The following is a 72,089-nucleotide window of genomic DNA, read 5'->3' as shown; positions in this document are numbered from 1 at the left end:
ACTGGAATATCATTGTGATGCACATCCAGTACCAGGTGGACGTATCCAATCAATGATTGTGTGTTTGGTAGAAGCCTCTGCCGGTGTAAGTCTGGATTACAACTGGGGTGCAACTGCCGTAGTTCTTGTGATGCAAAGAGTAATGAACTGCTTGGACAATGAAACCCGATACTTTGGCAAAATCTCTATGCGAAGCTATGTAATGACCTTGAGCACACTTGTGACCGATTCCATGTAAAAATATAAAAACATAATAAGAATTTAACGAAGGGATGGACGGATAGACGGATTGATGTAGAACAAAACAAAAACAAAATTGCCTTGCATAAATTAATGTAAACAACAGATGTTTTTGAGACTGGGATTCCGTCTTTACTTTACAGCCAATCTTACTTTTTTTTAAGAAATATACACGTTTGTATTCATGTCGATTACATTCTAGATCAAATTGGGGTTCCTTTTCCTATCTATGGGAGAATTTCATGGGAGAATCTCAGAATCTCGCAATTGTAAAATATCAAGGAATTCTAATCATTGTTCGTATTTTTCTTGGGGTTTAAGATTAATGTAAGCATATTTGAATTCAACTGACCGGTCCGTAAAACAAAGAGTTGTACCACATAGTAGGACCAAGGGATGATGAGATTTGTAAAGTAAACAGACATGTTAGTATTTGCAGCAGAACTTACGTTTCCTTGTGAAATTGCTCCGTTCGCTTTGTCACACATCAACATTCGAATGCGCATGAGTGAATCTTTGAGTAGCGTATACTCGAAACATGAGGATGACGGCGACGAGGACGAAGGAAGGCAACAGCATCTGAGAGGGATGCAATCAAACAATAGTGCATGCGTACAACAATAGTAATTAAGGAAGTAAAATATCACTTTCTGGTCATTGCACCCGTTTTGAGATTATGAAGGACAGTGGTGAAGAAATGTATATGTTTGGCTAGAATTATTAAAAGTTTTCAGATGTAACATTTAAAATCATCTAGTAACATTTAAATACTTGAATCTTGATATTAAGCATGTAGGTGTATTCTTGTGGGCAGATGAGATTTGGAAATGAGAAAATTTGGGCTAAAAGACACATAAAGCTGTTTTTTTTTTGTTGTGTATTTAGCATTTAGATAGATTTAGATTCGATTCTGTTCCCAGGCGACATATAAGGCAATGTTTTAGAAGTTCGTACTATAAAGAGCTATGAGTGTGTTTATACCCTACAACACTATGTGTTGGGGGTATTATAAGTTTGATTGGGCCAAAAATTATGTAACACCTCGAAATATTGATTTCCCACATAGGAAAGTATATATGGATCTTCCTATCTCGCCGAGTTGAGTCGATCCAGCTATGTATGTCCTTACGTCCGTCTGTCCGTTTGTCCGTCTGTCCATGTTAATTTGTAATCACTCTACAGGATTATGTAATCACTCTACGCAATTATGGCCCGATCTTCACGAAATTTAGAATGGAGTTGGGGCTAGGGTCAGAATAGAACCCTACTTCTTTTGGAGATGATCGCATAATATTTAGGGGTCGAAATGGACCAAAAACTGAAAAAATGTCGGATTTTTCAGTAGCTTCGCAAATATAGACCAATCGACGCGGAAGTTAGCATGGTGCTAGAGTTTAGGGCGGGGAAGAAGCCTATCAATTTGGGTGGTCATCGGATAATATTTAGCGGGTAAAATAGACCATATCTTTTGTGTTGAAAAAATTCAAAATTTTTCATTAAACCGGGAAAATTTTAAATCCCGGCGAAATCACAAAGCCATGACAAGGTTACTTCTGATCTTTACATTCATGTTAACAACCATCAAATCGGATATATAGAAAAATATGTGCGATATATATGTCTATCAAAGAAGATATGCTTGAAAGATCTCTTATATGTCGAGAACGGCTGAACTGATTTCGACAGCTCTCATTAATTCAAAATGGCCTCTTCTCAGGAAAGAAAATACGTCTAAAAAAATTGCATAAAAATATCTCTCTAAAGATGAAAATATTGATTTTGTAATATTCTCTCATATTTTTTCAATTTTGTCATATTTTTGGCTTTTTTCATTTTGAATTAAACATTTGGTAATATTTCTACAGCTAACAAAACTAAGTAGTAAGGATATCAGGATATCATATACAGATCGCATTTATGACCCGATCCTAACAAAATTTTGCATGGGGATCAGATGAGGGTCAGAGATCAGATGAGGGTCATTTTGGAGATAATCGCCATATATTTAGGGGTTCAAATGGACCAAAAAAACTGCAAAATTGTCAGTTTTTGCCCGATCCTCACGCACATTTGAATGGGGGTTACTGGGCATTGCAAAAGCCAAGCAGTTATGGATGGCCATCTAAAAATATTCAATGTGTAAAATAGTTTGCCAACTTTTGTAGACAAAATACGAAAATGACCATTCCAGTGACTTTTTGGAGAATTCACAAATACAGGAAAGACGCACTTCTGACTATTTCGTTAACGCTGATTTCGTTGAAGAATATTGTCAAATGTCTGTACCTCATATAGATGCGTTTCAGTAAAAAACCAATAATAAATGTTAATCTTTTGCCACTTCTGAGAGATTATAGGTCTTTGGGAAATATTGGTTCCAGATCCAGGAAGACCATTTACGTGCAACATCTTCCAATAAATTGGAAATGAGCACATTAGTTAAAGTTGCTATTATTCGAAAATTAGCGAACGAAACCTGATGGTTTTCTTTTATTATTTGTCACAATATCTTGTGGAATTCTTTCGAGTATCTCGCCTATATAAAACGTATCGATTATTACGTACCTCCAGAGTTAGAAACCTGAAATTTGTTATATAGCGTTGCCTGGCGCCTCAATTTTTTACACCCTGAACCATTATATGAAGGGTATATTAATTTTGCCATTCCGTTTGTAACACCTCGAAATATAAATTTTAGACCCCAGAATATATATAAATTCTTCTGTGGAAATGAAATTAATAACATTTTACTCATGTGTGTTTTAAGTATACATAGTGAAATAAACAAAACTGCAACAAAGTCAAACGCCATGATTTTTACATTTATATATATATATATATATATATATATATATATATATATATATATATATATATATATATATATATATATAGATTATCGTTGTAATCACGCTATCTTTCGAACGAATTGAGATAGAAGGCTAGAATTTTGCACACATATTTATTCATTAGGCAGGTTAAGTTCGTAACCGGGTCATGTAGATCCACGTTTTCATATAGCCCCCATATAACGGTACCTCCCTACATTCGGTATTTTCATGGTTTATTCACCGGAATTGTTTCCGATTTGGTATTTGAAACTCGAAACGGATACTACAGCCTAAGACAGAAAATTGTCTGTACAGGTCCACGTCTTCGTTAGCCCTCATATAACGGTACCTCCCAATATTCGGTATGTTGATGATTTTAGCGTTACTATACACCGGAGTAGTTGCAAATTACGTATTCAGAATTCGTAATGAGAACAGTCTGTGACAGAAAATTCTCTATGCAGGTCCAGGTCTTTGTATAGGAACCATATATCAGTACCTCCCTATATTCGGTATTTTGACGAATTAAGGTACAATTCCCACCGAAATTGTTTGAGATGTCGTAGTTGAAGTTCGTAATGGATGCTACTGCCTATGAAGAAAATTGTCTATGCTGGTCCAGGTCTTCGCACAGCTCAGATATAACGGTACCTCCCCATATACGATATTTTAATGATTTTAGCTACATTATTCACCGTTTATTTCAAGTTTTCGAATTTGAATATGATAATGGCTTATCACAAACAATGCCTATGTAGGTCCACGTAGTATAGACCCCAATATCATGGCTATATTCCGTATTTTTAAAATTTTAATAGAATTTTTTAAGGATTTTTTGTTTTGAAAATTTCCAAATTCGTTCCAACTTGTGGAGGGTATTCAAAGTTCGGCCCGGCCGAACTTATTGCTTTTTAACTCGTTTTGTTTTTAAATTTTATTGAATGAAAAGGATTTTATTTTTTTGAAAATTTCCAAATTCGTTCCAACTTGTGGAGGGTATTCAAAGTTCGGCCCGGCCGAACTTACTGTTTTTTAACTTGTTTTACCCTACAGCACTATGTGTTGGGGGTATTATAAGTTTGATTAAGCCAAAAATTATGTAACACTTCACAATGTTGGTTTCCCACATAGGAAAGTATATATGGATCTTTCTATCTCGCAGAACGTCTGTCCATTATGGCCCGCTCTTCAGGAAATTTAGAATGGAGGTGGGGCTAGAGTTTTTATTTGTTGTATTTTTTCATATTTTTTATCGCATGCGATTTTTTTGAATTTGATTTATAATATTGAAGTGTATATTTTGTAATATTTTTTTCAACTTACAACACAGGTTGGGGGTATTATATACAGATTGCAATTATAGTCCGATCCTTACGAAAAGTTTCACAAGAAATTCTTAAAGTCGGGCAGGGCCGACTTTATGATACCCTACACCACTTTGCTAATTTAGTAGAGCTGCGCATAACAATTAAAAGTGTTTATGGGAGAATTCAATCATAAACGCTATGATTATAATTATATTTTAAAGTTCAAAGAACTAAATATGCCGAAGCATTTGTATCTTTTAAATTCGGACTTGTATTGCCCATTTGGTGCACAATTAATTTGAAATCGGATAAAAATATATATGGGAGCTATATCCAAATCGGAACCGATCTCGATAAAATTTGGCAAAGATATTTCTGAGCTGTATTTGATATATTTCCCTGAATATCGTTGTTACGGAGTGCATATTTCGGCTGTGGGTAACAAATATGACAAATCGGATGAACAGTATATATGGGAGCTATAGCTACATCTGAACCGATCTTCACCAAAGTTAACATACTAGCTTCTAGACTCAATTCGGTTGTAAGTGCCAAATTTCATCCAATTTGGGCAAATATTAGACGTTTGGTGCACAATCCAAGGTAAATTGGACGAAGTTATATATGGGAGCTATATCCAAATCTGAACCGATCTCGATACAATTTAGCAATGGTATTTCTGAGCTGTATTTGATAAATTTCCCCAAATATTGTTGTTACAGAGTGCATATTACGGCTGCGGAGGACAAAAACAAATCGGATGAACAATATATATGGGAGCTAAAGTTATATCTGAACCGATTTCGATCAAATTTAGTATACTTAATTTGAGGTCCAATCTGACCGTACGCGCAAAATTCCATACTATTCGGACAGATATTAAACGTTTGGTGCACAATAAAAGGCAAATCGGACGAAGATATATATGGGAGCTATATCTAAATTTTGACCGATTATCTCCAATTTCAATAGGGTTCGTCCTTGGGCCAAACAAATGATTTTTGCAAAATTTCATCTGAATACATGGACAGACGGACAGACGGACGGACGGACATGCATAAATCGACTCAGAATGTGATTCTATGGAGATCATCAAAATGAACTATGGGTCTATCTCGTTTCCTTTTGCCTGTTACAAACAAATGCACAAAGACTTAATACCCTGACCACCTTGTGGTGTAGGGTATAAATATTCCTAATTTTGCAGCCGTTATAAAGGCCACAAATAAAAACCAAAGGACACGAAATCTCGCATGAAGTTAGAGTTTAGGACAGCGGGTAGAATGGGCTACTACTTTTGTGTGAAAAAAATTGCAGGCGAAATCCAAAATACTCCGAATGCATTTGGAGATGATCGCAAAATATTTAGGGGTTCAAATGAAACAAAAACAGAAACATTTTCCTGGTCACACACTTGAAACCAATTGGCACGGAATTTTGCATGAGCAGAGAGTTAATGACAGGGAAGAAGTGTAGAATTTTGGATGAAAATTAAATTATATTTAGTTGTAAAATAGACCACACCAAATATTGGGCAAATGCCCTGGTCAAAAAGCTAAGGGTAATATTTGGGACAGAGACATTTGGACATAGGAGGGCTTCTAACATATGTTGTAGGGTATCACATTGTCGGCCCGCACGACTATAGCCTTTGCTTACTTGTTTTTTTTTTTAATTTTAATGAATGAAAACAAAAGATGTCGGAAATAGTATCAAATTTTAGAATAAGTTTGGATTTGTTCGAATTGATCACCTTTGACACGAATTATGGCTTTATCTTTTGATCGATTACAGATATAGTCTTCAAATTCAGAATGTAATTAGGGAAATAATTTTGTCAACTTATATTGAAATCAGTTCAGATTTGGATATAGGTTCCATGTATATTTTCGGCCGATTTCACATATCTGATGAACCAAATACGATATGTATGTCCGATTCTAATGAAACTCGGAATGAGTAACGGAATTTGGTACAAAAATAAATTTATAAAATTATACTAAAATCGGTTCGGATTTGGATATAGCTCCTATATATATTTTTTTGCCGATTTCATGTATTGATGCTCCAAACACGATATGTATGTCCGATTTTAATAAAATTCAGAATGGTTGGCAAAATTTGGTACAAAAACAAATTTGACAAATTATATTCATATCGGTTTAGATTTGGATTAAGCTCCCATGTATATTTTTGGCTGATTTCACATATTTGATGCACCAAACACGATATGTATGTCTGATTCTAAATTATATTGAAATAGGTTGAGATTCGGATATAGCTGCCATATATATATTTTCGGCCGATTACATATATGTTGTGCACCAAATATGGAAATCGGTTGAGGTTTGGATATACCTCTCATATACATTTTTGGCCGATTTCGTATATTTGATCCACCAAATACGCTATGTATCTCCAATTTCAATGAAATATGGAAGGTGTGACGGAATTTGGTTCAAAAATAAATTTTGACAAATTTTATTGAAATCGGTTCAGATTGGGATATGATTTTATAACAGTAAAAAACTACACAACAATTTAATTGAGAATACGATTATTATGGGGAAGTGTGTTGCTAATTCTGAAATAGCAACAGAAATGCCACTCAACTTCAAAAGATTGCAGTTTCCTGCACGCTTGGCTTTTGCTATAAAATTAATTAATCCGAAGGACAAACTCTTTGTGTATGCGGAGTAATTTTGTCATGTTTCTGCTTTCCTCATAGTCAGCTGTGCCGTGTTGTGCTGTTTAAAACCACAAAATATTCGTATATAATTCAGCTAGTTCCTCATAAAATGCGAAAGAATCATAAAAAGGACCTAGCAATTCCAGCCCTCCCTTACTTTTATGTAACTTGCCAATTGCCTACCTCCATTAGTGGTTTATTTCCATGAATGAATATTTCTGTTGCTCAGAACTACATACAAATATGTCATCATTCTCTGCACCACTGTGCACACAGATTTTAGCGTCTATCTTCACCTACTCCAGAATCGAGTAATGAATAAATGTGCACCTTGAACTGATGATAGTTCTTTTGATTTGGATTTCTTTTTGTACATTTTTTTCTTTGCATTTCAGACTTTCAGTTGCATCGTTTCGGTTGTCTTTTATCTCTGGACAAATTACACACATCACACGGATAATACGATCTAATAAAGAAGAAAAACCAACTTCAAGGAACAAGATTCAAACAGGATTCTGGCAATCCGTTCCGAATGCACCAAAAAGTGCACCCCAATAAGCACAGGAGGCAGCGTTGTCAGCACCACAATTTCACAATTGTGAAATGTCTATGAACTCTTTAGTGATTGTTCGTCAAATCCAACAACTGATCATTCGGACAGTTCCAACTGTGCTTTTTTCCGTACAAAGGGATAAAGAAAACGAAAAAAAGAAGATAATAAAAACATTTTTATTCACCACCAACTACCTAAGGAAACTTTGTTGTCTTTTAGGGGTTCTACTTCGCCGAAGATGAATGAGTAAATCACACAAACACTAAGTATGACGAAAACCCCCAGAAGACAGAAGACAGGAGAAGACAATGGCTGCCAGACAATGGGCCCATTGTGCCCAGACGCTGACGCTTTTCTTGTTTTTTTTTTTTTGTTGTATAGTGTAAATCGGGGTTCAAAAACTTAATGTCTTATCATTATTATTATAATTGTCGGTAAACAAGTATGAAGCGGCAGCAGCAGTACGTGTTTGCGACCTGGAATACAAAATATACGTTAGTATTTTTTTCTTCTTCCATTTCTCACTGAGCCACCGCAGACAGCCACGCTGCACTTATTCGGTGTTTGACTGGCCATCAAGGGTCAACTATTGTGAGAAATTCCTGACAATGATCTGCCAAAGATAAGAACCTACAAAAGACTAAAGTCACTCCATTCGATTGGTTTGAATGACAAAACTCTTGAGTGTGTTTTCTTGAGGCATTCGTTTCTTTATTTTCTGTGGATTTTCATTGTTGTCAGCAACCAAATTTAGCATTGCTCCAAAATTTTGAAAAACAAAATTCAGGGCTACACTACAGGGGGTGGGCACTTTTTGGGTTAATTTTAATAAATTCCATTTAAAATTTTGTAAATATTTATTCGGTACATTGGCTTTGGCCATTCTTCAAATTTGTGGCAATCTAAACATCCTCTTGAGTTTGAGACAGTTTAAAAGGATTATTTAGTTTTGTGGTGAAAATATTTGATTTTTTGAAAGAGTTACTCGTTTAGTTAGTAGTTCCTCTCGATAAAGTAGATCATCACTTGTTCATTCGTTGTGAAATTTAAAAATATATTCCATCCTGCAAAACTTTCAATTCAATTGGGAAATTAAAATAATGTTTCTACAAAATGTGCCGGCTAATTTTAAAAAGCAAATAATGTTAAAATTACACGACCCCAGATTCTTGAAAGTTTTAGAACAGAGAAAAGGGTGTAATTGTGTGGAAAGATACTCTGTAAACTGTGTAAAAAAGGGTAAATATCCGTTTATTTAGTTTGAGTGCTTTAATATGGAGGCTACAAGAAAGAGTAATTCTATGTCAACAGTTTTTGGGGTTCAAAAGGTTTCGTCTATATTCGTAAAGCTTTGATATTTAAATTTTTGGAATTCTTATTATTTTAAGCCACCTTATGTCCAAATCCATTTTGGAAGATTCCGCTTTTGAAATTGTGTCACGGAGCACTGCCCAGATATTACCCTTAGCAGTTTGAGCAGTGATATTTGTCCAATATTTACGCACTCCGTCATGATGTTAGTTATTGTGATCCATTTTACAGCTAAATATAATCCAATGGTCATCCAAAATGCTAGAATTATTCTTTGTTCTAAACTCTCTTCACAGGCGTGTCGATTGGCTTCAATTGTGTGATCAGAAATTTTTTAAATATTTTGCGATCATCTCCAAATGGAATAGGCCCTTCTGTATCTCCAAATGTAGACTTGTGTATACAATTTGCTTGTCTACGATATGTGGCTATATTTGTCAACGAAATCAGCATAAACAAGTAAAAAAACATTAAGTTCGGCCGGGCCAAACTTTTAATACCCTCCACCTTAGGGTAAAGGAAACATTAGAAGAAATGTGGCAAAAACCATTAAAATGCCGAATATCGGGAGGTACCGTTATATGAGGGCTATACTAAAACGTGGACTTATAATTACAATGACTCGCCTCACGAACTGGGACCCATTATGATTTATAACTACCAATTTTCAGAGAAATTCGTGAAAAAATGTTGCAAAAATCATCAAATTACCGAATATCGGGAGGTACCGTTTTATGGGGGCTATACCAAATCATGGACCCATACATGCAATGTTTCGCCACCGGAGCTGGAAACCATTATGACCCACAGATACCAATTTTTAGACAAATCCGTGAAAAAATGTGGCAAAAAAAAACTAAAACACCGAATATCGAGAGGTACCTTTATATGGGGGCTATACCACAACGTGGACCTATACATGCAATGTTTTGCCACACGCCCTGAGCGCTATGACCTACAAATACCAATTGTAAGACAAATCCGTGAAAAAATGTGGCATAAATCATCAAAATACCGAATATTGGGAGGTTCCGTTATATGGGGACTATACCAGAACGTGGACCGATATATCTCATTTTCAATACCAACCATCCTAGATACAATGCAAATAGCTCTGCTAAATTTTGACGGACAGACAGACAGACGGACATCGTTAAATCGACTTACAATTTTATGCTGATTATGAATATATACTTTATGGGGTCTACGACGAATATTTAAGGATGTTACAAACGGAATGACAAAGTTAATATACCCTCCTTTCCAAGGTGGAGGGTATAAAAAGCCAGAAGTTTTTGTATTTCGGATATCGATAGTGGTCCATTCTAACCGCTATCCTAAACTCTAACTTCAAGCGAGATTCCGTGTCCTTTGTTTTCTATTTGTGACCTTTATAACGGCTGCAAAATCAGGAACATTTTTAGTTGTTGGTCCATTTCAACCTCTAAATATATTGCGGGCGTCTTTGCCTTTATAGCGTAGCCTTGCTGAGCCTAACCCTAACTTTGTGAAAATTTTCGTGAGGACAATATTCATCAGAATTCTTTCAAATTTGGTATTTTTTAACAGAATTTTTAACGGGTTTTATTGTTTTTGAGAATTGCTAAATTCGTTCCATATGGTGGAGGGTATTCAAAGGTCGGCCAGGCCGAACTTACAGCTTTTTTACTTGTTTTACTTAACACAAATGTTATGGTCTATTTCACCCACTAAATATTACCCAACTAAATATGGAAGACTTCTGCCCAGCCTTAAGCTCTAGCCCCATGTTAACTTCCGCGTCGATTGGTCTATAATTGCGACCTGTAGAGCAACTGAAAAATCAGGAAAATTTTCAGTTTTTGGTCCATTTCAATCCCAAAATATTATGTGATCATCCAAAATAACAATAGACTTCCATTCTGGCCCTAGCCCCACCTCCATTCCAAAATTCGTAAAGATTGGGCCATAATCCCACAGGTCGCGATTATGGCCCAATCTTTACGAATTTTGGAATGGAGGTTTTTGGAGTGATTACAAATTAACATGGACAGACGGACAGAAGGACGGACGGACATATATAGCTAGATCGACTCAGCTCGGCGAGATAGAAATATACTATAATTTGTGGGAAACCAATATTTCGAGGTGTTACATAATTTTTGGCCCAATCAAACTTACAATACCCCCAACAGATAGTGTTGTAGGGTATAATACAAACATTATAAATGGGTTTAACCCTAACAATGTAGAAATAACATACAGTCCACAGGGAGTAAGAGATACACATTATTCCCTATAACTTGAAAACAAACATTGTCGTTGAATTTTTGATCGTACTTCGTTGTCATAGCTATCTTATAAATGTTTCATCCGCCCCTATATTTAGGCATTCTAAAAGTCCGAGTATTCAGTGTGAATAGATTCAGATTAATGCAAAAAGGTACTAAAAATGTAATATTTTGTATTGGAAAAAAGGTATAAACTAGAATTGGATTGAGATTCACTGATGGAATGCAGGATTGTTGTGGCAGAGGTTTATTGGAAACGCAAATTTTAAATTAACGAAAAGTTCTAAAATGTTACTAAAATCCTAAAATTTTACCATTTGGCGTTATGTGAGCGGATAAAGCTAAAAACTTGAAATTTGGTATCAGAATCAAAGTTGCGGAGTAAGTTTGATATATGAAGATGGTTTTGGAAATGTGTACTAGTGTGCGAACTATACTAAGTGTCGATCACCTACACTTTGATATTTTTTAGTGCCAACCTTGCTTTCCAAAATACTCCAGACACAGTAGTCCAACGGATTGGTTCCGGAGATTTTGGTGGCCATTGTGCGCTAGAAATGAAGTGAGAAACCTCAATTTGTAACCACTCTTGGGTGGTGCGTGCTGAGTGCTGAGTCCTGTTGGAATATCCAAGGTCTGCGGCCAAAATTTTTGCGTGCCCAAGGTTTTAATACACCCTCCAGAATATTTTCGTGATAATATTCGGAATTTATTCTGAGTTACGGTCGATTAATACGAGCGGCGAGCAACAATCGGCTGTTATGGCGGCCCACACCGTCACCATGGCCGGTGCTTGAGTTCTGGTGGCCAACCGAAGGTTCACACTTTCAGCTGACCTCTTTGGTAAGTAAACACGATAATTTTGTTTGTTTACAAACTGCTGGACAAAGAATGTTTTCTCATCGGAGAAAACCAAATTCGGCAGTTCAACACTTCGGTCAAGCGAAGCAACTCTTCAGCTCTTTTGAGTCTATTTTCTTTCAGTTGCGGTGTAAGTTCTTGCGCTTTTTGGATTTTCAATGGCTTTACTCCGAGCTCATTTTTCAATATTTGCCGAATGTAATATTGCGATATGTTCAGCTCACAAGCCATTTTTCGGCCACTGCGATGTGGGTTTCGATCAAGTTGCTTCTTTACTTTTCGAACCATTTCTGCTGATGTTGCTGTTTGCTTCCTTCCACTTCCTTGACGTCGGTCACGGTAACAAGCGATGGTACGAGATACAAAAGATTTATTCACATTTAAATGTGGAATGTTCTAACAATATCCACTTGTGCTTTTTCAGCCAAAATATAAAGAAATCACACTATCAAGCTTGAATTCCATCACGAATAACTTTTTTTTCTGGAAAATTCTCACCAAAATGCTTTTGTACGTTTGTTAACCATATAATGAGCTGTCGCTGGAATAATTTTAACAGCTGTCGGACGAGTGGCTTAGAAATTACAGCAGTCTGAAGTTGGCTGCAGTTCTTGCATCTCACCCTGTAATTGTACGAAAAGTACTGAATAGTACTATATATGGTATTGAATGAAGGGATAGAGATTAAAGTAAGTACTAAATGGCCCAAAAATTTGCTATCGGGTGAAGATAGCGCTGGAATCTCCAAATTTAATATTGATGTCGCTGGTAGTATCTGGAATTGCCATATGGATGTGGTTTTAGAACTGCGCGCTGTGAGGGCTAAGTACTTAGTTTGATATGGATGTGACTTTTGGTGCATGCAGTTGAGAGAAGGAACTGATTTGGAATCGTACTAAATTTGGTAATGGGGGAATTAAAAATCCTGAAATTTGATATTAATTGAATGTTTTTATCTGAGGTTGGGGAATGGAGATTGTTTTGCAATTGGGAACTATCATTGTACAAAAAGTATAGATTGCTACTAAATTTGGAATTTGGTGAAGTAATAGAAATGGAATCCTGAAAATTGATAAAGAGTTGGATTTGTAACTGCGCACTACAATTGTAAATGGATCCAAATTTGGTAAAGGGAAAAATTACAGTTCGGCCATTTTACTTCGAAAATGTGCAACGAGTGGCAATTACGTTATCGGAATATATTGAAAAATTGTTAATCTCAAAAATTAAAGAGGTTGATATTACCAGCATTTAGTTTCAACAGGATGGCACTGCGTACCTCAAAGCCGATGCTACATTAGATGATTTGTGCGCTCTTTGTGTAGACGCAGAGCTGATGTCGGTTGGCCACCTTGGAGCCGCAAATTGACAGTTCATAGTCAGTCAAGTATAAGTTTTATGCATACAAACCCGGTACAATTGCCGATTTAAAGGACAATATTCGTGAAACCATTGGTGAAATTCAGGTGCAAAGATCAGCCTAGGCAGACATTTGAATGAAATTATTATACCCTACGACATTATGTGTTGGTGGGGGTATCATAAGTTTGATTGGGACAAAATTATGTAACACCTCGAATTATTGGTTTCCCACATAGGAAAGTATATATGGATCTTCATATCTCGCCGAACTGAGTCGATCAACCTATGTCCATGTTAACTTGTAATCACTCTACAGGTAACAATAATGGCTCGATTTTCACGAAATTTAAAATGGAGGTGTGGTCATGGTGATGGAGATGATCGCACAACATTTAGGGGTTGAAAAGGACCAAAAACTGAAAAATTTCCTGATTTTGCAGTTACTCTACAGTCCGCAATTATAGACCAATCGAAGCGGAAGTTAACATGGGACTAGAGCTTAGGCCTGGGCAGAAGCCTTCCAAAAGTACAATTTTCCATTAAACCGCGAATATTTTTAATCCCGGCGAAACCATAAATAGACGAATAGGTCAATTCTGACCGTTACGCAGATCCCGATAGTAAATAAATCGGATATATATACCGAAATATATACAATGTATATATACGAAGAAAGGGGATGTTAGCTAGAATGCTAATATCTCAAGAAAGGCGGGACCGATTTCGACAAATTTTGTCAATTCAGAATGCTCTCTTGGCGTAAAGGAATAAAATCTAAGAAATCGCATAAAAAGATACCAATAATGATGTTAATATATATTTTATGACATTTTTATTTTTTCATATTTTTTATCGCATGCGATTTTTCAATTTGACTTTTGACTTTTTTTGTAATATTTTTATACATCACAACACAGTATACAGATTGCAATTATCGTTCGATCCTCACAAAAATTTTCACGAGAATAGGGTTAGGCTCAGAAGGGCTAGGCCTATTGTTTTCAAAGATGTCCGCAATATATTTAGAGGTTGAAAAGGACCAACAACTAAAAATGTTCCTGATTTTGCAGCCGTTATAAAGGTTATAAATAGAAACTTTAGGACACGAAATCTCGCATGAAGTTAGAGTTTAGGACAGCGGGTAGAATGGACCACTATTTTTGTGTGAAACATTACTTACAGGCGATATCTGAAATACACAAAAGGCGAACTTCTGGCTTTTTATGTTGATTTCATTGACGAATATAGTCAAATATCGTAGACAAGCAAATCATATAGGTGAGTCTAAATTTAGAGATAAAGAGGACCTCTTGCTTTTAGGGATGATCGCAAAATATATAGGGGTTGAAATGAACCAAAAACAGAAAAAAAAAACGGAAAATAGCGTTAAGGACAGAGAAGAATTTTAACATTTTGGATGACCATTGGATTATATTTAGCTAAAAAACGAACCACAACAACTAACAGCACGACGGAGTGCGTTAATATTGGGCAAATGTCCCTGGTCAAAATGCTAAGGGTAATATCTGGGCAGTGCATCGTAACATAATTTTAAAAGCGAAATCTTCCAAAATGGATTTGGACATAAGAGGGCTTCTAACATTTCTAGTGTTGTAGGGTATCACATGGTCGGCCCCGCACGACTTTAGTCTTAGCTTACTTGTTTTTATATATTATTTATTAGAAAAAATAATTTTAAGAAAATATTCAGTACTTATTCTATAGTATTTTTTTAAGTTATTTGACGGACACTGTCTTATGGTACATAATTTTTTTCCCAATTTACAGTGTCATGAAAAAATCAAAATTTTTATTAATGGTGCCATGAATACTGAAAACAACAGAACGAAAATATATTTTTTTTTTTGCTGTATTTTCTCTAAATATCCTACTCAGTAGTATTATTAAAATAAGTGCCTTGTTTTGTGTTTTAAATATAAATAATAATTTATTTAACAATGTAGAATATATGTTTTTCGTTCATTGAAATAAATATTTTCGATTAAAATCAACAATGATGGGAAAATGTGTGCCTTAATGATGATAAGCAACAGCGGGTGTACCGTAAGATGTATAATGGGTAACTGGAGCAGATTTGACATAGGTAGGAGCAGCATAGTGGGCTACAGGGGCGGTGTAATGGGGAGCAGCATAGTGGGCAACTGGAGCCACGGTCTTGACAACAGCAGCGGGAGCGGCATAATGGGCAACTGGAGCAACAGTCTTGACAACAGCTGGGGCAGCATAATGAGCCACAGGGGCAACAGTCTTGACAACAGCAGCGGGTGCGGCATAGTGAGCTACGGGAGCAACTGTTTTGACAACAGTTGGGGCAGCATAATGAGCAACGGGAGCAACAGCAACAGATTTGACCAAAGGTTCACGATGGACAACAGCATTGAAACCATTGACAGCATCGGCGGTGTATTGAACAGTACGTTTGTAGCCATCAGCATCAATCAGGGAGTATTCACCACGGACAACGTCACCATCACGTTCTTCGAATTGGCTCTTCGAGTCACCGGTCAATTTGTCATCGACGCCATAGCTGAATTTGTATTGGGGATGTGGATCGTATTCCTCGGATTTGACAACGACTTTCTGGGCAACAGCTACTGGAGCAGCATGGACGGCGTGAACAGGGGCTGTATGGTAAGCAGCTGGAGCGGCATGGTAAACAGCTGGAGCATAACCAGCGCTGGCGGCAGCAACGAAAGCCAGAGCGAAGATAAACTGAAAGATAAAATTTACAACTCATTAAAGTTTGGCGGTTTTTCGATTTAATGACAAACGTTTTTGTGAAGTTTGTCGTCGTCTAAGCAAATTGCCATTGTTGCTGGTAATGCTGGTGATTTTGGAGTTTTGCTTTTCAACCATCCATCTTACCTTGTATGCCATGATGTAGAGTTTGATTGTTTGCTGACTAGCTGGTTAGCGTGTTGTTGGTTCGGATTGAGTTGGTTCTTTGCAGAAATAAGCACAAGAAGCGAATGATACAGTTTTGTGATTTTCGTCAACTTTTATAGCAATTATTTTGGCTGTTGTTAAAGAGTATCGAAATTCAATTACACTTCATTTGCGCGGTCTTGAAGTTACAAAGTCATTTCATTCACAATTATATTTTTTCTTTGATAAATTAAATTTGAGAGTGGGGCAAAAAGAGAGCTAGCACCATATAAGGAACAATTAATTCTTGCAGATTTCCGGTTTAGAATACAACAACAGAAAAAAAACATAACTTCTAATGTGTGCGGAGTGTAAGGTGAGGTATTATGCGCCATATCATTGAGTGGAATTGTAACCCTTATATGATGGGTTTAATTATTTTTATGATCAGATTTGGTTATTGTTAATAAATAAATCAAAGCGTATGTGAGCTGTAGGATGGGGGCAATCAATGTGGGTGACAGTAATAAATAGCAAATTTTATACTTGTTTTGGAATTGGAGTACAAATAATTTGGATTAATTTAGGAGGGGAAATTAATAATATTTTTTTTCGAACTTTGCTTCTGTGTCAGGAAAGTTCGTATAGAAATTTTCATAAACTTTTTCAAAAGTTCGTATAGAAATTTTCGATTTTGCCGACAGATGTATACCCTCAGCCAATGTATGTTTGTTTTAATACACATATATTGTGTTATATACTTATGCAATGATTGTTCAAGCTCTTGACCCATTATGGGGGAGGTTCTGAAAGGGATGGCCAATATTATGAATTTCGTATCAGATCAAAATTTAATATTAAATACTAAAAGGTGCCAGATTTGGTCTATGTCGATTACTTCCTGTACTTTATATGTGGTATGTGATAATTTGTGGAAAATGTTCAAATTTTTTTCATGTACCATGTACAGTGGATAGAAGAATTTAACTTCATCTAATACTGACCAAAATACTTATTATATCTATGGTTAACAGAAATATTGAGATACGCGAAGTCTACTGAAAATCGCTGACTTGCTTTCCATATTATAAGGCTTATAATTATTCAAAATGTCGTCTTGTGAGGAAGTTACCAGAAGAAGTGGACTGATAAATTCCATATTCACACCAGAGCTCTGGTTGAGGGTAATATATACAGGGTGAGATAAAAAACTGTAACAAAGTCAAATGCCATAATTCTTAATTTTTTTTTTTAAATTTTATTAAATGAAAGCAAAAATATCAGAAATGCCATCTAATTTTAGAATATGTTTAGATTTGTTCGAATTAGTCACCTTTGTCACGAATTATGGCCTTCAGACGGTCAATGAAACCGTCACACGCTGCCCGAATGTTGGTCTGCGGTATTTTGGCTCATTCCCGGCGAAGCGCTTGCTTGAGGTGATCGACACTTTGGTATTCTTTAGTGCCAACCCTGCTTTCCAAAATACTCCAGACACTGCGGATACCAACGAATTGGTATCCGCAGATTTTGGTGACCATTGTGCGCTGGAAATGATGCAAGGAATCTCATTTTGTAACTATTTTTTGGTGGCGCATGCTGAGTACGATGGTGCTGAGCCCTATTGGAAGGTCCAAGGTCTGCGGTCAAAATATTTGCGTTCCCAAGGCTTTAATACACCCTCCAGAATACAGATTGAGATGAAAAAACGGCAACCAAATTCAGACTGCTGTCATTTACAAGCCACTCGTACGATGGCTGTTAAAATTATTCCAATGACAGCTCATTATATTGTTTATATGCGTATAACGACAGTTTGGTGAGAACTTTCCAAAAAAATAAAGTTATTCGCGATGGAATTCAAGCGTGATAGTGTGATTTATTTATATTTGGCTGGAAACCAACAAGTGGCTATCGTTAGAGAATTCCAGCATTTAAATGTAAAAAAATCTGTTGTGTCTCGTACCATCGCTTGTTGCCGTGGTAACAAGTAGCGTAGCCCGACGTCAAGGAAGTGGACGGAATAAAACAGCAACATCAGCAGAAATGGTTCGAAAAGTAAAGAAGCGACTTGATCGAAACCCGCGGCGCAGTGGCCAAAAAATTGCTAGTGAGCTGATATTCCATTCGGCAAATATTGAAAAATGATCTCGGGGTAAAGACATTGAAATTTCCAATAAGTGCAAAAACTTACACCGCAACAGAAAGAAAATAGACTCAAAAGAGATAAAGGGTTGCTTCGCTTGGCCGAAAGTGGTGAACTGCCGAATTTGGTTTTCTCCGATGAGAAAACATTCGTTGTCCTTCAGTTTGTAAACAAACAAAATTACCAAAATTACCAAAGAGGTCAGCTGAAAGTGTGCACCTTCGGTTGGCCATGGTGATGGTGTGGGCCGACATAAAAGCCGATGATCGCTCTCCGCTCGTATTAATCGACCGTGGCATCAGAATAAATGCCGAATATTATCGCGAAAATATTCTGGATGGCGTATTAAAGCCTTGGGCACGCAAACATTTTGGCCGCAGACCTTGGACATTCCAACAGGACTCAGAACCATCGCACTCAGCACGTGCTACCCAAGAATGGTTACAAAATGAGGTTTTTCGCTTCATTTCCAGCTCACAATGGTCACCAAAATCTCCGGATACCAATCCGTTGGCCAATAGTGTATCTGGAGTATTTTGGAAAGCAAGGTTGGCATTATAAAGTGTCGATCACCTCAAGCAAGCGCTTCGCCGTTTGAAGGCCACAATTCGTGCCGAAGTTGACCAATTCGAACAAATCTAAACGTATTCTAAAATTTGATGCTATCTCCAAAAATTTTTTATTTTCATTCAATAAAAATCAGCAGATATTCTGTATTTTGATGGTTTATGACCTACTTTTCAATTTCGTATTTGGAGTTTAAACTAGGTGCTACTACCATTAACAAAAAATTACTTATGAAAGTCCAAATTTACGTATTGCCCCCTAAATTTTGGCCTCTTGAAGATATTTGGTACACATATCAAAATAATTGTCTTCAATCAAAATAATTGTAATTCTTTCTATAACAGAAATTTCCCGCACAGATCCACTCCTTTGTAAAGCTCCCATATAACGGTTCCTCCCAATATTCGGTATTCTGAGGATTTTAGCTACATTTTTCAATTGAATTATAACTAACTCGGTATTTGAAGTTCGAAATAGGCACCTTGCTCGCTGGAATATAATTGGTTATGAAAATCAATCCATGTAACACCTGATATTTCAAATTTGTAAAATTTTAGAGACATTGTTCAATGAACTTTTAATAATTTTAAAAGTCCCTTCCAAATGTTAAGGTTATTAAAGGGTCGACCGAACTTAGGTGATTTTCATACCTCCACCATAGTATGGAGGGTATATTAAATTTGTCATTCCGTTTGTAACACCTCGATATATGCATTTTAGACCACACAAAGTATATATATTCTTGATCAGCATAAAATTCTATGTCGATTTAACTTTGTCCATCCGTCTTTGAAAATCACTCTAGCTTCCGAACCAAATGAAGTAGGTTGATAAAATTTTACTCAAATGTATATTATGTCTGCAGGACTATTGAAAATGGGCCATGTAGGTCCACGTCTTCGTATATCCCCCATATAACGGTACTTCCCGATATTTGGTATTTTAATGATTTTAGCGACATTATTCACCGGAATGGTTTCAAATTTGGTATTAATTGTTCGCAATAGATACTACAGTCTATGACAGAAAATTGTCTGTGCAGGTCCACGTTTTGGTATAGCCCCTATATAATAGTACCTCACTATATTCGGTATTCTTATGATTCTGATGATGAATATTGCCAAATTCGTTCCAAATGGTGGAGGTTAATCGAAGTTCAGCCCAGCCTTATAGCCCTTATAATTATTATACCCTACAGCTCAAGGTGGTCAGGGTATTATGTCTTTGTGCATTTGTTTGTAACATGGAGAAGGAAGCGAGATAGACCCATAGTTACTTTTGAGGATCTCCATAGAATCACTTTCTGAGTTGATTTATGCATGTCAGTTCGTCTGTCCATGTATTCTTGTGAACAAAATGCAGGTCGCATTTATTATCCGATTGAGATGAAATTTTCCGATTGAGATGAAATTTTTGGCCCAAGGACGAACCCTATTTAAATTGGAGATAATCGGTAAAAATTTAGATATAGCTCACATATATATCTTCGTCCGATTTGCCTTTTATTGTGCACCAAACGTCTAATATTTGCCCAAATGGGATGGAATTTTGCACATACGACCGAATTAAGTCTAGAAGGTAGTATGTCAAATTTGGATCGGTTCAGATATAGCAATAGCTCCCATATATATTGTTCATCCGATTTGTTATTTTTGTCCTTCGCAGCCGTAATATGCACTCTGTAACAACAATATTTAGGGAAATATGTCAAATACAGCTCAGAAATACCTTAGGTAAATTTTATCGAGATCGGTTCAGATTTGGATATAGCTTCCATATATAACTTCGTCCGATTTGCCTTTTATTGTGCACTAAACGTCTAATATTTGCCCAAATGGGGAGGAATTTGGTAGAAGGTAGTATGCTAAATTTGATGAAAATTGGTTCAGATATAGCTAAAGCTCCCATCAGATATAGCTATAGCTCCCATATATATTGTTCATCCGATTTGTTGTATTTGTTACCCACAGCCGTAATATGCACTCCGTAACAACGATATTCAGGAAAATATATCAAATACAGCTCAGAAATATCTTTGCCAAATTTTATCGAGATCGGTTCAGATTAGGATATAGCTCTCATATATATCTATATGTGATTTCCATTAATTTTGCACCAAATGGGCAATACAAGTCCGAATTTAAAAGATACAAATGCGTTTGCATATTTTGTCCTTTGAACTTTAAATTATAATTATAATCATAGCGTGTATGATTGAATTCTCCCATAAAAACTTTTAATTGTTATGCGCAGCTCTACTAAATTTGCAAAGTGGTGTAGGGTATTTAAAAATCGACCCCGCCCGATTTTAGGACATTCTTTACTTATTTTTAATTGTTTTTCTTTTTATTGAGGCTCGCGATTGAAAATGTTTCTGAAAATTAATTTTCATAGACCTTACCTTTTATTAATATATAGTTTTGTTTACATTTTTGGGCATATAAATGTGGCACCAGATTTGTTTGGACTCTTATTTTTGACTCTTATGCTTTCTGTAGTTTTAAAATATTTTAAGAATATTTAATTCAAGCATAACCTATTCATTGGTTATGACAATTTCAATACAAATCCAGTGATTAACCGGTTTATATGTAAACGTACTGTTACTATAATAATTGCGTTGGGTACAACAATACACATTCTTATCATAATCGAGCATTTTGTACGGCCTATTAGCTAAATACGCTTTTGCCATATCTTCATTCCAATTAATTTGATCTTAGAAAAATATATAATCATTTGCGTTGATATAAAACTATATTAATAGTTATTCATTATTATACTTTAATTTTCAAATTTGAATGTTTTAATCTTAAATACGCATAGACGCACTCTTAAAATTGAAAGAATTTTTCATACGCAATTTGTTGAATTATATTTGTTGTAGTTTTATTGTATTCTACCATGTAGCATAATTCGTTGCAAAGAAAAACAGCAATCTTTATAGAACAAAAAAAAAATCATGTCATGATTTTAAAATATATTTTAAACAAAATATTGTTTAAGGCTCTGATGAATGAGTATTGAAAACAAATAATGAGTATTGTGCTCAAAAATGAATTTTAGTTATGATAGCTGTAGGTGGGAGTTTCATAGGAGGCATAGTGAGTAGGGGCAGCATAATGGGCCACAGGAGTAACGGTCTTTACAACAGTAGTGGGAGCAGCATAGTGGACAACGGGAGCTACGGTTTTAATAACAGTTGCGGGAGCAGCATAGTGAGCAACGGGAGCTACATGTTTCACCACAGCAGCTGGGGCCGCATAGTGGGCAACGGGTGCAACAGCCTTCACGACAGCATGACCCAAAGGTTCACGTTGAACAACAGCATTGAAACCATTGGCATCATCGGCAGTATATTGCACGGTACGTTTGTAACCATCAGCATCAATCAAAGAGTATTCACCATGAACAGCTTCACCATCACGCTCTTCACTTTGGCTCTTGGAGTCACCGGTTACTTTATCATCAACACCATAGCTAAATTTGTATTGAGGATGAGGATCGAATTCTTCTGATTTGACAACAACTTTATGGGCCACAGCTACGGGTGCCGATGTGTGGACAGCCACTGGTGCCGATGAGTGATAGGCTGTGGGAGTGTAGCCAGCACTAGCTACAGCAATGAAGGCAAATGCGAATACAAACTAAACACAAAGTAAAAATATAATAATTATTGAAACAGTGGCAAATTATAAAAAAATGTGTCGTGGACTTACCTTGAAAGCCATTTTGCTACTGTTTTCAATTTACCGTTACTTAATGGATTGAAGTGTAGGAGAAAAATGATAATAATCTCAATTTTTGGTCAACTTTTATACTCGATTTTGGCTTAATTGATTTACTATTTATCTACATAAACATTGTGCATTCAATTGTTACAAAAAACAAAAATGTTTGTATTTGACAGATTACTCGATGTCATACCAAAAGCGCATGGTCCAATATATATCGTAGCCAATAAGTTGTGTCATGGACTTTCTCCGTTTTGCAATCATTGTTCAAAAGTAGTTCAAGACTTCTCACTACAAAGAATGTAATTACAATTGCTTACATATACAGGGTGAGGTGAAAAAAACTGCAACAAAGTCAAATGCCATAATTTTTACCTTTCATTAATTAAAGCAAAACTTGTCAGAAATAGCATCAAATTTTAGAATTAGTTTTGGATTTTTTCGAATTGGTCACATTTGACACGAATTATGGCCTTCAAACTGCCAATGAAACCATTACACGCTGTCCGAATATTGCTCTGCGGTATTATGGCCCATTCCCGGCGAAGCGCTTGCTTGAGGTGATCGACACTTTGGCATTTTTTAGCACCAACCTTGCTTTCCAAAATACTCCAGACACAATAGTCCAATGGATTGGTATCCGGAGATTTTGGTGGCCATTGTGCGCTGGAAATGAAGCGAGGAACCTCATTTTGTAATCATTCTTGGGTGGCACGTGCTGAGTGCGATGGTGCTGTTGGAATTACCAAGGTCTTCAGCAAAAATGTTTGCGTGCCCAAGACTTTAATAAACCCTCCAGAATATTTTCGCGATAATATTCGGCTTTTATTGTGATGCCACGGTCGATTAATACGAGCGGAGAGCGAACATTGGCTGCTATGGCGACCCATACCATCACCATGGCCGGCGTTGAGTTCTGGTGGCCAACCGAAGGTGCACGTTTTCAGCTGACCTCTTTGGCAAGTAAACACGATCATTTTGTGTGTTTACAAACTGCTGGACAACGAATGTTTTCTCATCGGAGAAAACCAAATTCGGCAGTTCATCGCTTTCGGCCAAGCGAACTAACTCTTTAGCTGTTTTGAGTTTATTTTCTTTCTGTTGCGGTGTAAGTTCTTGCACTTTTTGGAATTTTAATGGCTTAACCCCGAGCTCATTTTTCAATATTTGCCGAATCGAATATTGCGATATGTCCAGCTCACGAGCTATTTTTCGGCAATTGCGACGCGGTTTCGATCATGTCGCTTATTTACTTTTCGAACCATTTCTGCTGATGTTGCTGTTTTCTTCCGTTCACTTCTTTGACGTCGGGCTACGCTGCCAGTATCACGGTAACGAGCGATGGTACGAGACACAAAAGATTTATTCACAATAGCCACTTGTGGCTTTCCAGCAAAATATAAAGAAATTACACTATCATGCTTGAATTCCATCACGAATATCTTTTTTTCTGGAAAATTCTCACCAAGATGTGTTTGTACGCTTGTAAACAATATAATGAGCTGTCACTGGAATAATTTTAACAGCTGTCGGGTGAGTGGCTTAGAAGTGACAGCAGTCTGATTGCAGTCTTTTCATCTTACCCTGTAAATGTATGTATGTGAGCATCTTATGTTGTGACGACTAAGAAAGATTAGAACGTCGAATGCAATCACTTTTTATGGAGTAGGAACATGATTTGAGAAACTTGTGTAATACGTGTCATTGTGTAGATGTACCAAAATACGCCGCGAGATACTTAATTTATGACGTCGACCTTGCAAGACTTTAAAGATTTCATTCGGGCATTGTTTAAATTTTCAATCAAAATTTACTTCTAGTTTTGTTAAAATAGATTTTTTTGAGCATTCAGGTATTAAAGCGGTTCCACGTAAAGGTATCTCCTCCTTTCATTTATTTTGAAGATCTTTATAACCTTTTGATCTAATGACCTAATAACTCCCCAAACGTAGTGTTTTAGGGCATGCAAATTAGTTTAAGTAGTATAAATAGATTTAAGTTTAGTTTTAATATAGTATGTAAGAAATAAAAATAGAAAACTGTTAGAGTCCTCTTTTTAAGCATCTCTTTTAGGAGAATTATTAATGTAAATTTATTCTGCATTTAAATTTATTGTTTAATTGAATTAGTGTTAGGTAACATTAGCTATGTGACCCCCCTTGTTGTATTAATTAGATAAACTTAGAAAAATAACAATTATGCTAAGTAATTTTAAGCCATAGACTTAAGAAATGTTGTTAGATAATACAGGGTTGCCCAAATTCGACGGGCCCATGACTCTTTGGGCCTATTCCAATCGACGAGGCTTGTCCGCAGGCAACATTCTTTGCGTCAATTGAATTTTTTACGGGAACAAATGCAAATCAATGCGAATAATCCGTTGTAAAGTGGACCGAGCCATGCCCAACTGCTGAGAACGGCTTTTTTGGTATGTTCTTGGGGACCTCTCAACACTGGCTCGTACGGCAGCGATGTTCCAGGCCGATCGCCTTGGTCGACTTTTATATGGTCTCTTCGGATTAGAAAGAGCCTTACCAGTCGAAAATTTTTCGTATAAACGCTTAATGGTGTTCTTAGAAGGCGCTCTTCTCACATTTTTTAAAGTTTTAAAAGCACGTTGAGTTTTCGCAATGGACTTCTTCTGTTGAATGTAAATTTCAACTATTTCGCGTGGCGTGTATTGGTTCACGGTAAAAATCTCCTTGGATTGACGCTTCAAACGCGGTATGTCATTAAGCGATGTGACATCTCTGTCAAAAGTTATGGCGTTGCCAGATGTTTAGAGATCGATGGAAAAAATAAACTTGAAACATGAAACTATCATTTGCAATTCAGATAATACTTTTCAAATTTAGGTCGATATTGTTCTTCTTTAACTGGCTCCTAATATAATGATATATTTACTTCAATAATAAAATTAAACATATTGAAAAAAATGCTACCGTGGCTAATTCGGCACATTATCGAAAATATCCCTACGAATAGAAAGGATTTCAATTCAATAATAAAATAAATACAAATATTGTGAACAAATTTATTTATTGATATTTGTGTTGGTCAGTAATAAATGAATTAAACCGAAATCAAGTATAAAAGTCGAGCAAAATATGCAAGTTGTTATCATTTGACTTCCACATTTCAATCGCTAAAGAAACATTAGCAGCATGGCTTTCAAAGTGAGTGTGTAGTTAAATATAATCACTTGACATTATTGTAATAACAATTGAATTAATTTATTTCAGTTCGTATTTACATTTGCCTTCATTGCTGTAGCCAGTGCTGGATATATTCCCACTGCCTACCACACATCAGCTCCCGTAGCTGTCCACACATCGGCTCCCGTAGCTGTGGCCCATAAAGTTGTTGTCAAATCGGAAGAATTCGATCCTCATCCTCAATACAAATTCAGCTATGGTGTTGATGATAAAGTTACCGGTGACTCCAAGAGCCAAAGTGAAGAGCGCGATGGTGAAGCTGTTCATGGTGAATACTCTTTGATTGATGCTGATGGTTTCAAACGTACCGTGCAATATACTGCCGATGATGCCAATGGTTTTAATGCTGTTGTTCAACGTGAACCTTTGGGCCATGCTGTCGTGAAGGCTGTTGCACCCGTTGCCCACTATGCGGCCCCAGCTGCTGTGGCGAAACATGTTGCTCCTGTTGCTCACTATTCTGCTCCCGCTACTGTTGTAAAGACCGTAGCTCCTGTGGCCCATTACGCTGCCCCAAATCATTATGCTTCCTATGAAACACCCGTCTACAGCTATCATCATTGAGAATCGTTTGAATTAAAATGTTCTTTAAGTCATTACTGTCGTAAATAATTTATTAGCAAATAAATAAATGCATAAGTATCCACATTTTTGCATGGCATTTATTGATTATTATGTTTATACCCTACACCTATCTGTGGAAAAGTTTGATTGGTCCAAAAATTTTGTAACACCTCCAAATACAGGGTGAGATAAAAAACTGCAACAGAGTCAAACGCCATAATTTTTAAATTTGTTTTTAATTTTATTGAATGAAAGCAAAAAATGTTGGAAATAGCGTCCAATTTTAGATTAAGTTAAGATTTATTTGATTTGATGATCTTTGGCACGAATTATGGCCTTCAAACGACCATTGAAACCGTCACACGCTGCTCGAATATTGCTCGGCCAAACGGAGCGACTCTTTAGATCTTTTGAGTCTATTTTCTTTCTGTTGCGGTGTTGTTCTTGTACTTTTTGGAATTTCAATGGCTTTACCCCGAGCTGATTTTTCAATATTTGCCAAATGGAATATTGCGATATGTTCAGGTCACAATCCATTTTTCGGCCACTGTGACGCGGGTTTCGATCAAGTCACTTCTTTACTTTTCGAACCATTTCTGCTGATATTGCTGTTTTCTTCCGACCACTTCCTTGACGTCGGGCTAAGCTACCAGTATCACGGTAACGAGCGATGGTACGAGACTCAAAATATTTTATTTATTTAAATGCTGGAGTTCTCTAGCGATAGCCACTTGTGGTTTTCCAGCCAAATATAAAGAAATCACACTATTACGCTTGAATTCCATCACGAATAACTTTTTTTCTGAAAAATTCGCACCAAAATGGTTTTGTGCGCTTGTAAACGATATAATGAACTGTCACTGGAATAATTTTAACAGCTGTCGGAAGTCTGAAGTTGGTTGCAGTTTCTTTTACCCATCTCACCCTGTATTGATCGTAGGCCTAGGATTTAGTATACCGACGATATCATCCAGACGATCAGAGTCGATCTAGTTGGGTGTGTCTGTCATGTTAATTCTAGGATTGTCCGACTGTCCGTCCGTCCGTCTGTCTTTCCGGCTGGCTGGTGTGCATGATAACTCTCGAAAGAAGTACCCGATTTGGTTCAAATTTAACACATCGTAATATTATTGTCAAACTTAGATTCTGTTCAGAGATGGGCAATATCGGTCCAGAAAATAAATTACCTTAAAATTGTAAAAGAAAATAAATTACTTTAAATGAGAGTTGAACAAGTTCTGTAGTATGAAAATTGTAGATATCGGCCTACCCCTTCTGGTACCTTCCCCACAAAGGGTTACATTTTTAATTACTTATATATTTCACAACTTGCGAAACAAGACAGCGGTTCCATTCTATCTAATATCTAAAATTTCTGTCAGACGTTCGATGTAAGTATGGAATTTATCGGCTCATTCCCACAAAGGGTTAAAATTATGATTAACAATTATTCCCAAAAAAATGGTTATAGATGTCTGATTTTCTTCAAATGTTGCACATCAAAAAAATGGCTATAGATGTCTGATTTTCTTCAAATGTTGCACATCTAAAATTTTTTATCAGTATTAGATGAAGTGGAATGCTTTGGTCCTATATGTACCAGATAATGCATATTTCACCATTTTCCAAAAATCATCACAGTTTTCATATAAAGTGAAGGTCGGCATAGTCCAAATCGGGGATGTTGTAATTTATTATGAGAGTTAGTTCAGATGAGAAATGCATAATACTAGTCCATTCCTTGGGTATCGTTTTTGCGATTTAGAGGCGGTATTGGAAATACATAATGGAATCGAATATTCACTAAATTTAACGGAGACATTTTTATCTTTTATACTAAATAAAATTGCAATACAGGGTGTCATTTCTGTCATTTCTAGGCCACTAGTCTAATAGCTGTTAAAATTATTTCCGTGACAGCTCATTATATTGTTTACAAGCGTACAAAAGCATTTTTGTGAGAATTTTCCAGAAAAAAAATTATTCGTGATGGATTTCAAGCGTGATAGTGTGATTTCCTTATATATGGCTGGAAAACAACAAGTGGCTATCATTAGAGCACTCCAGCATTTAAATGTGAATAAATCGTTTGTGTCTCGGAGCATCGCTCGACGTCAAAGAATTGGACGGAAGAACAGTAACATCAGCAGAGATGGTTCGAAAAGTAAAGAAGCGACTTGATCGAACCCCGCGTCGCAGTGGCCGAAAAATGGTAAGCTGAAAATATTTAATATTCCATTCGGCAAATATTGAAAAATGAGCCATTGAAATTCCAAGAAGTGCAAGAACTTACACCGCAACAGTAAGAAAATAGACTCAAAAGAGCTAAAGAGTTACTTCGCTTGGCCGAAAGTGTTGAACTGTCGAATTTGGTTTTCTCCGATGAGAAAACATTTGTTGTCCAGCAGTTTGTAAACATACAAAATGATCGGGTTTACTTGCCAAAGAGGTCAGCTAAAAATGTGCACCTTCGTTTTGTCACCAGAACTCAAGCGCCGCTCATGGTGATGGTGTGGGCCGCCATAACAGCCGATGGTCGCTCTCCACTCGTATTAATCGACCGTGACATCAGAATAAATGCCGAATATTATAGCGAAAATATTCTGGAGGGTTTATTAAAGGCTTGGACACGCAAACATTTTGGCCGCAGAACTTGGACATTCCAACAGGACTCAGCACCATCGCACTCAGCACGCGCAACCCAAGAATGGTTGCAAAATGAGGTTCCTCGCTTCATGTCCAGCGCACAATGACAACAAAAATCTGCGGATACCAATCCGTTGGACTATTGTGTCTGGAGTTTTTTGCAAGCAAGTTTGGCACTAAAATTTGATGCTATTTCCGACATTTTTTTTGCTTTTATTCAATAAAATTGGAAAAAAATTAAAAATTATGGCGTTTTACTTTGTTGCAGTTTTTCATTATTACTTTACTTCGTTCGAATAATTAATTCTGATTGAAGACCATTATTTCTGAAAACTAAGCTCTCTAGGAGAAAATTTAATCTATTTCATATATATGATCTTAAAATAATAACATATTTTCTTATAAAATAGTTATCTAAGATTTTCAGACCATAATGAACATCGGGACAACCTCACAAAAAAAAAAAAAAAAAAATTAATAATTTTGACAGCTACGTCAACAAAATCACTAATATAAAGGTAACTTGTGACCTAAATCATGGGCTTAGTTTCAATATATCGAGGCGTTACAAAATTGTTGGACCAATCAAACTTCTCCACAGAGTGGTGTAGGGTGTAAACATAATATGTTCCATTCACAAAAAAATTGCATATTTACGCATTTATTTATATACTAAACCAGTAAAGAAAGTCTTAAAGTCGGGCGGGGCCGACTTTATGATACCCTACACCACTTTGCTGATTTAGTAGAGCTCCGCATAACAATTAAAAGTTTTTATAGGAGAATTCAATCATACACGCTATGATAATAATTATAATTTAAATGTTCAAAGGACTAAATATGCCGATGCATTTGTATCTTTTAAATTCGGACTTGTTTTGCCCAATTGGTGCACAATTAATTTGAAATCGGATAAAAATATATATGGGAGCTATATCCAAATCAAAACCGATCTCGATAAATTTTGGCAAAGATATTTCTGAGCTGTATTTTATATTTTTCTCTGAATATCGTTGTTACGGAGTGCATATTACGGCTGTGGGTAACAAATATGACAAATCGGATGAACAGTATATATGGGAGCTATAGCTATATCTGAACCGATCTTTACCAAATTTGACATACTAGCTTCTAGACTCAGTTCGGTCGTAAGTGCCAAATTTCATCCAATTTGGGCAAATATTAGACGTTTGGTGCACAATCAAATGTAAATCGGACGAAGTTATATATGGGAGCTATATCCAAATCTGAACCGATCTCGATAATATTTGGCAAATGTATTTCTGAGCTGTATTTGATATATTTCCCCAAATATTGTTGTTACAAAGTGCATATTACGGCTGCGAACGACAAAAATAGCAAATCGGATGAAAAATATATATGGGAGCTATAGCTATATCTGAACCGATGTCGATCATATTTGGCATACTTATTTTCGTGCTTAATTTGGTTGTATGTGCAAAATTCCATACTATTCGGACCGATATTACACGGTTGGTGCACAATAAAAGGCAAATCGGACGAAGATATATATGGGAGCTATATCCAAATTTTGACCGATTATCTCCAATTTCAATAGGGTTCGTCCTTGGGCCAAACAAATGATTTGTGCCAAATTTCATCTGGATAGGGCAATAAATGCGATCTGTACTTTGTTTACAAAAATACATGGACAGACGGACGGACGGACAGACGGACGGACGGACGGACAGACGGACGGACGGACAGACGGACGGACGGACATGCATAAATCGACTCAGAATGTGATTCTATGCAGATCATCAAAAGGAACTATGGGTCTATCTTATTTCCTTTTGCCTGTTACAAACAAATGCACAAAGACATAATACCCTGACCACCTTGTGGTGTAGGGTATAAAAATTATTTACAACAGTAATGAATCAAAGAACATTTGAAATGAATAATGAAACAAAGAACATTTTATTGAAAGAGAATTTCTCAATGATGATAGCTGTAGGCGGGAGTTTCATAGGAAGCATAATGAGTTGGGGCAGCATAATGAGCCACAGGAGCTACGGTCTTAACAACAGTGGCGGGGGCAGCATAATGTGTAACAGGAGCAACGGTCTTAACAATAGTTGCGGGAGCAGCATAGTGAGCGACTGGAGCAACATGTTTCACCACAGCAGCTGGGGCAGCATAGTGGGCCACCGGTGCAACACTCTTCACGACAGCATGGCCCAAAGGTTCACGTTGAACAACAGCATTGAAACCATTGGCATCATCGGCAGTATATTGCACGGTACGTTTGTAACCATCAGCATCAATCAAAGAGTATTCACCATGAACAGCTTCACCATCGCGCTCTTCACTTTGGCTCTTGGAGTCACCGGTTACTTTATCATCCACACCATAGCTGAATTTGTATTGAGGATGAGGATCGAATTCTTCCGATTTGACAACAACTTTATGGGCCACAGCTACGGGAGCCGATGTGTGGATAGCCACAGGTGCCGATGTGTGATAGGCAGTGGGGATATAGCCAGCACTGGCTACAGCAATGAAGGCAAATGCGAATACAAACTAAACACAAAGTAAAAATATAATAATAATTGAAACAGTGGCAAATTATAAAAAAAAACATGTGTCGTGCACTTACCTTGAAAGCCATGTTGCTACTGTTTTCAATAGATTCAACTTTGGGATATAAATGATAACAATCTCGATTTTTGGTCAACTTTTATACTCGATTGTGATTTAATTGATTTATTATTGATCTACATAAATTGTTCATTCCTTTGTTACAGAGAAAACCACAAAAAATGTATGTATTTGACATTTTACTCTATTTCATACCAAAGACAATATACATGGCAGTCAATTAGTTTTGTCATTGACTTTCACCGTTTTGCAATCATTATTTAAAAGTTGTTTAAGACTTTTCCCCTCAAAAAATCTAATAAAATTTGTCAATATACAAACGTATGTGTAAAACGTATATTTTATTCTGACTACGAAGAAAGGGTAGAAGGTAGGATGCCATCACTTTGAAGATTTGAGAAACTTGTGCAGCAGGGTCATCGAAATACATAGCCGAAAAAGGAGGATCAGGATGTTTTTTATAGAATGACAAAGAGGCTATATTATGGGTTTTAAAAAAAATAAAATCCCTTAAAAATGCTGTTAAAATCTAAAAAAAACACCGAATGTAGCCGTTATATTAGGGTCTATACGACGGTGGATCTGCATCATCAAATTACCGAATATAGGGAGGTACTATTATATAGGGGCTTATATCAAAACGTGGACCTACACAGACAATTTTCTGTCATATTATCCATTGCGAATTTCAAATACCAAATTGGAAATAATTCCGGCGAATAATGTCGCTAGAATCATCAAAATACCAAATATCGGTAGCTACAGCTATATGGGGGCTATACGAACAGACAATTTCCTGTCTTAAGCTGTAGTATCAATTGCAAACATTAAATACAAAATTTAAAACAAGTAAGCAAAGGCTATAGACGTGCGGGGCCGGCCATGTGATACCCTACAACACTACAATATGTTAGAAGCCCCCTTTTGCCCAGATCCATTTTGAAAGATTTCTCTTTAAAAATTATGTCACGAAGCACTACCATGTCTTGCTGTTAAATGTTGTGGTCCATTTTAGAGCTAAATATAATCCAATGGTCATCCAAAATGCTAGAATTCCCCCCTGTCCTTAATCTCTTCTCAGGCGTGTCGATTGCCTTCAATTGTGTGATCTGGAATTTTTTTTCTGTTTTTGGTCCATTTCAGCCCCTAAATATATTGCGGACATCTTTGAAAACAATAGGCCAAGTCCTTCTGAGCCCATGCCTACCCTTGTGAATATCGGACGATAATTGCTGATTGTATATAATACACCAATCTGTGTTGTAAGGTGAAAAAAAATTACAAAATATACACTTCAATATTAGGTCGAATTGAAAAAATCGCATGCGATAAAAAATATGAAAAAATAAAAAAAAACGTCACAAAATAATAAAAAACCTATTTTAACATCATTATTGGGATCTTTGTATGCGATTTTTTTAGATTTTATTCTTTTATGCCAAGAGCGCATTCTGAATTGACAAAATTTGTCAAAATCGGTCCAGCCATTTTTGAGATATAAGCAATCTAACAAACATCCCCTTGATTTGTATATACACATTGTATATATTTCGCTATATATAACCGATATATTTACCATCGTCATCTACGTAACGGTCAGAATTGACCTGTTCGTCTATTTTTGATTTCGCCGGTATTAAAAATATTCGTGGTTTAATGGAAAATTTGTCGTTTATTTAACACAAATATTATGGTCTATTTCACCCACTAAATATTACCCGATGACCATCAAAATAGGAAGACCTCTGCCCAGCTCTAAGCTCTAGCCCCATGATAACTTCCGCGTCGATTGGTCTATAATTGCGATCTGTAGAGCAAATCCAAAATCAGGAAATTTTTCAGTTTTTGGTCCATTTCAACCCCTAAATATTATGCGATCATCTTCAAAAGCAATAGGGTTCTACTCTGGTCCAAGCCCCACCTACATTCTAAATTTCGTGAAGATCGGGCCATAATTGCGACCTGAAGAGTGATTACAAATTAACATGGACTGACGGACAGACGGACGGACGGACATACATAGCTAGATCGAATCAGCTCGGCGAGCTAGGAAGATCCATATATACTTTCCTATGTGGGAAACCAATATTTCGAGGTGTTACATAATTTTTGGCCCAATCAAACTTACAATACTCCCAACACATAGTGTTGTAGGGTATAACAATACAAATTCAATAGAATACAAAATTTTCTTTTCTGACAACACATTGGTTGGGAAAGTGGACTTGGGGGTACACTAATGTGGGGACTATATTTAAATAAATGCCTACGTGGACAATTATCTGTAAAATGGTTCTATACCCCAGAGTAGCACAAATACATTTTTTAGTCAAATCAATAATTAGAAAATATATATATTCTAAATCAGCGTAAAATCCAAAGTCGATTTAGTGACATACGTCTCTCTGTCCTTCGAACGAAATGAGCCTAAAATTATGCACATATACATATTTTGACAGAAGACAGGTTAAGTTCGTAAATGGGCCATGTCGGTCCAAGTTTCCTTATAGATCCCGAGAATAGGTATTTTTGACAATTAGAGTCACATATTTCAACATAATTAGTTAAAATTAGGTGCTTACTCTTCCGTAGTGGGTTCTACCTCCTGCGGCGGATCATTGCACATATATAGGTCTACGATTTCATATAGCTCCCATATAAAGGCACCTCCCAATATTTGGTATATTTGACCACCTTTTCTTAAGAAATTGTTTGTTCGTAATGGATTCCACCTGATTTGTCACACCGTTGTCTATACAGGATGACGTTTTCCTATAGCCCCCCCACAACAGTACATCCTGACAGTTGAAACCACAAATTTTTAACGAAATTTTACAGAATTCGGTGCATAGAATTTTTGTGATAAGAATTTAGGTGTATGAGACCTTTAGTCTACATATTTTTCAGATATTTCTAACCTAAGGTATATTGAAAATTTCATAATTTCTTCTTGGGGCCCGCCAATGATATATTCTGGTTTCACACAAGATTTTATAAGGTTTAAGTAGTTTAAGATAAATTATCCGATTGACACAGTCATAGACATTATCATTATCGAAGAACTTCCACTTTCAACTACCGGAATCAGAGAGTTTGAGTTCGTATTGGAAAAGAAAGTGTTAGAGCTGATGAAATAATCAAACACCAAATTCACAGCGAAGAAACTCAAACATAAAAAAACCAACAACAAGTGCGATAGCATTCACTTTATTGGCCTCCTGCAAAAAATGAATAATTGTTTAAAGAATTTAAAAATTTAATGCATTTCATACGGTAAATACGTATATTGGACCCAAAAAACACACATGCATACTACATTCTCTATAATAGATATAATTGCAGAAAAATAAAATAAAAAATAACACACATTGTTCTGCTTTGATATAATTCGGTATAAATGTTGATCAGAAATTCAAAACGATATCATTCACTGCTCAACGCTTTAAAGAACATCAACGGTATTCACAGATAAAATAACGATAACATGGCCTTTAAGGTAAGTAAGTGAGCAGCTGGCTTGCTGACCGTGTTGCTTGTCATGTCATTGGACCAACGACTATTGACAGCATTACAAGGAAATCTGTTAATATCGTATTTTCCGTTTTGCAGTTTGTTTTCGCCCTTGCTTTCGTCGCTGTCGCAAGTGCAGGTTATGCTCCAGTTGCCTATCACACTGCACCCGTGGCTGTAGCCCAAAAAGTTGTGGTAAAATCGGAAGAATTCGATCCTCATCCTCAATACAAATTCAGTTATGGTGTTGAAGATAAATTGACCGGTGACTCCAAGAGCCAAAACGAGGAACGTGATGGCGATGCTGTACGTGGTGAATATTCCTTGATTGATGCTGATGGTTACAAGCGTACTGTCCATTATACTGCCGATGATGCTAATGGTTTCAACGCCGTTGTTCAGCGTGAACCTTTGGGTCATGCTGTGGTTAAGACTGTAGCTCCCGTTGCCCACTATGCCGCTCCAGCTGCTGTTGTGAAACAGGTTGCCCCAGTTGCCCACTACACTGCTCCCGTTGCACACTATTCAGCCCCAGTTGCTCATTACTCTGCTCCAGCTGTCGTCAAGACCGTAGCTCCAGTTGCCCACTATGCTGCCCCAGCTGTCGTTAAGACCGTGGCTCCAGTTGCCCACTATGCTGCCCCAGCTGTAGTTAAGACTGTTGCTCCAGTTGCCCACTATGCTGCTCCTGCCCATTATGCATCCTACGAAACGCCCACCTACGGATACCACCATTAAGAGCCATTGTTACGAAATAATTTGTAAATATTGAGATTTTTTGGTTTTTTATTTATGTTTGTAGTGAAATGCATGAGTGTAAAATAAAGACATCGTAAGATATGTAGGAAGTGGTTTTAATAGAAATGTGTGCCTAAATTGACGAGGTTTGGGTCCAAAAATATAGTTCCAAAATTTGAGCGAGAGTTCTCATCCTCAAGAAAAAAAAGAAACAGTTAGGAAATGTTAAACGTTGGGCGGCTCCCGTAAACGAAATATTATTTTGGGAATATATGTGATGTGATTATGTCAACTATGAACCTTCTTTGAATGCGTATTGCACATTTGGCGTACAGTAAAATTGAAATCAAATCAAATTTGGAACGATTCTCAACAATTTCAATAGGGTACTTCCTTGGGCCAAATTGGGTATAGAAAATTTCATCTCAATCGGACAATAAATGCCACCTGCTTTTTGTTCACAAAAAAATCATGGACGAACAGGCGGACGGATATCCAAAAATCGACTCGGTATGTGATTCTATGAGGGTCCTCAAAAATAACTTTTGGTCTATCTCGTTTCCTTCTTCATGATACAAACAAATGCTTAAAACATAATGCCCTGACAACAGTTTGCTGCCAATTTACAGCAAATTCGGGTTAAAAGTGTGATTAAAAAAAAAAACAAAAAAACCTTCAATCGGTCTGTAATACGCAGACCTATATAACCCATTTTCAATACCAAAAGTTCTGCAGACCTAACACACATCTGAGTAAAATTTTATCAATCTACTTCATTTCGTTTGGAAGCTAAAGTGATTTCCACAGATGGAAATCTGGGATGTGTTTTAGGTCTGCAAGACTTTTTGTATTAAGAATGAGTTATTTTGGTCCACTATTGATATAGGCACCACATAACTGTACGTCCAGATATTCGAATGATTTGTGTCGCAGTTTTCACAATATAACAGAAATTTGTCCATAGAAATGCACGTAACCGTGAAGCCTCCTTATATCGGTATCTTCAAATATTTGGTATTTTGATGATTTTTGTGGTGGGAGGGAGTTCGTAATAGGTACCTCCTTATCTGGCAGATAATTGGCTATATAGGACCAGATTTTCGTATATCCCCATGTAACTGTAACACCTGTTATTTGGAATTTTTAAAATTATAGTGCCATATTTTAAAATTTTTAGACTGTATTTCTTTTAAATTCTTAAAATGCCTTCCAAATGGTGCGGGGTTTTAAAAGTTGGGCCCAATCGAACTAAGCTTATTTTTGGCTTGTTATACACTCCACCATCGTATGAAGGGTATATAAAGTTTGTCATCCCGTTTGTAACACTGCGAAATAAATATTAAAGACACCACAAAGTACAGGGTGAGATAAAAAACTGCAACAAAGTCAAACGCCATAATTTTTATTTTTTTCTTTTAATTTTATTGAATGAAAGCAAAACATGTCGGAAATAGCATCAAGTTTTGGAGTAAATCTAGATTTGTTCGAATTGGTCACCTTTGGCACGAACTATGGCCTTCAAACAGCCAATGAACCCGTCACATGCTGCACGAATTTTGCTCCGCGGTATTTTGGCCCAATCCCGGCCCTTGGGTGGCGCATGCTGAGTGCGATGTTACTGAGTCCTGTTGGAATGTCCAAGGTCTGCGGCCAAAATGTTTGCGTGCCCAAAACTTTAATACACCCTCCAGAATATTTTCGCGATAATATTCGGCATTTATTCTGATGCCACGGTCGATTAATACGAGCGGAGAGCGACAATCGGCACTTATTGCGGCCCACACCATCATAATGGTCGGTGCTTGAGTTCTGGTGGTCAACCGAAGCTGCACATTTTCAGCTGACCTCTTTGGCAAGTAAACACGATGCTGGACAACGAATGTTTTCTCATCGGAGAAAACCAAATTCGGCAGTTCACCACTTTCGGCCACGCGAAGCAACTCTTTAGCTCTTTTGAGTCTATTTTCTTTCTGTTGCGGTGTAAGTTCTTGCACTTTTTGGAATTTCAATCTCTTTACCCTGAGCTCATTTTTCAATATTTGCCGAATGGAATATTGCGATATGTGCAGCTCACGATCCATTTCCATCAAGTCGCTTCTTTTCTATTCGAAAAATTTCTGCTGAAATTGCTGGTTTCTTCCGTCCACATCCTTGACGTCGTCTGAAGTTGGTTGTAGTTTTTTCATCTCACCTTGTACTCTATTCACTCTTTTCCAAGGAATCTTAATCCAAAAGTCTCCCAAAGATACCCCTATATTTTGGATTTTTTCGATGCATTAAAAAAAGGCAATAATATGATGAATTAATATCTCACAAAAAATCTGCTATAGACATATTGTTTGGACCACCTCCTACTTTTAGGTATTTGTAAAATTGTCACCCCTCGAAATATAAATTTTAGACCCCATACAGTATATGTGTATATTCTTGATCATAAAATTCTATGTCGATTAAGCGAAGTCTGTCTGTGGAAATCACTCTAGCTTCCGAACGAAATGAAGTAGGTTGATGCAATTTAATTCACATAACTGTACCTTCCTACAATCGGTATTTTTGGAGATTTTAGTGACATTATTCGCCAGAATTGTTTCAAAATTCCTTTTTTGAAGTTCTTAATGGGTACTACAATCTGTGACAGAAAATTTCTTACGCAGTTTTACGTCTTCGTAAAGACCCCCTACATTCTGAGTTTTGTTAATTATAGCAGTAGTTTTTAACGGAATTTTTTGACAATTTCAAATTCCTTCCATCGAAGTTCGAACTTACTGCTTTTTTACTTGTTGAAGTTTTTTCCAATATCAGTTCAATTTTTTTATATGAGGCACATATACATGGATAAGGGGTTAAACGTTAGTAGGCAGAACACATTCTCGCTTAGTGCTTAAAATTCGAAGTGCCAAATATTTTTATTTATCTTTTAACATGTTGTTTTCATTTGAATGTATTTGATTTTATGGTTATCCCAACATTTCTATCCTTGCATATTTTACCAATGATTAGAAATTGGAAAGAAAAACAATATTTTTATCACATTAAACTGTAGAGCGTTTATATTTTTAAAACTAATGGCGTAGAACTACGAATAGTATTTAACAACATTTTTAACAACATTGGCACTTAATGATGGTAACCGTAGGCGGGAGTTTCGTAGGATGCATAATGGGCAGGGGCAGCATAATGGGCAACGGGAGCAACAGTTTTGACCACAGCGGGGGCGGCATAGTGAGCTACTGGAGCCACGGTTTTAACGACAGCTGGGGCAGCATAGTGGGCAACGGGAGCCACGGTTTTAACGACAGCTGGGGCAGCATAGTGGGCAACAGGAGCTGAGTAGTGTGCGACGGGAGCAGTGTAGTGGGCTACTGGGGCAACCTGTTTAACAACAGCAGCTGGAGCGGCATAGTGGGCAACGGGAGCTACAGTCTTAACCACAGCATGACCCAAAGGTTCACGTTGTACAACGGCGTTGAAGCCATTAACATCATCAGCAGTGTAATGGACAGTACGCTTGTAACCATCAGCATCAATCAAGGAGTATTCACCACGTACAGCATCGCCATCACGTTCTTCGTTTTGGCTCTTGGAGTCACCGGTCAATTTGTCATCAACACCATAACTGAATTTGTACTGAGGATGAGGATCGAATTCTTCCGATTTGACAACGACCTTTTGGGCTACAGCCACTGGGGCAGCAGCTGTGTGATAGGCAACTGGAGCATAGCCAGCACTGGCGACAGCGACGAAGGCAAGGGCAAAAACAAACTGTAAACACAGAAAAATTGACAATATAATGTTTTCTTTGTAAAGTTTTTTATTATTTTTTTGTTCGTTAAGTGCCAACATGGTCAGCAGACCACCACTCACTTACCTTAAAGGCCATGTTGTAGTATTTTATTCCGAGATTACTATTGAAGTTCTTTAAAGGCTTAAACTCCAAATGCGAATGATATCATTATGAATTTTTGATCAACTTTTATACAAAATTAAAGCAAAACGAAACAAAAAAGAAAAAAAAAACACATCAGTGTAATTTATCAATTATTGCAAGTTTCATAATGGGAATATTGGGTGGTGTTAGTAAATGAGTAGCGAGCGTAAGTTCTTTGGTTTAAATTATTATCCATTGTTGAAAATAACCTCTTCTCAGCTGTTAGATATATTTTTTATGAAAATAAATTAGCTATTAGCTCTAAAAATTAAAAAAACCTATTTCTATGGCTTGGTGAAAACTCCTTTGGAGCATAATAAACTTGGATATGTATGAACCGTTTTTCCATAAGTCAACAAAAGCCATTTTTATATACCCTTTTGTTGGCCGGGGAATATTTGAGGAAAAATCTCTAAGGAACCTATTTATCACGAAGTCTTACAAAAGTCTTTCATGGAAATCTTACCTATATATTCTTAAATAATAATAAACAAATCTAACAATGTTGACCAGAGAGTTCTTAAAAAAAACCCTATGCATATTAGAATCCCCAAAATTTGAGTAAGAACGTGACCTCGTTCCAATAATACGTGATTCATACTACTTCAAAAATGTGGGTTTTTGTGGGGAGGTATTAAAAGCAATAGAAGTTAGTGTTATCATTAACATTTTTTTGAGATAATCTGAAACTGATTTTTATACCCTACAACACTATGTGTAGGGGGTATTATAAGTTTGATTGGGCCAAAAATTATGTAACACCTCGAAATATTGGTTTCCCACATAGGAAAGTATATATGGATCTTCCTATCTCGCCGAGCTGAGTCGATCTAGCTATGTATGTCCGTCCGTCCGTCTGTCCATGTTAATTTGTAATCACTCTACAGGTCGCAATTATGGCCCGATCTTCACGAAATTTAGAATGTAGGTGGGGCTTGGACCAGAATAGAACCCTATTGCTTTTGAAGATGATCGCATAATATTTACGGGTTGATATAGACCAATCGACGCATGGGCCTAGAGCTTAGAGCTGGGCAGAGGGGTTCCTATTTTGATGGTCATCGGGTAATATTCAGTGGGTGAAATAGACAATAACATTTGTGTTAAATAAACGACAAATTTTCCATTAAACCGCGAATATTTTTAATACCGGCGAAATCAAAAATAGACGAACCGGTCAATTCTGACCCTGACTTAGAATCCGATAGTAAAAATATCGGATATATATAGCGAAATATATACAATGTATATATGCAAAGGAAGGGGATGTTAGCTAGAATGCTTATATCTCCAGAATGGCTGTAGCGATTTTGACAAATTTCATAAAATAAGAATGCCCTTTTGGCATAAAAGTATAAAATCTAAAAAAATCGCATAAAAAGATCTCAATAATGATGTTAAAATAGTTTTTTTATTATTTTGTGGTTTTTTTTATTTCTTCATATTTTTTATCGCATGCGATTTTTTCAATTCGACTTAATATTGAAGTGTATATTTTTTAATTTTTTTCACCTTACAACACAGATTGGGGTATTATATACAGTCTGCAATTATCGTCCGATATTCATGAAAATTTTCACAAGGGTAGGTATGGGCTCAAAAGGACTTGGCCTATTGTTTTCAAAGATGTCCGCAATATATTTAGGGGTTGAAATGGACCAAAACAGAAAAAAATTGCTGATCACACAACTGAAGGCAATCGACATGCCTGAGAAGAGAGCAAGGACAGGGGAGAATTCTAGCATTTTGGATGACCATTGGATTATATTTAGCTCTAAAATGGACCACAACATTTAACAGCACGACATGGTAGTGTTCCGTGACATAATTTTTAAAGCGAAATCTTTCAAAATTGATTTGGGCAAAAGGGGGCTTCTAACATATTGTAGTGTTGTAGGGTATCACATGGTCGGCCCCGCACGTCTATAGCCTTTGCTTACTTGTTTGTATTTGGCTGGTATCAGAAATAAAAACAGATAAATTACATGTTCGTTTTTTGGTATTTACAAAGTGTGTGAATTATTATACCCTACACACACTACGTATGTATTGGGGTATAATATGTTTGATTGGGTTAAAAAGTTTGTAACACCGCGAAATAATGGTGGTAGACCAATATTCCTACCTCGTCGAGCTGAGTAGATGTAACTATGTGAATCCGTCCGTATGTCTGTCCATGATAATTTGTTATCACGATGTTATGATGTGTTATCACAACCTGATCTTATTTTTCAGTAGTAGGTTTGAATTTAAGAGTATGATAAAATATAAACTTAGCATCAGTTCGATTCAAAGGAGCTAAAATTTGGAATTTACAATGTTTAGCTTTATCCACCTCATTACTAAGGGCAGCATAACTTCAGAATAGTAAAATTAATTACTGTTTAACACCCACTAACATAGCACATTAAATTATGCATAAGAGTCCCTGTAAAGTCTATGTTTTTAATCATAGTTAAATTCCATGGCGCTTAAACAATGTCTTTCTGTTTGTCCGCCATTATACGATACTGTTATATAGGGTCTATACCAAAATATATACCTATATTGTAATTATACCCTCCACGATAATATGGAGGTTATAGTAAGTTTGTCATTCCGTTTGTAACACCTCGAAATATATATTTTAGACCCCCCCCCACAAGTATACATATCGTGAATATCGTGCATATCGGCATAAAATTCTATGTCTATTTAGCAATGTCGGTCCGTCTGTCCATTTGTCCGTCTGTGGAAATCACTCTAGCTTTCGAACGAAATGAAGTAGGTTGATAAAATTTTACCGAAATGTTTGCAGAACTTTTGGTATTGATAATGGGCCATGTAGGTCCACGTCTTCGTATAGCCCCCACATAACGGTATCTCCCGATATACCGAATATGATTTTATCGACATTATTCAACGGAATTTTCTCAGATTTGGTATTTGAAGTTCGTAATGGATACTACAACCTATGATAAAAAATTGTCTGTGCAGGTCAACGTCTTCGTATAGCCCCATATAACAGTACCTCCCCATACTCCGTATTTTTTATGATAATGATGATAATATCGCTAAATTATTCACCGGAATTGTTTCAAATCTGGTATTTGATGTTCTTAATGGATACTACTGCCTAAGACTGAAAATTGTCTGTTCAGGTCCACGTTTTGGTATACCCCTCATATAATAGTACCTCTCTATATTTGGTATAATGATGATTTTAGCTACATTATTCACCGATATGTTTCCAAGTTTCGAATTTGAATATTGTAATGTCTTATGACAAATGTTACCTATGCAGGTCCATGTAATCGTATAGACCCTAATATAATGTCTACATTCGGTATTTTTAAGATTTTAACAGAAATTTTAACGGTTTTATTTTTTGGAAAATTGCCAAATTCGTTCCAAGTGATAGAGGGTATTCGAGGGCCGAGCCGTACTTGAAGTTTTTTTACTTGTTGTTTCTGTAAGATGGTTGTATATATCCAAAGTAGCTTAACTATACATTTGTAGTCGATTGGAAAATCGATTGGTAAATGTGGTCAAGACCTTTGAAATGGGTAAAATGGGCGCTACTCGAAAATATTGACCTACATTGAAAATTTTCTGTGAAGCAGATAGAAGTCAATATGCCAAATACATTGAAAATGTGGCCAAGAGCCCGTAAATAGCTGAAATCAGGGCATACCTTCATATGAGGGTTATACCAAAACGTGGACCTATACTTATAATTTTTTTTAACGATATCTTCTCCTTTCTAATGAAGATATCAAATTTCTGAATTTTATCTCTATCCCTTCACCCAATATCAATTACAATTACAACTCAGTACTTTTCGTACAGTTACAGTAAACATTCCCAAAACCAGCTTCTCTCAAAAACAATGACATTCGCATCAAATTTCAGCATTTCAGCTACATTTCTTCCCCAATAACAAATTAAGTACTATTTAGTACATTTGCAGAACCATCTCCACATCTCAATTCCAGTTTCCAGCACCATCCCTTCATCCAAATACATTCCATTTAGTACTTTTCGTACAAACGTAGGACGCATTTCCAAACAAATTCCAAATCTAAAGTATCTAAATTTTATCCCCATCTTTTCGCCCAATACCAATTTTAGTACCACTGAGTACTATTGGAACAATTATAGTACACATTTCCAAAACCGCCTCCTTCTCTCAACCACAGACAATAATGGCGACATCAGTATACAATTTCACGACTTCAGGTCCAATAGCAAAGTTAGTACTACTTAGTTCTGTTCGTACAATTTTGGTACACATTTAGAAGACTATATCCATATCTTAATCACTCCGAATTTCAGATTTCCATCCCTATCCCTTCAACCAATACCAAATTTAGTTCAATTTAGTACTTTTCGTACAAATACGTATTTGCGAAACCACCAGATCCTAACACAAGATCCCAAGCTCTATCCTTTCACCCAATATATAATTTAGTAGCGGTTAGAACTTCATATCGTAAACAAAAACACCAACAGTGGCATCTATATCAACTTGTAGGATTTTAGCTTTATTTCTCCACCCAATTTAGTACTTTTGGTACAGTTCCAAACCACCTCCATATCTCAGTTATCTAAGTATCAAATTTCAGAATTGTGTCTCTATCTTTTCACACAAATATAGTACCATTCAGTGATTTTCGTACAATTATAGGGCACATTTCCGAAACCATCTCCATATGTCCAGGCCACACATGAATAGCGACCCTAATACCAAATTTCATATATCAAGCACTATATGTTCACCCAATACCAAACTGTACCAAATATATTATTATTATTATTATTATTATTATTATTATTATTATTATTATTATTATTATTATTATTATTATTATTATTATTATTATTATTATTATTATTATTATTATTATTATTATTATTATTATTATTATTATTATTATTATTATTGTTATTATTATTATTATTAATATAATTATTATTATTATTATTATTATTATTATTATTATTATTATTATTATTATTATTATTATTATTATTATTATTATTATTATTATTATTATTATTATTATTATTATTATTTTTATTATTATTATTATTATTGTTATTATTATGATTATTATTATTATTATTATTATTATTATTATTATTATTATTATTATTATTATTATTATTTATTATTCTTATTTCTAGAACCACCTCTTTACGCAAACCTACCACTAACAGGGACCTCAATACAAAATTTCAAATTTCAGCTTCAACCGTTCAACCTAAACAGACTGTTCCAAATGTAGTACCATGTAGTACAACAGATCGCATACTTAATTAACATTTCCCAAACTACCTTCATATATCAAAACTTACTTTCCAACCTTGGTTCTTATACCAAATTCCAAGTTTTTAGCTGTATCCGGTCACATAATACCAAATGGTATCATTTTAGAAATTTAGTAACATTTTAGAACTGCTCGCGACCTTAACATTCGAATTTCCAAAAACTCTTTGATACATCTTTCCTGGGCTCCATCATTTCAAATTTCAGAATACTAGCTCATTCCGTTGGCCCAATATTTTTATACCCTCCACCATAGCATAGAGGGTGTATCAAGTTTGTCATTCCGTTTGTAACTCATCGAAATAATAATTTAAGACAAAACAAAGTATATATATTCTTGATCAGCATAAAATTCTATGTCGATTTAGCGATTTCCGCAAGTCTGTCCATCTGTCCGTTTGTGGAAACCACCTTAGCTTCCGAACGAAATGAAGTAGGTTGATAAAATTTTAATCAAATATGTAATGGTATCTCCCATTCTCGGTGTTTTGGTGATTTAATCGACATTGTTCACAGGAAATGTTTCATATGTGGTATTTCAAGTTCGTAATGGGTACTACAGCTTATGACAGAAAATTGTCTGTGCAGGTCCATGTCTTCGTATAGCCCCCATATTCTCGATATTCGGTACATTGATGATTTTAGCGACATTATTCACCGGAATTGTTTCAAAATTGGTGTTTTAAGATCGAAATGAATACTACTGAATATAAACGTTAATTTTGTTAAGGTTAGACTTGGTGTAGCTTGGCAAATAGATTCAACCGAATCCGTGTATATCAAACAACATCACAAGCCGGAAAAAGCTTAAGCCAATATTGAAATATTTAAACATGATTATGTGATCCCTTTCGTATTGTGCTAGAGCCGTTCTTTTATTATGGCCCCTATATAACTTTAGATTTAATAATAATGAACTTGTAAAAAAACCCATAGTAAAAGTAATGCAACCACAAAATTTCATTAAAGGCCAATCAAAAATTGAACTTGCATAATGTGGACAATCATCATTCAAATCAATAATGATATCATTGCTATTTAAGGCATTGTTTTGTAAACAAAACTGTGACAAGAGAAAAATCTCCCTGTCACCACAACATAAGTGAATGTTGTTGTAAGACAGACAAACAATTTTTGTGTAAATAAAAAAAAGCAATCAATTGCTCTAAAAATAAATCTGTAAAAATGAAAATGCAACGTATTTTTTTGTATAAAAGTTGATGGGATTCCAAAATTATCCATCATTCATAACTGGTCTGTACCTCTACAAGGAATCGATTTTGTGGAATTCAGCAAACAATTTTTATTTGCACTAACAACATGGTTTTCAAGGTAAGTCGGTAATGAAGAAAATTTATTTATTTAATATCTATAAAATTGATATTGAAATCTTCCTGCAGTTTGTATTCGCTCTTACCCTCGTCGCTTTGGCCAGCGCTGGTTATGCTCCCGCTGCCTATCATGCAGCACCCGTTGCTGTCCACACTGCTCCTGTTGCTGTGGCCCAAAAGGTTGTTGTCAAATCCGAAGAATACGATCCTCATCCTCAATACAAATTCAGCTATGGTGTCGACGACAAAGTGACCGGCGATTCCAAGAGTCAAACTGAAGAACGTGATGGTGATTTTGTTCGCGGTGCATACTCATTGATCGATTCTGATGGTTACAAACGTACCGTCCAATATACCGCTGATGCTGTCAATGGTTTCAATGCCGTAGTTAGCCGCGAACCCTTGGCCGTTAAGGCTGTTCACTATGCTGCTCCAGCTGCTGTCGTGAAAACAGTTGCACCAGTGGCCCACTATGCTGCTCCAGCTGCTGTTGTTAAGACTCATTATGCTGCCCCCACCGTGGCTGCTTATGCTGCTCCCGCTGCTGTTGTTAAGACTGCCCACTATGCCGCCCCCACAGTGGCTACCTATGCTGCCCCTGCTCACTACAGCACATACGGAGCACCAGTATACAATTACCATCATTGAGCCAATGTTTTGCTAACCCAAATCGCTTAACTGTTGTAGAGTTTTAAACGATTGTTATTTTTATTTATTTGATTTAATGTTGATTCTGTAAAATAAATATACATACATTTCATTGAATAATTGAGTTAATTACGAAAAAGAGCTAGTAGATGGGTCTGCCCACCATTTATCAAGTAACCAACACCACGACAATATATATTGAGTGCAAATGATAGTACTATCAAATTTATGATAAATAACAAAAAAAAAAAAAAAAACAAGTAAAAAAGCTGTAAGTTCGGCCGGGCCGAACTTTTAATACCCTCCACCATTTGGTACAAATTTGGCAATTTCCAAAAAAAAACCGTGAAAAATTCTGTTAAAATCTTAAAATACCGAATGCCTATACGGCGACGTGGACCTGCTTAGGCAACTTTTGCCATAAGTTATTACAATATTTAAATGCGAAACTTGAAGAAAAATCTGTTTATGATGTAGCTAAAATCCTCAAAATACCTAATATAGGGGGTACCGTCATATGGGGGCTATACGAAGACGTGGACCTGCACAGACAATTTTCTGAAATGGGCTGAACTATCCATTACGAACTTCAAACACCAAATTTGCAACAATTCCGGTGAATAATGTCGCTAAAATTATCAAAATAAAATTATCAACCGGGCCGAACCTTGAATACCCTCCACCAGTTGGAACGAACTTCGCAATTCTCAAAAAAAAAAAAAAATAAATAAATAAAATAAAATCCGTTAAAATATTTGTTATTAGGGTCTATACGACGATATGGACCTGCACAGGTAACTATTGTCATAAAATCGGTGAATAATGTAATAATGTAATCAAAATACCGAATATCGGGAGGTACCGTTGTATTGGGGCTGTACGAAGACGTTAACCTGTACATGCAATTTTCTGTCATAGGCTGTAGTATCCATTACGAACTTTAAACACCAAATTTGAAACAATTCTGGTGAATAATGTCGCTAAAATCATCAAAATACCGATTATCGGGAGGTACTGTTGTATTGGGGGCTATACAAAGACGTGGACCGGCACAGACAATTTTCTGTCATAGGCTGTAGTATCCATTACGAACTTCAAACACCAAATTTGAAACAATTCTGGTGAATAATGTCGCTAAAATCATCAAAATACCGAATATCAGGAGGTACCGCTGCATTGGGGCTATACGCAGAACCTGCATAGGAAACTTTTGTCATAAGCCATTACAAAATTCAAATGAGAAACTTGAAAAAAAAAATAGATGAATAATGTAGCTAATATCATCAAAATAACGAATATCGGGAGTTGTTGTTATATGCGGGCTACACGAAGGCGTAGACCTGCACGAACAATTTTCTGTCATTTTTCTGTCATGCATTACAAACTTCAAATACCAAATTTGAAACAATTCCGGTGAATAATGTCGCTAAAATCATCAAAATACTGAATATCGGGAAGTACCGTTATATGGGGGCTATATGAAGACGTGGATCTGCACAGACAATTTTCTGTCATAGGCTGTAGTATCTATTACGATCTTAATAATACTAAATTTGAAACAATACCGGGGAATAATGTCGCTAAAATCATCAAAATACCGAATATCGGGAGGTGTTGTTATATGGGGGCTACACGAAGTTGTGGACCTGCACGAACAATTTTCTGTCATAGGTTGTAATATGCATTACGAACTTCAAATACCAAATTTGAAACAATTCTGGTGAATAATGTAGCTAAAATCATCAAAATACCGAAAAAATGGAGGTACCATTTTATGGGGGCTATACCAAAACGTGGACCTACATGCTTCATTTGCAATACCACACATTTGAGTAAAATTTACAGAGTAAAAAATTACATAGCACACATTTGAGTAAAATTTTATCAACCTACTTCATTTAGTTAAGAAGCTAGAGTGATTTCCACAGACGAACAGACGGACGGACACCGCTAAATCGATATAGAATTTTATGCTGATCAGAAGTATATATACTTGGTGGGGTCTAAAATGTATATTTCAAGCTGTTAAAAACGGAATGACAAACTTAATATACCCTCCATACAATGGTGGAGGGTATAAAAAGTTCGATTGAGGACCAATTTATCTCCGGATATTCGATATTTTAGTAATTTAGTTTACATTTTTAAGGAATTTTTTTCAAATTTGATTTTTGAGCAGAAATTTATCTACATGGTCTCATTTTGTGGTATAGCTCCTATATAACGGTGATATTTTGAAAATTTCAACTGCATTCTCCAGTGTATTCTGCTAATAAATTTAGTCGAAGATAGAAGTTGTTTAAATGTTGAATCCCGATTCTTTAATTTATAAAGCTTTTTAGCTCAACGGCTTTAAAAAAGGTAATGGAATAAATGGAATACTCTGTCGATATCACTATGCTAGATATTGTAGTGGAATATTTTAACTCTGCCTGAATTTGGCTACCTCATAATATAAATATTAAAATATGCCGATACGCGTGACTGTTGTTATGGGCTTCTCCATTTCATATGTATTCTGTTCCCCAGTGCAATGATTCTGAACAAAAATAATTACAAAATTGTCTCCAAACAACAGAGACAAATGGGATTATGTACAATGACATATCAATATCGGTCTGTTGAAATTCGTACACACGTCACAGTTACATAATCGAAAAACAAACAATTCCAATTATATAAAATCTGACACATTGATATTCTCAATATCTTTTTTTTATTTTTTTCAGACAATATCCAAACAATGAAATATTCACAATAGTAACAAATTTTGTTTCTTTGCCATTTTTGATTCTTAAGTTTTTTCTGTTATCAATTCTTTTTCAAACCAGACAATCAAAATTGTCGAATCATAATAAGTAATGACCATTTGCGGAATTTTGGCTCCATTATAAAAATTAAATAAAATTTTTAATGCGGTCTCCAGCACTGACACGATCAGATTCTGAAATTGATTGTCATGCTAGAGAATAAAAATCAAAACGAGAGAGAATAGCAACACCTACACCAACATATCAAATGTCAGTCATTTAGAATGAAAAAGTGATATGGTTGTGTTGTGTTGACGTTTCATTTGGAGAAAAATATAATAACTCCATTTTCATGTGGTCTGACGAAAGGTGTGACGATGAATTCTGTTAGACTTTATTAAGAAGTTGTTTTATTTCGTCGTCTATACTGCTCACTGTGACGTATGTATCTTAAAGTCAGCCAACAGTATTTTCATTGACGGTATTCCAAACATAATTAGCTTTTATTGCCAAAACATTATTGAGATATTTACCAGTTCCGTTTTGGAATAAGATTTCATGACGAACAAGATTAGTCTGCTGTTAACATGATAGATATATTTGTGGTATGTGTTTGGTACATGTGTTTCCGAAAATTAATTGTTATTGTTGCTTTTATCGATTTGGGTTCTTGGAATGTCCAAAGAAACTGTTGTTGCTTTCGGCATCGCTTTTATGTATTGCTCCCAAAAAGGTCAATCTTTGTTATGTCGGAATTTTAATTCCCGCCATGTATACGCAAGCAGAAGTAATTTGTTTTTTTAGTTTAATTAAGGGAATTCCATTGCTTTAAATTTGTTATTAATTAAAACATTAACTAAATCTATTAAAAAATACGATAAATAAACACGAAAATTCCCAACTGACAGTTTTCAGAAAAAAAAACAACAATTTAGTATAGCCTTCGAATTATTTGCATTAAGTACGTAATTAAACAATCGTAAAGTAATTTAGCGGGTACACTTCCCAATCGATCCGAAAAAGAGGCGGCTGTCTGTCTGTCTGTCTGTCTGTCCGTCTGTCTGTTGTAATCACGCTATCTTTCGAACGAATTGAGATACAAGGCTAAAATTTTGCACACAGGTTTATTTTTACAGTAGGCAGGTTAAGTTCGTATGGGTCATGTAGGTCCACGTTTTCATATAGCCCCCATATAACGGTACCTCCCGATATTCGGTATTTTGATGATTTTAGCGACATTATTCACCTGAATAGTTTCAAATTTAGTATTTGAGGTTCAAAATAGATACTACAGCCTAAAACAGAAAATTGTCTGCGCAGGTCCACGTCTTCGTATAGCCCCCATATAACTGTACCTCCCGATATTTGGTATTTTGATGATTTTAGCGACATTATTAATCGGAATTGTTCAAAATTTGGTATTTGAAGTTCGCAATGGATACTACAGCCTAAGACAGAAAATTGTCTGTTCAGGTCCACGTGTTCGTATAGCCTCCATATAACGGTACCTCCCGATATTCGGTATTTTGGTGATTTTAGCGTCTTTATTCACCAAAATTTTTTCAAATTACTCATTTAGAGTTCGTAATGGAAACTCCAGTCGGTGACAGAAAATTGTCTATGCAGGTCCAGGTCTTCGTATATGCCCATATACCCGTACCATATATTCGGTATTTTGACGAGTTTAGGTACAATACTCACCGAAGTTGTTTGAAATGTCGTATTTGAAGTTCGTAATGAATTCGTAATGAAGTTCGTCCACGTCGTATAGGCACCAATATAACTGCAATATTCGGTATTTTTAAAATTTTATCAAATTTTTTTCAGGATTTTATTTCCAAATTCGTTACAAATGGTTCGGCCCGGCCGAACTTACTGCTTTTTAACTTGTTTTCGATTGTAACCCTATAACGTATTAGAAAATAACATTATATATCTGTTCAGAGTGAATACAACTTTTTTTTGAGATAATATGTCTGCATTCAAATGGAATGAGGAGTATTTAAAAGAACATTTAGTCCTCGTAACTCAATCCATTGAATGTAAATTTCGACGTTTTGGAAATTTCGATCCCAATTTCCAAACAAATCAAATTACATTTCCGGACTTCAATTACTAGTTTAACTCCTCGAAATAGCTTTCATTAAGGTCTATTGTAGGCATATCTTCCATATTCCCTCTTATTTTTATACCCTCCACCATAGTATGAAGAGTATATTAAGTTTGTCATTCCGTTTGTAACACCTCGAAATATACATTTTAGACCCCACAAAGTATATATATTCTTGATAAGCATCCGTCTGTGAAAATCATTCTAGCTTCCGAACGAAATAAAGTAAGTTGATAAAAATTTACCCAAATGTGTATTATGTCTACGGGACTTTTGGTATTGAAAATGGGCCATATAGGTCCACGTCTTCGTATAGCCCCCATATAACGTTACCTTCCGATATGTGGTATTTTGATGATTTTAGCGACATTATTTACCGGAATTATTTCAAAATTGGTATTTGAAGTTCCTAATGGATACTATTAGCTACATACTACAGCACAAGACAGAAAATGGGCCACGTCTTCATATACCCCTCCATATAAACGTACCCCCCGATATTCGGTATTTTAATGATTTTAGCGACATTATTTACCGGAACTATTTCAAATTTGGCATTTGAAGTTCGCAATGAATACTACATCCTATGACAGAAAATTGTCTCTGCAGGTTCACGTCTTCGTATAGCCCCCATATGACGGTAACCCCGATATTCGGTATTTTGATAATTTTAGCACATTATAAACAGATTTTTTCCAAGTTTCGCATTTGAATATTGTAATAGCTTATGACAAAAGTTGCCTGTGCAGGGCCACGTCATCGTATAGACCCTAATATACGGCTACTTTCGGTATTTTTAAGATTTTAACAGAATTTTTAAAGGATGTTATTTTTTTGAAAATTGCCAAATTTGTGCCAATTGTTGGAGGTTATTCAAAGTTCGGTCCGGCTGAACTTACAGCTTTTTTACTTGTCGATGTTTAAAAGGTTGAATTTTAATCACAAACCAAATAAGTTGTAATTTAATATTATATTATATAATACAAACAATGTATCAATCAGTTTTACCGACGGATGTATATCAAAAAAATATCAGTTCATTAAAATAAATTTTGACTTGCGTTATTATTATTTATTGGGTTGGTACCGAAGAAGATGGGCCAATGCTTTCCATTTCATATCTGACCGAAGTCAGATATAAATATTATTAAGTGCCAGATTTGCACTACATCGACTGCTCTTGATATGTGCGTGGGGTTTCAGATATAGTGGACCGATGTATTCCACATAGTCTAATATTAATATGTAATTTGAAGAAAATCGAACATTTATTTCCAATTTTATGTGAATAGTTGTTAATCTAAAATTTAACCTCTTGTGGCGAAGAAACCTGAAGGAGTGCCCGATATTCACATAATATCTCTGGTTGAGAGAAATATTTAGATACATCAAGAATCTCTGACTCGTTTCGCAAGTTATGAGAAATACACTTATTAACAATTGCGATTCTTGTGTGGAAGGTACCAAAAAGGGGTGGGCGATTTATTTCGTTCATTAGTTTGGGTTCGGTCATAATCCCAAAAGATTGCGGATATAACCCCTTAAATAATAGGTATGCCAAAAACGATTTTATACTTTTTATAAGTAGCTGGTTTTTGGCCGGGACTTGAGATTTTCTCCAGTGAGTATGTCACGCACCGGCTACCGCGAATCGAAAATTTCTAAAATTGTATTTTTGTAAGTAGTCCACACAGCAAACGGTCATACTCCCCATGGTGATTGTGCCCCCATTATTATGGGGTTTACGACCAAAAACAAACCGAACACAATCCCCATAACTGCAATGGGATTATGTCCGTGGGGGTTATGGAACGGATTTGGTTCAAAGAGACTCTAAAACCGTTATTTCAATGAGGCTTATGGCTGAAGGTTTAATTACAATTTTCCTAATTTTACAGTCGCCCTACAGTTCACAATTAAAAACCAATCGACATGGAATTTTGCATGGGGAGAGAGTTAAGGACAGGGCAGAAGTCTAGCATTTTAGATTAGCATTGGATTAAGTTAGCGGGTAAAATGGACTACAACTTTTGTGCGAAATTGTTTTAAAACCCCATCAGCACGACAGAGAGCGTAAGTATGAGCAAGGGCATCCGTTAAAAATCAAAGGTAACATTTTTGCAGGTCTGTATGGCATTATGTCAAAAATAAATCCTACCAAAAGGGATTTGGACCTAAATGGCATATTATAGTGTTGTAAGGTATCATATGGTCGGCCCCGCACGGGTATTGCCTTTGCCTATTTGTTATACCCTACAACAACATGTGTTGGGGGTATTATAAGTTTGATTGGGCCGAAAATTATGCAAATATTGGTTTCCCACATAGGAAAGCATATATGGATCTTCCTATCTCGCCATTAAATTTGTAACCACTCTACAAGTCGCAATTATGGTCCGATCTTTACGAAATTTAGAATGGAGGCGGGGCTACGGCCAAAATAGAAGCTTATTGCTTTTGGAGGAAATCGCATAATATTTAAGAGTTAAAATGGACCAAAAACTGAAACAATTCCTGATTTTGCAGTTGCTCTACAGTTATAGACGCAATTATAGATCAATCGAAGCGGAAGTTGGCATGGGGCTAGAGATTAAGGCTGGGCAGAAGCCTTCCAATTTTGATGGTCATCGGGTAATATTTAGTAGGTGAAATAGAACATAACATTTGTGTTAAATAAAAGTCAAATTTTCCGTGAATATTTGTAATCCCGGTGAAATCACAAATAGACGAAAATGTCAATTCTGACCGTAACGTTGATGCCAATTGTAAATATATTGGATATATAGCGAAATATATACAATGTGTGTATACCAATGGAGGGGATGTTAGCTGGAATACTTACATCTCAAGAATGGCTGGACCGATTTTAACAAATTTTGCCAATTCAGAACGCGCTCTTGGTATAAAAGAATAAAATCTAAGAAAATCGCATAAAAAGATGCCAATAATGATGTTAATATAGATTTTTTTATTATACCCTACAACACTATGTGTTGGGGGTATTATAAGTTTGATTGGGCCAGAATTTATGTAACACCTCGAAATATTGGTTTCCCATATAGGAAAGTATATATGGATCTTCCTAGCTCGCCGAGCTGAGTCGATCTAGCTATGTATGTCCGTCCGTCCGTCTGTCCGTCTGTCCATGTTAATTTGTAATCACTCTACAGGTCGCAATTATGGCCCGATCCTTACGAAATTTTGCACGAAGGTGGGATTAGGGTCAAAATAGAACCCTATTGCTTTTGGAGATGATCGCCAAATGTTTAGGGGTTGAAATGGACCAAATACTGAAAAAATGTCGGATTTTGCAGTAGCTATACAGGTCGCAATTATAGACCAATCGACGCGAAATTTCGCATGTAGATAGAGTTTAGGGCGGGGAAGAAGCCTACTAATTTGGGTGGTCACCGGATAATATTTAGCGGGTAAAATAGACCGTATCTTTTGTGTTGAAATAAATCAAAATTTTTCATTAAACCGTGAGTATTTTAAATCCCGGCGAAATCACAAAGCCATCACAAGGTTACTTGTGACCTTTACATTGATGTTATTATCCAACAAATCGGCTATATTGCAAAATATGTGCGGTATATATGTCTATCAAAGAAGATATGCTTGAAAGATCTCTTATATGTCGAGAACGGCTGAACTGACTTCGACAATTCTCATTAAATCAGAACGGCCTCTTGGCAGGAAAGAAACAACGTCTAAAAATCGCATAAAAATATCTCTCTAAAGATGAAAATATTGATTTTGTAACATTTTTTCATATTTTTTCAATTTTGTCACATTTTTGGCATATTTTCATTTTGAATTAAACATTTGGTAATATTTCTACAGCTAACAAAACTAAGTAGTTAGGTTATGAGGATATCATATACAGATCACATTTATTACCCGATCCTTACGAAATTTTGCATGGGGGTAAGATGAGGGTCAGAATAGAAGCCTACTCTTTTTGGAGATGATCGCCATATATTTAGGGGTTGAAATGGACCAAAAAACTGCAAAATTGTCAGCAGGTCGTAATTATCACCCGATCCTCACGCACATTTGAATGGGGGTTACTGCACATTGCAAAAGCCAATATTCAATGTGTGAAATAGTTTGCCAACTTTTGTAGACTAAATACAAAAATGTCCATTCCAGTGACTTTTTGGAGAATTCACAAATACAGGAAAGACGCACTTCTGACTATTTCGTTAACGCTGATTTCGTTGAAGGATATAGTCAAATGTCTGTATCTCATATAGATGCGTTTCAGTCAAAAACCAATAATAAATGTTAATCTTTTGCCACTTCTGAGAGATTATAGGTCTTTGGGAAATATTGGTTCCAGATCTAGGAAGACCATTTACGTGCAACATCTATCAATAAATTGGAAATGAACAAACTAGTTTAAGTTGCTATTATTCGAAAATTAGAGAACGAAACCTGATGGTTTACTTTTATAATTTGTAACAATATCTTGTGGAATTCTTTCGAGTATTCTTTCTTTCTATAAACAGTATCGTTTATTACAGTGTTGTAGGGTATTCAACGGTCGGCCCCGCTCGACTGTAGCCTATGCTTACTTGTTTTTTCATATTTTTTATCGCATGCGATTTTTTCAATTTGACTTATAATTGAAGTGTACATTTGGAAATATTTTTTTCACATTACAGCACAGGTTGGGGTATGCAGATTTCAATTATCGTCCGATCCTCACGAAATAAAGGTGGAATGGATCACTACTTTTGTGTGAAAAAATACTAACATTTCCAGTCTACCGAAACGCTAAAAATAACTTACAGGCGACATCCAAAATACACAAAAGGGGAACCTCTGACTTTTTTTAACTTTTTCGTTAACAAATATATCCAAATATCGTAGACAAGCAAATCATGTAGATGAGTCTAAATTTGGAGATACAGAAGGGCCTCTTGCATTAGGTGGTTCACAAAATATTTTGGGATTCAAATCAACCAAAAACAGAAACATTTTCCTGATCACTCAATTGAAACCAATCGACACGGAATTTTGCCTGAGAAGAGTGTTAAGGACAGCGAAGAAGTCTAGCGTTTTGGATTATACTTGACTGTAATATAAACCACAACAAATAACAAAACGACTGAGTGTGTAAATATTGGGTGAATGCCCCTGGTCAAAATTCTAAGGGTAATATCTGGACAATGCTCTATGACATAATTTCCAAAGCGAAATCTTCCAAAATGGATTTGGACATAAGGGGGCTTCTAACATATTGTAGTGTTGTAGGGTATCACATGGTCGGTCCCGAACGGCTATAGCTTTTGCTTATTTGTTTCAAATTTGGCATTTGAAGTTCCTAATGGGTACTACAGCCTATGACAGAGAATTGCCTATGCAGGTCCAGGTCCTAGGATAGCCCCTAAATATTCGGTATTTTTTTTATTTCAGCAACATTATTTGCCGGAATTGTTTTAAATTTCGTATTTGAAGTTCATAATGGATACTACAGCCTATTACAGAGAATTGTATTTGCAGATTTAGTTCTTTGTAAAGCCCCCATATATCGGTATCTCTCTATATTCTGTATTTTGCTAATTTCAGCGACATTATTCGCCGGAAATATTTCATGATGATCGTATTTGAAGTTTTTAATTGGTACTACCATATGTAACAGAAAATTGTTTGTGCAGGCCCACGTCATAATCGGTAACTCCCTACATTCCATATTATTATGATTTAGCAGTATGTTTTAGCAGTTGTTTTAAAAGAAAATAATAGTATAAAGATTGAATGCAATAAAAGTTAATAATTTATTTTTTGTTTCATTATATCAGTCTAGTTGAAAATATAGCGATTTCCTAATGATGAGCGGGAATGGTGTAGGTAGTGTATGCTGGCACAGCTGATTTCACCACAGCAGGGGCAGAGTATGTGGTATAGGCTGGGACAGCTGCCTTAACAACAGCAGCCGGAGCAGCATATTGGGCAACAGGAGCAACAGTCTTAACCACAGCAGCGGGGGCAGTATATTGAGCTACAGGAGCAACAGTCTTTACTACGGCAGCGGGAGCAGCAACGACAGCCTTGGCAACCAAAGGTTCACGACTCACAACAGCGTTGAAACCATGGACTGGATCAGCAGTGTATTGAACGGTGCGTTTGTAACCATCAGCATCAATCAGGGAATATTCACCACGAACAACATCGCCATCGCGCTCCTCAACCTGTGTTTTAGTATCACCAGACACGGCATCTTGGACACCATAGCCGAATTTGTATTGAGGATGAGGATCATATTCTTCAACGGTCTTGGTTAATACATGTTGAGCAACTGGAGCGACACCTTTGACCACAGCGGCGGCAGCGGCAACAGGAGCAGCATGATATGCCAGTGGAGCAGCAGGTACATAGCCAGCATTGACAGCGGCCAACAAAGCAAAGATAACAACGGACTGAAAACAACAAATGAACTGTATAAATGAGGCTGACAACTACAAATTATCCATGAGATTTATTAATCCTTTTTAAGCTGCGATTTAACCACCATAAATCCCCGACGATGTGTAATGTTTACCCACCTTCAATGCCATTTCGTGAAATTCGATATGGTCAACGATGATCGGTATTGTGTCAAATGTTTCGTATGTAACTGAACCGACCGAAGAAGTCCAATTAACTGTGATAACAAGCGATTTCTGTCGACAGCTTTTATACGAAAACATGAAATTAATTCACGTTGACGACAGTTTTCATTCTCTGGGCACATCTTCACCACAGTGTCGAAGTGTAAGACATTTACTCCAATTATTTTGACAGAATTGTTGTTGCATTTATTGTGATTGGTTTTATGTTAATGTTATGCGATGACTTAATTTTACGCTTGAAGTGCGTGTTAGCCATGCACTTGACGGCTAAAGTGCACTTAACGTGTTCAATTATCGAACACACAAAACAGTTAAAACGTGCACAGGCACAGGTAATAAGGTAATGCATGTAGGGTATTATTGCAGCTTGTCATTCGCGTACATATGGTAGTTAAAAAAAAATAGGTTTGTGATTCCGCTGATCACTTCGCCATAAGATAATGTTGTATGCCACAATAAACATGCACATATATATAATAACTAAGCATATTACCAATAAATTTATATTTGTTACGAAAAATATTTATATTAGTTGCTAAATAATAGAGATAAGTTAAGTATTAATTTTGAATTGAAAGAAAGAAAGAATCCGATTTCGTAAAAGTTTTCTGAAAATTTAGAAATTTTCAAGAACAAAATTCCGTTGAAAAATACTGCTAAATCATAATAATATGGAATGTAGGGAGTTACCGATTATGACGTGGGCCTGCACAAACAATTTTCTGTTACATATGGTAGTACCAATTAAAAACTTCAAATACGATCATCATTGTCGCTAAAATCATCAAAATACAGAATAAAGGGGGTGTCATTATATGGGGACTATACGAAGACCTGGACCTGCATATGCAATTTTCTGTCACATACTGTAGAACCCATTAGAAACTCCAATTCAAATGATACATTTCCGGTGAATAATGATTTACATTTTGATTTACAATTTTCGAATGTATATTTGTAGTTTTTTTAATTCTAATATTATGTGTAGTCATTTCGGGGAGTATAAAGCGACAACGGACAAAACTGTTATTTATAGATATAAGCTATGAACAAAAATATTTTAATTACTTTTTTAAAATCACTAAATATCACGAAAAAGGCCATCTCATTGCAAAAATTCTAAAATCGGGAATGAAAAATGAAAAATTGTTTAATGGAATCGAATTTCAAGATAATAGTACATTCTATTGACAAACTTCGTAAAGACCTTTAAACATTTGCTGTAAAATATCAGCGAACCAGTTGAAGATTTTTTTATTTTTTTCAAAATTCTTTTCTTTTTTTGGCAATTTTATATAATGTACGATTTTTATACCCTACACCACAAGATGGCCAGGGTATTATGTCTTTGTGCATTTGTTTGTAACAGGCAAAAGGAAACGAGATAGACCCATAGTTCCTTTTGATGATCTGCATAGAATCACATTCTGAGTCGATTTATGCATGTCCGTCCGTCCGTCTGTCCATGTATTTTTGTAAACAAAGTCCACTTCGCATTTATTGCCCTATCCAGATGAAATTTTGCACAAATCATTTGTTTGGCCCAAGGACGAACCCTATTGAAATTGGAGATAATCGGTAAAAATTTAGATATAGCTCCCATATATATCTTCGTCCGATTTGCCTTTTATGAAAATAAGTATTGCCTGAAAATAAGTATGCCAAATTTGATCGAAATCGGTTCAGATATAGCTATAGCTCCCATATATATTGTTCATCCGATTTGTTATTTTTGTCCTCCGCAGTCGTAATATGCACTCTGTAACAACAATATTTGGGGAAATATATTAAATATAGCTCAGAAATACATTTGCTAAATTTTATCGAGATCGGTTCAGATTTGGATATAGCTCCCATATATAATTTCGTCCGATTTATATTTTATTGTGGACCAAAAGTCTAATATTTGCCCAAATTGGATGAAATTTGGCACTTACGACCACTTTGAGTTTAGAAGCTAGTATGTCAAATTTGGTGAAGATCGGTTCAGATATAGCTATAGCTCTCATATATACTGTTTATCCGATGTGTCATATTTGTTACCCACATCCGTAATATGCACTCCGTAACAACGATATTCAGGGAAATATATCAAATACAGCTCAGAAATATATTTGCCAAATTTTATCGAGATCGGTTCTGATTTGGATATAGCTCCCATATATTTTTTTATTATATAATCATAGGGTGTATGATTGAATTCTCCCATAAAAACTTTTAATTGTTATGCGCAGCTCTACTAAATTAGGGTATCATAAAGTCGGCCCCGCCCGACATTAAGACTTTCTTTACAGGTTTTCAATTTAGCTTAAGATATAGAATTTTATAGTTTTTTTTTTTTTTTTTGTGAAAAAAATAAAGAATTATTTTCACCATAATTAAGGGGGCGCATTTCAAAACGTGGACTTACTTCTTTCACATGACAATAATCCGTCCAAAGAGAACTCAAAATGCTAAATTCATTGGACTGTCAGTGAAATACCGAATATAAAGCGAATTGGACATTTAGTAAGAAAATAATTTCTTTTTAAACTTTCAAGATACCTTAGATCGCTTTTACAGGTCATGATTTGGGTCATAGCCCCCAGATAAGAGAACAACCCGATTTCAAGTATAGTTTACATTTTAACCATATTTTTCATACTTATTTCGGCAAATGTTGGTAATTTGAGAAGAAACCATCATCATCAAAAAAATTAATTTCCATCTTTCGGTAATGAGTGCAAAAGAGGAATTATCGTTGACGATTCTGAAATCATTCTGCCCTCAATTATGAGGTGGACAAACATAAATACAAATAAATAAATTACTATGCAGTCATTACTTTTTATTAGATGAGTCAGACCTGTGATCTATTATGCTTTAAAAAATAATCATTAAAGACTAAAAGTGCAGGCCGGCAACGCGGACAGAGCCAGCTAGTATATATATATATTTTTTTTTTGTGAAAATTACCAAAATCGTTGCAAATGGTGGATGGTATTCGAAGTATTATTCACATTATTCACAACGTTGATCTTTTGTGGGGGAGGTCCAAAAATTGTTGATTTAAGTTCTATTGAAATATTACGATGAGCCAAGTTTGAACTGCATGTATACTCTTTTTATTTCCATGGGATTATAGGTTTTCTTGTTCCAAAATATTGAACTTTTGTGGGGAGGGTAAAAGAAAGAGACTATAGTAAGTTGGAGGTACAGTATGAAGTCTACCAATCTAGTCTACTTTTACATCTTATCCAATCTTATCAGGTATTCCTTTCACTTGATATGAAAGGGTAACAGCAATATTGTGCATTTCCGAACTTGATCTAAGATTAGTAAAATATTACGTTGTTTTAACCGAATCGGTTACTACAGACAGAGCAATAATTAATGTATGTATATGTGTTGGATTTGTCTTTCTTATGACGTTGCTCACTATGTTAACCATAATAACAAAATAAATATACGAATTTTTTCCATATTGTAAAGTTTTTGTTGAAATATTAATAAATTTATTAAGATTTGGGAGCTTCATTTCCAAATAAGGTTTGGTATGATGTCTCTTTTCCATTTGAAACTTCTGACTATTAATCAAACCAGTCAGAACATATATTTAATAGAATACATAATTTCAACACATATTCCTTTTTACTTTCATTTTTGACCATTAAAAATTTGGATATTTTTGCCCGGTTTCACAGTTTACGCTTCCACAAGCTTCAAATCATTAAAAATTGAAAACTAACAAATTGACGTTGATTTTATTTTGTTAAATAAAATCAAGCAAACGCATTATGGCCGGTAAGCAAATGTCAAGAATAACAAAATACATGACGAAATACATTTAACAATTCCGAACATTATCAATCGACATCCAATCAACCACCCAATCAATCGATCGATCCAACCACCACCCACAAGACAACAACTAAAATGCGATCGTTGCTGGTTGAAAGCCGATGTTATGATTCAAAATAATGAAAGTAACAGTGGGTGAATCGTTTTGAAAATGAAAACGGCAAAAACCATTTAAATCATATCGATGGCAACTACATATTTATGCATTAACACAACGCCACCTGTCGACGAACACAAACAAAATATTTTTGGTTTGTTGTTTCCTATTACAGTCGCAGCAATTTATTTAAGTGCACTTGGATTAATGCAACTCATGATTCATTGACGAATTTGACTAGAGCATTTAATATGGTCATGGATGGAAATCGTATAAAGTGATTTCGAAGATATTCACACAATTGTTTAGCGCTTGACATAATTAGATATCATTTAAAGTTAATTCAAATTCGCCCAAACTCAATACAAATACTATACAATTTATTCGCTAACATCAATGTCAAAGTTTTAAAACGTCTATTTATTCGTTAATTTGGGAAAACCGATTTCAAAATGTATACCCTGCATCATAGTATGGAGGATATATTAAGTTTGTCATTCCATTTGTGCCTCAAAATTTACATTTTAGGCACACTAAGTATATATATTCTTGATCAGCATAAAATTCTATGTCGGTTTAGCGATGTCCGTCCGTCAGTGGAAATCACTATAGCTTTCGAACGTAATGAAGCGGGTTGATAAAATGTTACTCAAATATATATTATATCTGCAGGACTTTTGGTATTGAAAATGAGCCATGTAGGTCCACGTTTTGGTATAGCCCCCATGTAATGGTACCTCCCTATTTTCGGTATTTTGGTGATTTAAGCGACATTATTCACTGGAAATGTTTCAAATTTGGTATTTGAAGTTTGTAGTGGATACTACAGCCTAAGACAGACAAGTAAAAAAGCTGTAAGTTCGGCCGGGCTGAACTTTGAATACCCTCCACCATTTGGAACGAAATTGGCTAATTTTCAAAAAAAAAAAAAAAATAAATAAATAATTTAAAAAAAAATCTGTTAAAATCTTAAAACTTATATTAGGGTCTATACGACGACGTGGACCTGCATAGGCAACATTTGTCATAAGCCATTACAATATTCAAATGCGAAAATTGAAACAAAAAATCGGTGAATTATCAAATTACCGAATATTGGGAGGTACCGTTATAGGGGGGCTATTCGAAGACGTGGACCTGCACAGACAATCTCCATTCATAGGCTGTAGCATCCATTACGAACATCAAATACCAAATTTGAAACAATTCCGGTGAATAATGTTGCTGTAATCAACAAAGTTCTGAATATCGGGAGGTACCGTTATATAGAGGCTGTACGAAGACGTGGACCTGTATTCACAATATTTTGTCATAGGCAGTAGTACCCATTACGAATTCTAAATACGAAATTTGAAACAACTCCGGTGAATAATGTTCTAAAAACGTCAAAATACCGAATATGGGGGGTACCATTGTATATGTACGATATCGTGGACCTATAAAGACATTTCTCTTCCGGGGGTAAAGTGTTTAGAAAGAGCTTATAGTATAAATTTTTAGACAATTTCATTAAAAAATTTAACAAAAAATATCAAAATACCGAATATAGGGAGGTACCGTTTTATGGGGGATAAACGATATCGTGGACCTATATAGACACTTCTCTTCCGGGGGATAAAGTTCTCTAGTATGGATTTTCAGGCAATTTCATTGAAAAATTTGATATCGTGGACCGATATGGGCCATCTTCGAAATTCCTATCTTCATTCATTTTGACCCCAGCGTGATTACAACAGACGGCCGGACAGAAGGGCGACAGACAGGGATAAATCGTGTTAAAGTTTTACGCTGATCAAGAATATATAGGGGTGGGTTTAGGATTATTATTTCGATGAGTTACAAACGGAATGACGAACTTAACATACCCTCCATACTATGTGTGGTAGAGGGTATAAAATAGCCAAAAAAATGGAGGAAGTTTAACCAAATGGTAAAATGAAATATATATGTTTTTTTTGTTCTTTTCCTCGATTTTATAGCGAATTAATATTGAAGAAAACATTATATGAACAAAATTTTCAAAATTATTTAAACCTTGAATAGATTCTATCAAGGTTTTAATAGTTTTGAAACTAATGTTTTCTGAAAAAAATGCAAATAATTTGAAAACCAGCTGAGATATATATATGGCATATATTTTTTAATGAAATTTAAACTAATTTTTATTTCGAACTGGCTCCATGCCAGAACATTTACAACACAACATTTACAAAATTTGGCTCTTAAAGTTTAATTAAGGGAATTCAATGAATTCGGTTGAAAATCAGTAAAAATGTCTTAGAAAATTTTGTGGAGGATTGCGTTTCTGAAAAAATACCGACTAGCTTTAAAGGAACATTCAATTTTTAATTTTAACTTCTCAAAAAGTTTGAAATTTTCATGACAAAATATGTCCGAATGCCAGAAATTACTTCGAAAGTTGCAAGGTAAATCTAGATTTTAAGGAAATACTTTAACGAAAATAAACGAAATTCATGAATTCCTTTATGAATTTCAAAACTATTATCGACTTTTCAACTAAAGAATTAGAATAAATTCTTGTGTTGCTAAATATTCAAAATTTTTTAAAAAAAAAAAGTCCTTAATTTTTTTTATAAAAAAAATATAGCCAACTGGTATTTGTAAACGGACCGGTATTCCGTCCATTGAGTTTTCTGCGCCAACCAATAACCAAAATAGAGAGACAACTTCCACTTCCTCCACTTTTTTTATATACCCCACCATAGTATAAGGGATATATATTAAGTGTGTCATTCCGTTGTAAAGTGTAGATACTCCTGAGCAGCATAAGACTTTATGTCTGAAAATATTGACCCTTTATTAGGATGGTACCGAAGATGTCTGTTATAAATGTCATTGACAAATTGCTGGACAACGAATGTTTTCTTATCGGAGAATACCACTTTCGGCCAAGCGAAGCAACTCTTTAGCTCTTTTGAGACCATTTTCTTTCTATTACGGTGTAAGTTATTGCACTTTTTGGATTTTTAGTGGTTTTACCTCGAGCTCATTTTTCAATATTTGCCAATGGAATATTACGATATGTTCACTTACGAGTCATTTTTCGGTCACTGCGACGCGAGTTTTGATCAAATCGCTTCTTTACTTTTCGAACCATTTCCGCTGGTGTTGCCTTTTTTTCGTCCACTTCCTTGTCAGGCTACGCTACAGTGTTACGGAAACGAGCGATGATACGAGACACAAACGATTTATTCACATTTAAATGCTGGAGTGCTCTAACGATAGCCACTTGTGGTTTTACAGCCAAACATAAAGAAATCACAATATCACGCTTGAATTCCATCACGAATAATTTTTTTTCTGGAATATTCTCACCAAAATGCTTTTGTACGCTTGAAAACAATATAATGAGCTGTAACTTTAATAATTTTAAGAGCTGTCGGACGAGTGGCTTAGAAATGACAGCAGTCTGAAGTTGGTTGCAGTTTTTTTTATCTCACCCTGATGATGTTTAGCCCAACTTTTTAGGGACCTTTCGGGTTCTCAGGCTTACCTTTTGGGCACGTTTTTATAGTCGTAATCATTCGTCGCCAAAAACTAAAATTGTAGTTTTATTTTTCATTATAGCCCCATATAATGACACTGCTGATTTCAGCATTTTGAAGGCGCATTTGCAGTTTTTATTGCAATTTGCTCAGAAATTGTATCTAATTGCTGTTACTTACGAAGGTTGCTTACTCTTGTTGAATGGTATTAAACTTCTATAGTACGTTTCTATTGAATAAATAAATTCCTTGAATACAGCTTTTTATACCCTACACCACAAGGTGGTCAGGATATTATGTCTTTCTGCATTTGTTTGTAACAGGCAAAAGGAAACGAGATAGACCCATAGTTCCTTTTGATGATCTGCATAGAATCACTTTCTGAGTTGATTTATGCTTGTCAGTCCGTCTGTCCGTCCGTCCGTCTCTCCATGTATTCTTGTGAACAAAATGCAGGTCGCATTTATTATCCGATTGAGGTGAAATTTTCCAAACAACATTTGTTTGGTCCAAGGACGAACCCTATTGAAATTGGAGATAATCGGTAAAAATTTTGATATAGCTCCCATATATATCTTCGTCCGATTTGCCTTTTATTGTGCACCAAACGTGTAATATCAGCCCGAATAGTATGGAATTTTGCACATGCAACCAATTTAGGCCTAAAAATAAGCATGCCAAATTTGATGGAAATCGGTTTAGATATAGCTATAGCTCCCATATATATTGTTCATCCGATTTGTTATTTTTGTCCTCCGCAGCCGTAATATGCACTCTGTAACAACAATATTTGAAGAAATATATCAAATGCAGCTCAGAAATACCTTTGCCAAATTTCATCGAGATCGGTTCAGATTTGAATATAGCTCCCATATATAACTTCGTCCGATTTACATTTCATTGTGCACCAAACGTCTAATATTTGCCCAAATGGGATGGAATTTGGCACATACGACCGAATTGAGTCTAGAAGCTAGTATGTCAAATTTAGTGAAGATCGGTTCAGATATAGCTATAGCTCCCATATATACTGTTCATCCGATTTGTTGTATTTGTTACCCACAGCCGTAATATGCACTCCGTAACAACGATATTCAGGGAAATATATCAAATACAGCTCAGAAATATCTTTGCCAAATTTTATCGAGATCGGTTCAGATTTGGATTTAGCTACCATATATATCATTATCTGATTAAGAATTAATTTTGCACCAAATGGGCAATACAAGTCCGAAGTTAAAAGATACAAATGCTTCGGCGTATTTAGTCCTTTAAATTTTAAATTATAATTATAATCATAGGGTGTATGATTGAATTCTCCCATAAAAACTTTTACTTTTTATGTGGAGCTCAACTAAATTAGCAAAGTGGTGTAGGGTATCATAAAATCGGCCCCGCCCGACTTTAGGACTTTCTTTACTGGTTTAACAAAAAAAAAATCATTTTTTGAAATTTTCTTTTTACCTAAGTTTTCACAAACTGAACGCTGGTCATAACGACCATAGTTTTTACAATTTTTAAGCTTTTGCAATTTTAGTTTTAGTAATTGTCCCTTTTGTAAACGGTTACAACAAATCATGTAAGACATTTATTAGGTCATAATTAAACGACACGCATAAATAAAACTTGAAGTTTGTTTGTAAACATATAAAATGTGATCATAATTTTTTCTCAGTTTTTATTGCTTTTTATTACACATTTTCAACAACATTTTCAACACAATAAAATTATTTTAATTTACTGCCATGCTGCAGTTAAAAGTATTCTACCATTTATCTAATGCTATAATGCGTTTCCGAGAAACCGCTACATATATGCCCTTAATCTTTCATTCTAAAAAAATTGTTAATTAAATTAGAGTAAAGCAAATATCCGCTTACCGTTTAATGAAAGATCAAAAGATAAATTGCGCCACAGATTTGAATTCACATTTCTATGTTTGCATACATATGTATAAAAGATAACTAATGAACGAACAATAATATCATTCATAATTTGCTAATACAAGTGTAAAGAGCTTTTAATCTTCAGAAATAATCTCAGAATGGCATTTAAGGTAAGTTGATTTGATTTGAAATATGATATTATTTATGTACCTAATTTTCAATTTTTTCAGTTCATTGTTGCTTTGGCATTTGCTGCTGTCGCCAGTGCAGGTTTCATTGCATCTCCCCAGTCCTATCATGAGGAACCAGCTTATGATTATCATACTGAAGATCCTGTAAAACATGTCATTCCCGTAGCGCATAAAGTCCTTACCAAACATATCGAACACTATGATCCACATCCACAATACAAATTCTCCTACAGTGTTGATGATAAGGTTACCGGTGATTCCAAAAGCCAATTTGAGGAACGTAACGGTGATGCAGTCCATGGTGAATACTCGTTGATCGATGCCGATGGTTATAAACGTACCGTAACCTATACTGCCGATGCCCACAACGGTTTCAATGCTGTTGTTCATCGGGAACCTTTAAAGAAGATTATCCATTCAACTCCAGTTGCTGTGAATGCACATTATACTGCCGCTGTCCATCAAACTGCTCCGGCTCATTATTCAGCTCCAGATTATTATTCTGCCCCAACCCATTATGCTTTTCAAGCACCGCAATATCGTCCTGACTCTGCTCCTTCTTCTTATTATCATCATTAAGAAAGGACGTAAGTCATTGGTTTTTGAAACGTATTTAAATTGTTAGACGAGAAACGCATTATTTCAGTATTACTATGTAGTTTTGTGATATGTATATTTGTAGATAGTAGCGTGTAAATATTTAACATTATAATATACTAGCTGGCCCAGTCCGCGTTGCCGGCCCGTAGTTTTAGTCTTAAATGCACAGTTTTTAAAGCATAATAATTCACAAATCTGGCTCACATAAGTGGCACAACTTTTAGTATAAATGATGACTCGATTAAATAGAAATAAATACGTCTTTCAAAAAACCTGATACTATTTTTCAGTAAGAGGTTTTAGTTTGAGAGTTTAAAACCTAAATAATATAGCATATATTTAAAAAGTATACATTAACTGTTTATAATAGTCCTATTTAAGATGATTCTTTACCCCCAAAGTAGCCTAAACACACATTTTAAGTCAGATCGATAATCAAACCCCTCGAAATAGGTAAAATCAGGAGGTACTTTTATATGAGCGCTGCTCCAAAACATTGACATTGAAAAAATTCCGCGAGAGGTCTTCTGCCAGAAGCTAGATGCCAAAGAAGGGCAAAATCAAAAAATCAATGCAAAATGTGACCAAGACCCTACTAATAGCTAAAATCAGCGGATACCTTCACATAAGAGTTATAATGAAGCATGGTCCTATACTTATAATTATTTGAAAGAATTTGTTTTTCCTTCTAAAATCTCAAATTACCAACATTTGAGGAATTTGAAAGGGGCTATGTCATTTGAGGGCGGGGCTATATCACAATGTAGACTAAACTTATACATATTTTGTACAAATGATTCCTCATGTAATCCCTAGAACTGTATCAAATTTAAAACTTTATCGTAACTTTTGCGGAGTGTAGGTCAAAATATTTGCGGTCCTTTGTGTATGGTTAAGCTATATAAAATGGACTCTAAAAAAGTTAGATCCGGGAACCTCTCTTTTGGGATTTTTATTTACCAAACAAACAATTTCCTAACCCCAAGATTATCTGTGGCGCAGTGTAATTACTTACGATAGCGCATAGTTCAGGAGAATTTTCCGAGTATATGAATCCTTTTCTTACTATATTTTCAATTCACTCCACTATTTTGTATAGTCCGCATATTACAGTACCTCTTCATATTCGGTATTTCACTGCTGATGTCCCAATGAATTTTGCATTTTGAGTTCTCATTGGATGGATTATTTCCATATCTAATCAAAATTGAAAATTTGGGTTTGCAACCATATAACAGCATGTATACTAAATATGCAAACTTTCTCGATTTTTTCGGTTGTTTTCAATAAGAATTTTCCATTCCAAAAGGAATTCTGAAACAATTCTATACCAAATTCCATATCAAAATAGAACAGTTGATTTTTTCAGTTCCGCGATTTTCCTAAAAAATTTTCTTTCATGATAACGTTTCCACTGTAATTACAAATAACCAAAAGAAAATTTGAGTCAAATCGACCCAGCAGTTCTCAACTGATGTGTTACTATATTTTTTTTTAAATTGTATACATTTAAATTTAAAGAAGTAGGTGTGGCCAGTTCCTCTAACACCAAACAGATACCTGGGGTTGGAAGGAGAATCAAGATTACGTCGTATACTAACTGTGGAAAAGATATGTTCATGATTTTGGCAAATATTAGGATTGTTGATAAATCGAAAAAATGGGCGCAAAATTGGGCGTGGTCACTTTTTCTTTGCATAAAAACCTAAATCGGGGTAGGACGAACATTTAAAAAAATATCCAAATATTTTCAGCTGGTCTCAACTGATTCAAATACCAACGAACAACAATTGGTTTATATATAGATTAAAAAGTAGGCGTGGTCAGTTCTTCAGCCCCCAAATAAATACTTAGGATTGGAGGCAAAGTCAACAGTATGTCGCGTAATAATTTTAAAACCGATATCATCACTATTTGGCAAATATAAAGATTTTAGATAAATCGAAATAGTGGGCGTAAAAGTAGGCGTGACCAATATTTTTCTTCTTTAAAAACCAAACTAGGGGTATGAAAAAATAATGCAAATCGGTCCAGTCGTTCTCAACTGATTCCATTCCCAACGAACAACAATTGATTTGTATACCCTACAACACTATGTATTCGCCGCGAAAATTTACATGGAGTTAGAGTGTAGGAGTGGGCAGAAACCTACCAATTTGGACGGCCACCGGACAATAATTAGCGGGTAAAATAGACCCTGACTTTTATGTAAGAAAATAGGAAAATTTCCACTAAACCGCGAATATTTTCAACCCCATTCAAATCACTAATACATTAAAAGATCACTTTTGACCATTACAGTGATGCTAATAGCCAAGAAATCGGGTATATAGCAAAGTAGGTACAATATATATGTAAAAGAATTGATCTTAATTTTTCTGCTTATAAATCAAAAACCGCTGGGACGATTTTTACAGTTCCCATCAATTCGGAATGGTCTTTTGCCAGAAAAGCAAAAATATACCAATAAAAAAGTGAATACTTTTTGTTCCATTTTTTTCAATTCTTGTCATATTTTTTATCGCATGCTATTTTTTCAATTTGACTTACAATTTTGAATAGTAAATTTTCTAAATGTTAACACCCTTCAACACTACGTTTTGAGGGTATTATATGCATGTCGCAATTATCGTCCGATCCTCACGAAATTTGGCATGGAGGTAGGGTTAGGGTCAGAATTAAAGCCTATTGTTCTTAAAATGTACATTTAGAGGTGCAAATGGACTAAAAAAAATAATTTTTTCTAATTTTGTAGTCGCTCTATAAGCAACAATTGAAACTAATCGACACGGAATTTCGCATCGGAAGAGAGTTAAGGGCAGGAAAGAAGTCTAGCATTTTGGATGACCATTGGATTACATTTAGCTGTAAAATGGACCACAACTTTTGCCAAATTCTCCGGGCAAAAAAACTAAGGGTAACCTCTGGGCGGGGCTCTTTGACATTATCTCAAAAACGAAATCTTCCAAAATGGATTTGGATATAAGGGGACTTCGAACATTTAGAATATGTAACGAAAATTGGTGCAAAAATAAATTTGCCAAATTATGTTGAAATCGGTTCAGATTTGAATAGAGTTCCCATATATATTTTCGGTTGATCTCACATATATGTGATTCACTTAATTTCAAAATAAAAATAAGCACTTAATCCAAAAATGTGATCACATGTCCAGGACTCTTATTTGGAATTCTGAATTCGTTTATTGTGGATGTAGTTTTGTCC

At 35.6% G+C, this 72,089-nt stretch overlaps 9 protein-coding genes across 9 annotated transcripts; 4 read left to right on the top strand and 5 right to left on the bottom strand.

Annotated features, from left to right (window-relative positions):
- Positions 1-15,458: 15,458 nt before the first annotated feature.
- On the bottom strand, positions 15,459-16,402 carry LOC101894958 (larval cuticle protein A3A). The gene is made up of 2 exons (XM_005175236.4): positions 16,311-16,402; positions 15,459-16,157 (listed from the first exon to the last, which is right to left on the bottom strand). Exons 1-2 carry the CDS (start codon positions 16,320-16,322, stop codon positions 15,459-15,461), a joined length of 711 nt encoding a protein of 236 aa, XP_005175293.2. The 5' UTR covers positions 16,323-16,402.
- A 5,683-nt stretch (positions 16,403-22,085) lies between these two features.
- Positions 22,086-22,754, bottom strand: LOC101894133 (larval cuticle protein A2B-like). Its single transcript, XM_005175231.3, has 2 exons — positions 22,743-22,754; positions 22,086-22,670 (listed from the first exon to the last, which is right to left on the bottom strand). The coding sequence occupies exons 1-2, from the start codon at positions 22,752-22,754 to the stop codon at positions 22,086-22,088; spliced, it is 597 nt and encodes a 198-aa protein (XP_005175288.2).
- A 3,167-nt stretch (positions 22,755-25,921) lies between these two features.
- Positions 25,922-26,536, top strand: LOC131805462 (larval cuticle protein A2B-like). The gene is made up of 2 exons (XM_059128641.1): positions 25,922-25,933; positions 26,000-26,536. The coding sequence occupies exons 1-2, from the start codon at positions 25,922-25,924 to the stop codon at positions 26,534-26,536; spliced, it is 549 nt and encodes a 182-aa protein (XP_058984624.1).
- Positions 26,537-31,141: 4,605 nt separating this feature from the next.
- LOC101893960 (larval cuticle protein A2B-like) lies at positions 31,142-31,814 on the bottom strand. Its single transcript, XM_005175230.3, has 2 exons — positions 31,803-31,814; positions 31,142-31,726 (listed from the first exon to the last, which is right to left on the bottom strand). The coding sequence occupies exons 1-2, from the start codon at positions 31,812-31,814 to the stop codon at positions 31,142-31,144; spliced, it is 597 nt and encodes a 198-aa protein (XP_005175287.2).
- A 3,474-nt stretch (positions 31,815-35,288) lies between these two features.
- Positions 35,289-36,131, top strand: LOC101894791 (larval cuticle protein A2B-like). The gene is made up of 2 exons (XM_005175235.4): positions 35,289-35,300; positions 35,414-36,131. The coding sequence occupies exons 1-2, from the start codon at positions 35,289-35,291 to the stop codon at positions 36,050-36,052; spliced, it is 651 nt and encodes a 216-aa protein (XP_005175292.2). The 3' UTR covers positions 36,053-36,131.
- Positions 36,132-39,104: 2,973 nt separating this feature from the next.
- Positions 39,105-39,981, bottom strand: LOC101893787 (larval cuticle protein A2B). Its single transcript, XM_011292856.3, has 2 exons — positions 39,921-39,981; positions 39,105-39,814 (listed from the first exon to the last, which is right to left on the bottom strand). The coding sequence occupies exons 1-2, from the start codon at positions 39,930-39,932 to the stop codon at positions 39,170-39,172; spliced, it is 657 nt and encodes a 218-aa protein (XP_011291158.2). The 5' UTR covers positions 39,933-39,981; the 3' UTR covers positions 39,105-39,169.
- A 6,484-nt stretch (positions 39,982-46,465) lies between these two features.
- Positions 46,466-47,329, top strand: LOC101894305 (larval cuticle protein A2B-like). Its single transcript, XM_005175232.3, has 2 exons — positions 46,466-46,620; positions 46,689-47,329. Exons 1-2 carry the CDS (start codon positions 46,609-46,611, stop codon positions 47,265-47,267), a joined length of 591 nt encoding a protein of 196 aa, XP_005175289.1. The 5' UTR covers positions 46,466-46,608; the 3' UTR covers positions 47,268-47,329.
- Positions 47,330-57,893: 10,564 nt separating this feature from the next.
- Positions 57,894-58,796, bottom strand: LOC101894635 (larval cuticle protein A2B-like). Its single transcript, XM_011292880.3, has 2 exons — positions 58,679-58,796; positions 57,894-58,552 (listed from the first exon to the last, which is right to left on the bottom strand). Exons 1-2 carry the CDS (start codon positions 58,688-58,690, stop codon positions 57,959-57,961), a joined length of 606 nt encoding a protein of 201 aa, XP_011291182.2. The 5' UTR covers positions 58,691-58,796; the 3' UTR covers positions 57,894-57,958.
- A 9,435-nt stretch (positions 58,797-68,231) lies between these two features.
- On the top strand, positions 68,232-68,964 carry LOC101894470 (larval cuticle protein A3A-like). The gene is made up of 2 exons (XM_005175233.3): positions 68,232-68,243; positions 68,304-68,964. Exons 1-2 carry the CDS (start codon positions 68,232-68,234, stop codon positions 68,841-68,843), a joined length of 552 nt encoding a protein of 183 aa, XP_005175290.2. The 3' UTR covers positions 68,844-68,964.
- Positions 68,965-72,089: the final 3,125 nt, after the last annotated feature.

The sequence above is a fragment of the Musca domestica genome, unplaced genomic scaffold, assembly GCF_030504385.1.
Source record: "Musca domestica strain aabys unplaced genomic scaffold, Musca_domestica.polishedcontigs.V.1.1 56, whole genome shotgun sequence".
Lineage (NCBI taxonomy): Eukaryota > Metazoa > Arthropoda > Insecta > Diptera > Muscidae > Musca > Musca domestica.
Note: the sequence above shows the minus strand (reverse complement) of the source record. Positions and strands in the feature narration are given on the sequence as shown.